This window comes from Orbicella franksi, chromosome 8 (assembly GCF_964199315.1).
Source record: "Orbicella franksi chromosome 8, jaOrbFran1.1, whole genome shotgun sequence".
Classification (NCBI taxonomy): Eukaryota; Metazoa; Cnidaria; class Anthozoa; order Scleractinia; family Merulinidae; genus Orbicella; species Orbicella franksi.
Window position 1 is genome coordinate 1771991 of NC_138152.1, and position 72089 is coordinate 1844079.

Consider the following 72089-nt stretch of genomic DNA (forward strand, 5'->3'; position numbering starts at 1 on the left):
GTGAGTAAAGAATTTTCAACTCCAATATGGTGATAAGTGAAGCGGAGACGCCTACAGTTTTATTAAAGGAAAGTGATATTCCTGAAGCTACAGTCTTGAGAGAAAGCAACCAGCAGCGTTAGACGAGCTGATCTGTTGTTTTGGCAGCGATTTAAGCATGATCACGAAAGCACAGGTAATAGTTAAGACAACGGTATCATATCGAATGATGTGGATCCTCTGGCAACTATAAGTAAGCTTAATGTAAGCGTTTTTCGCCACGTTTTTCAGACAAACAGGTGCAATATTTAACTATATAGAACTAAATAGTTTCTATTTATTTGTCTTGTTGTATCTTTACCATTGAGTCGCTCCTGTTGTCTGTGCGTGTTTCTATTTTTACACAACTTTTGGTTCTCATTGATGCAGCCGACTGTGAAATCCACCACGCAGTTCTCGGGAAAAAAAAAAAAAAACTATCGCGTTCACTGTTTCAGCAGCTGGTCATTTCGGAGTTTGAGCCCCCTCTCTGGGTTATCAGTGTATTGAAAAAACATGTTCATCTAAAATTCAAACGAATTTTTCTCCGCGTTGTACCATCAAAGCCTCAGCGTGTAAAATAACTCAGGCAAAAACAAAAGACGGCGGAATAGGAACCTTCCCTACTCAGAGACCATTTGAAGGGTTTCTTTTACACAGCCATGAGCATACTCAAACCCTTCACTACACACTCTGGCGATATATGTTTACGACTGACACTCTTAAGCAGCTTTTCTTTTCATGTATTTTCTAAACCAACCAACTACCCCATAGAAAGTGTTGCATATAATTCAATTCTTCTTCAACCAGCAAGCACGCGAAAGTACTAACGGTTTGAGCTTGATAATTTATTGATAAGCGATACCATAGTCGCGTGAGGATCAGAACGAACAAGTTGAGATTTCATAGTTTGTACCGGACATTTGGTTGGCTGGATTTGAAATAGGACATTTGATATGTTGGATTTGAAAATGTTGGAATCTATTGTTTCAGTTATGCCATCTGATTGGTTTTCATTGTCTGGGTAGCCCCGGTTTCAGTAAGCGCACTGTAAGTGTCTTGTCCAAGAACACAACACAATGTCCCCGGCCAGGGCTCAAACCCGCACCGCTTGTCCCGGCGACTAGTGGGAGGGGGGCGGGGAACAGGGGAGCGGGAGCCCGGGAGAATAGGGGGCGGGAGGGGTACGAGAGGCTGGAGAGGAAAGGGCGGGAAGCGGGAGTTCTAAGAGGGCGGGAAGCGGGAGAGAAATGCGAAACGCTATTTTTTTTTAAATTCAACAATGCGTTAGAATACTTTCAAAAACAAGAACCCAAAATATATTTGACTTGCATTTAGCGTCTTCTCAGTCACTTCTGAGACTTCTGAGCAAACGAGCAAACGAAAATTTGCGCTTGGGCTGAAAAACAGTCTTACTTCTGGTGAAATAGTAAACCCGTTTACAGTGGTTACGTCATAAGTCACGAAATGTCAAGCGGCATGACTGCACGTGTCGCGTAAGCTGTCAAATTGCAAAAAAGTGAGACGACCTACTTCCATGATTTAATTGTCTGATCCCAATAAACGCTGGACTGGTTACTGGAAATGCGTATACTTTATCAGAACACGAGACAACTTATAATTAACTTTTGAGACCGTCGTCACTGAAAACGGATTTCAGAAACAAATCTGAAGAGCCGATGAAAATGGACTGAAATGGTGAAACTCAAGGAAGATAAACAAGTAGGTCAAAACTTCATTGAATTGAAACTTATGGCAGTGGTAATCTTGTTAAATTATTTAAAAACAAAGGAAATGCTTAAGAATTGCGAAGCTAAATGACTAGGATGTGTTTTGACTGCCAATTTACAGGGAACGGGAGCAGCACGCAAAAGGGCGGGAGGCGGGAGATAAAGGTACGGGAAGCGGGAGAGCAGGGTGCGGAAGGCGGGAGGTTCTGATCCCCCTGTCCCCCCCCCCCCCTCCCCCACACACAGACTATGAAGCCACGGAGCCTCCACAAAACTCAAATCAAAATTCTCGGTAATTCAGGATTAGCTTGATCGGTCTTTGAGCAACCCGGCCCTGCGGGGTAATATTCAGGTTAATCAGAGTGCAGATTCTAACTCATATTAGCCTGAATAATTAGCGCCCGGGCTAATCTGTTTACTGTTATCTTTTGATGATGGGAATAAATGACTACTGACATTAATTGCTTTTACCCTCAGTGTACATATTATTCCCGGTCTGCAGTCTGTGGTCCGAAGTCTTCATTTTGCATTGTCTGGCTATAAACAGATCACAAGAGGTCCTATTCAGAATATTAAATGTTTACGTCAAAGACAGAGTAGATTTGTAATTTTAGATACAACTGTGCCCTGACCCTGCCATTAGATTAAGATTCGCAATAGCTAAAATCGCAATGAATTTATCTCTTTATCATATGACTTCTATCTATATACAAGTCCTTGAGTACAAGATGTAACATTTGAAAGTTCTTTACCCACCCATATACCAGCCCAAATTCCGAAATAAATATCACGTTTCACTAACTCTTCCAGGACCTGCTCTCCGATGCCGAAACAGAGGAGCAGAAAGCCAACACTGAGCTGTGTGATGGCAAGACTCCTTGCGTTGGTCACCTTCGCTGCATTGTCCGCCATGTTTATATATTTTACTGACATCATTGAACTGGATACTTTTGAAGGAGTCTTTAAGTCTCTTACGGCTGCTACGTCCAGGAAGTCCTTTGTTATTGGTTCGTCCATTTGCAATCCGGCTAGAAATCGAGGAAACAAGCTCACACCAGTATTAATTTTAAAGTGTGGTTTGTCGCAATAGAGAAACTTGTTGGATTGAAAGGGCTGAGGGGTAGAAATTATGTTATATTGCACTTGGGTAGTTTTCGGTTTTAATTGTTCATTAATCACAGGTATGTGTCGATTCAAGAAATGCAAATCTACCACAATCTGAGTGAGTTCCTGTTTAATTTTGTAAAATAAGCCAAAAAAAAAACCAAAAAACTTTAACTTTGCAAGACGGTTTCACAAAGTTCTTGTGAATAACCAACAGTTCCTCTTTATCATACTAAGTATACTAAGGTGTTATGCAAATTTTGTGTCGCTGACGTAATTAAATATTCGTCGTATTATTTCCTGTTTAAAGACTAGCAAAATGGCGGACAATTTAGCGAAGTACACCGAGAAAGCTAGGATTCTTGCCTTTGTCCATATCATGGTCGGGTTTCTACTCGTCTGTTTCGGCATTGCAGACCGTATCGTGGGAACATGGACCGGTGTTATAGGTATGGGGATTTGGACCGGTATATGGGTGAGTAGAATTTGCAGTTCGTCGAATGTTGATTTTTGTTTTTGCACTCAAGGACGCGAAAATATGTAGACGTCATCATAAAGAAATAAAATATCAATTGCAGATCTGTCTTTTTCGTAAACATTCTAACCAAAGGGTTCTGTAAGGCCCTTTCCACACGTCACTAGGCCGGAGGAATTTGACAACGAACGTTTTCCGTCCACACTACACGGGAGGAATTAAAAACGCAACAGTCACCGGCCATTTTGTATTTATGACTGAGCAAAACATCAAATGATTATCGTCGCCACATCGTTTTCGAAACGCTTCGTTTTCATAATGTTTTCTGTCCACATGAAACTGAAACGAAAAGCCTGCATTTTCAAATTCAAGCGGTTTGAAGAGTGTCTTCCAAAAGCTCCGTTTTCGTGACTGATTAGTGTGGACGGTAAGTTCAATTGTAGAAAAATTTTCCGGCGTAGTGTAGACGCTGCCTAAAAGATGTTTACTGCACGTAATCGAGCGACGGTCTCCTAACGTAGATTGTTTGGAAAACGTTGGCCGAGAAGCACAGGCCGTGACATAGCTCTCAGCTAAATTGCAGAGTGCTCTTCCGCCCGATCAATATCTTGTGTACCTAAATAGCTTTCTGTGCAGATAGACAAAATCACCGATATAGCGGCGGTGTTCACTGTCTGTAACGCGCACTACCAAGACCCCCTGGGAAAGATGGGGTGGGGTGGTTTCAAACTTTTCTCACTTTAATTGAGTTCAAGCTATAGTATTCAAACTCTATTACTTTTTTTGAAGATTTACCGCGGAATATAAGCAACGCATCGAGATCAAACTACAAGGTTTCAACGAGCTGTTTCATTTGAATGCTTTTATTCATACAGATATATCCGTTAACAGAACTAATATTAGCCTTAATGCTTAAAGCGAAAGTTAGCTCATTAAACGAGCGAAGAAAATTATACTCTTTACCGTTTATCTGGTTAATATGATGGCCGTGTTATATTTCAGATGCTGATCACAGGTGGTCTGGGAATCGCTGGCACACGCAGAGAACCAAGTACTTCACGAAATGCTTTTGTAAGTGAAACTTTGGAAGACGAAAGTCGTTTTTATTACTTTTGTATTTATTTGTATTTTTTCAAATTAGTTCTTATTTCGCACATTAATTTTTTGTTCCCAAATTAGTATGGGAATTTCCCAAGTTACAAGGCTACAAGGCATTGACACTTAAATAAAGTTTCCATCTATGCATCTATCTACTCGAAAAGTGACTATTTTAAATGAAAAGAAATTGGGTCTACTACGCCATGAAGATGACCACAACTTCTTCGCCAGTGATTTAGCATTTGTGTGATACCAATATTGTTACATAAGTTGATAAAGACTTGTTTTACTGATGCGTCCAAGTATAACTGTTAGAAACGGCTGGAAATAGTTGTCAACCACGTTAACAACTGTAATTAAATGTGAAAATGTTTAATTTCTGAAACATCATGATTGAAAAAATAACGACCGAAGTAAGATTTTTTACTTTTCCTAAAACTAGCTTAATTGGGGAAATTTTGACGTTAGAGTGTTTTGGTCATAAACTGTTAGGTTTTGAGAGCTTCCGTTTAGGACGCAATACTGTCTTTTTTTTTCCGCCTACTGAATGCTGATTGGTCAATTTATATTTGAGAGGCACCGGCCGTATGCAAGGAAGGAAAACTGTTCCAAGAAGACATTTAACAGCTGTTGCTGCTCGATAGTAAAACTTTTATACAATTACTAACCTTGGCATCCGCTTACCGATCGATAATTATTCACTAAATAAGATGATCATTTTCAACTGAGGTTTGTATTTAGTGATCTTGTTTAAATCCCAGGCTGGTGTGTTTATGGGCTTCTCTATTACATCTACTGTGCTTGGTGGCATAATTATCATCTGCTACGGCATATCCAGTACTTTCTATGGCCCCAGACACGCAAGGGCTATCATTGTAATCATTTTGATTCTCGGCATCATTGAGTTTGTCATTGGCCTCTGGGCTGCCGTGAGCCTCTGTCTGATGAAACCTTGTACATGTTGCTACGATACTGCACCACAACCGGTGAGTCATCCGAGAGAGAGGGTGGTGGATTTTACGGCTATAACACTTAATACTGGGCCTTTTTTTGGCTAACGGTTACATACTTCCCATACGGTTAAGTGAAATCTTAGAAACCATTATTTTAAACGTTAAAATTGATTATCATCGTTTCTAAAATTGAAAAGTATATTTTGATTTCTGAAAACATGTTTAAGGTGATCAGAACACTTTCTAACACTTAAATTTTGATGGGTCATTATAACCACTCTTTATCACTTGATACTACAACGATGGTATGAAAAAAAAGCCCAATCATTGGTGAACACGTTGTTATCATTTTCGTGACACAATAGGTTATCATAGAGACACTATGACCTCCTAAAAACACCCTTAATTACAGCTTTAGGGGCTTCTAATTCAAAAACGGCATGGTGAAACTTTTTTATATTATCAACTTTTGGTCAGCAAATTTTGGCAAAAATTCTGTAGGTAGGGTTCAGACCCACCTTAAATTTTCCAAAATTTAAGGTGGCTCTGAACCCCTGGAAACTGTTTCGAGCCACCTTAGGTCTAACTTAGTTCATTGCACGATGGAAAAAAGGCATTGTTATAAGAATTGTAGAGTAACAGGGCTCCAATACTACTATAGTATGACAAGACTCACAAAATTTCTCGACGAGAGATCTTAAGACTGTCACTTTCGTGGCTAAAACCTCTTTTAGGTTAACATTTTTTAAGGCTACTGGTTAAAATTTTCCAATTTAACGCCAAACGCCTGCGGTTTTGGGCCCGTTTTACGCTAATGGTTAACCCCATTGAGTCCCTCAGTGATAGACCTTACTTATATAAATCATTTACAAAGACACTGGGTAAGAATTTAATTCAGAATAAATGCCACCCACCCAAGAGAATGTTTATTTAAATCTATTTTTACATTGGCGTCATAAATATCCTGCCTAATTTTATTTTATTTGCTGTTTTTCTTTTCTATGGGGCAAGTAATGTACACTACCAGTTCTCGTCACATTATGACTCAGGTACCTGGTGGTGTTCCTGTAGCCGTTCCGATGCAATCGGGCGATTGCATGGTTGCACTCCAAAATGTCACGCCAGGGGCACAGAAAGGTCAACCTCCAATGGTCCTGGTACCTGTTTCTGGAGCTGATGGGAATCAACTGCAGTTGGTCCAAGTAGTTCCGTACGAAGCCATGGCCTCGGGTCACCAACCTCAGCATATTGATTTGCCCCCGCCGTCATATGAGGAGGGACAGTACACAACGCAACAAACCTGACAGGTATGATTGGTTTTGGTATACAAGCCTGTTGCTACATGATATAGCGCTTTTCAGTTGAGCTGCCAAAAAACCCAAACCAAAGTAATCACCCGCATAAAACCTTAACAATCCAGCTTACCAATCAAGACTCAAACTAAATAAATGTAGCTGAGACAACGCTCGGGAAAAAGTCTATTAGCGAATCGCAATGGCCCTTTTTTTTGGAAAGTGGCGCAAGAGTTTTAAACCAGTAGCAAAGCTTAGTAATTCAGAGCTAAAGCTGCTGCAAACTGCTTTCGTATTCGTGATGCAAGATAGAAAGCACCTGAAATACATACGTGAATCGTGAATTTATGAAAAGATCGTTGTTTAAAGCAATAAAAAAAAAAAAAAAAAAAATCGGGGGTGAAATGGCATCACAACCCCACCAGTCAAGTGAAAAGCGCTTTTATTCAAAGCACGGTATTAGTAATTGTGAATAATTCTTAATATGAATGTCGAAATATGTTTCACGTGGAGAAGCAGGGAGAGTGAGAGAAGCGTCTCCTTAAATATAATTATTTTGCAATGCGACTTTTCTTTGAGAGATTGTTTTGTCCAAGGTGCCAACGGATACTGTTTTGTACTGCAGCTTTCCACTAATGAACTCTAACGTGTTGTTGTTGTTGTTGCCTTTTTCAGAAATAATTACAGCTATTAAGACTAAATTTGGAAATACCTGTTTACAATAAAAATAAGCGAAACAACGGAACGACGTTTGGGTGTCATCTTGGCCCCATTGAATTCTTTATAATGGAGCCAAGATGGCACTAAAACGTAGTTCCGTTTTTTACTCGCTAATTTTTTATAGTCAATAATAGCTATAACAAATTCAATTTAAATTTAAGGTACATTGTACATTGTGCCAAGAGAGCATGAAGGGTAAGACACTTAATCCTCCATGTGGGTCTTATTCCAGGCAAGATTATCCCTGTCAACGTATTTATAGAACTTTTCCGGCTTCAGAATTCCCAAGGGTTTCTAGAAGTAGTAAACAGCCAAAGCGGCTTTACACGAATTTTTGTCCACCAAACAACGCTGACATTATGTTATTCGCGGGACGAATGGATGCCATATCTAATAATAACTCAAGAGGTATTACCTTGAGAATAAGACCTATATGTGAGATAAACTATCATATCCTTCATTCTCTCTTGATAGCACTTAACAGTGGGATGATTTGAACCTTTGCACTTGTAAGGGAAAACAAAGGATGCCAAGTTTTGCCTATACGAAATAAAGATAATGAAACATCTAGGCATTATTTGAAAACAGTGGTCTAAAAGTAGCTCGGTTTGACCGTCGTCATTCTAAGTAATATGTGTTCAAAAGAAAGCCAATTATTGTGTCAATTTGTTACATGCCAAAGCTACGTCAAGATCGATTTGTGTTGTATTGACATTGCAGGGGAATCACTTGTTTTCAAATATTGTTTAATTGTCAGGGTTCTTCAACATCATAACCGTGTTAAGAAAAAAGGTCACCTTCCACTGCTCTCAGCTAGCACGTGCGATGTCAATGTTCTTATTATTCGAGTAGGCTGGGTTAAACAGTAGCACTGGAATGCCCTAAGATGCTAAATCAAGATGGGCCAAGGACCAAAATTTATACTGCTTACTCAGGAGGACAATCAACTATTTGCATGATGGTTTGATTTGAATACCACTACTGGAACCCTTCACTTTTTCTCTTTTTTTTCTTACCAAGTATAAGACAATTGTTCTCCATATTGTACCCTTGCTTCATGTCTCTGGGGGCCCTTTCTCTCGCACTTTGGCTTCTTAAGGACGCTTGTAGATGAATGATTGAATGGGTTACTCTTCTGTAATCAAAGTAAACCTACTTTTATTTTCCCTTTTTTAGATTCCAGTGTTAGATTCCGCCTACAAGTTCGGTGGGAGTCTGGTAAACACCTAGAACACCAGATGACGTCATAGAAAACTTAGGTCATAAAATTTATGCAAACCTGTTAGTGTAGGTTTAAACTTACTAGTTTGATTATTTACATTCTAAAACGAACATAGATCGTAATTGAAACGTTTCCAAAATCTTAAACCTCACAATGTAGGTTGAATTTATCCCTTTCATATTAGCGTGCATATATTTACTGTTATGTTTGGTTTCATTTATTTGTATTCTTTCTACACTTTTTTTTTGGTATTGTTTAACTGCCACACTAATTTTTGCTTCAAATTTAGCTTATGGTAAGCAAATGAAACATGTTTTGCCAGTTAAAGCCTGCATGTAGTGTGGTTTCTTAGAACATCATCTTTACTGGCAAATAACTAAGTTCCAAGGTCGTTTACATGAAGAGAAGGTGTCCCGGCTAAACGAGATACCCGACCAACCAAGACATCCCGAGAAGTTCAACTTTTAAGAAAACGATTGAGGCGTTTGCATTTAGACAGAATAGTCCGCATTCTCGGGGCGTCCTGTCTAGATGCCAGAAGGAACCTTGCAGGAAGGCTATCTTTTTGCGATGTAAACGGTTCCACCCGGGCTACCCAGCTAGCCGAGGTGAGAAGAACGTGAAAGCTGCCATATAGCTTCAAAGGCGGCTTGTAGCATTAACTGCCTCTAGTAATAGTCCTAGAAACTGAAAAGCAGTCGCTAGCGGAACGATTGATGAGAAAATAGACAATATTTGTGTTCCCGGTATTGGACTGGAACAAGCTTGCAACTGAGGCTAATGCGGGGAGTCTTTTCCAATGCAAATGACATTGATGTCTTTTTAATGATATGATTTCTCATGAACCACCACTGCTAGGCAGTTCCAGTCCAATACCAAGAAGACGAATATGAACTATTAAACTTGTGCTGAAAACATTTCTTTCGTTCACCGAATTTAAGGTTGTCTGATACCTTCAGATATAAATTTCTCTCCAAAAACCATTAATCGGAAACATGAAGATTAAACATCTCTGACCATTTGTGAAACGTCTTTTGGAACGAGTTTTGTCCCACGACACGTGACACGTTCTCGTCCAATTAGAAAATGCATCTGAGTTGGAAGTAAACAAAGTCGTTTAAACTCAAAGTTTCCGGGCGTTTGGTAAATAAGTACAAAATCAACTAAATGAGACTTCGAGTTTGAGACGCAACGTTAACCGCCCGTTCACTAAATACTATCAATAAGTTAGAAATCAAGAGAAAAGAAATATTTGAAATAATTATATTACTATTCGAAATAATTATGACACGACAACAACAACAAAAAAAGAATAATAAAATGCGTCCTAATTGCTGTTGATTTCGCCAAGCGAGGGTATAAGCATCGTACTGAAGGCTAGCGAAAACTATCTTTTTGACGTAATTCCTTTAGAACGATTTTGACGTTTTCTCTTTAATGACGAAGAACTGAAACACAAAAAATAATTAAATTTTACTAGACATCATTTGATGATTGGCAAATCTCCTGTAAACTAAATTAATATTATTACGGCAAATTCAAAGGAACAAGCAAGCTGACCGGCGCTTCGCTCTTGATTTGCCGACACTGTCGTTCTGTTATTTAGTTCAGGCTCTGTAATTCGGAGTTGCACTCGCACGGTCTAAAAATGATGAGGACGGGAGTCTCACCGACATCACTTAGCTGTTATCAACAAAATATAAATTGAATTATTTTATAATTTTCCCTTTTTGTTTCATACACGATTTTCAAATGAAAGAGCCTGAAAGTGTCTTGGGGATTAATCCAGCCGTTTGCTTTGCGGTGAATATTGCAAGAAAGATATCTCAAACAAAGAAAAAGTGAAACAAGATAGGTAAAGTTTAAAAACTGTCCAGCATAAAGGAAGTCAGGGTAAAATGAGTTGGTGTTCTACTACAGGTGCATTTAGTGTAGCAGAAGTTGATATGTTGGGGAACTGATTTTTCAATTCACAGTCTGTAATAAGCCCAAAAAACTGAAAAACAACACCCAATGTCCAAAGAACATTTCAGCTACAAATTTCCAATTAATGTCTGTCTGAGGAGTCTCCGAGTTAAGGAATTTCAAATCCCAGGATTTGAGACAGTGGTCTATAAGAAACGCTTGTCAAGGCATCTGGGTCCCACACTCGATGGCAAATCTGAGGCAGTTAAAAACCTGGATGAATCGGAAGGGATATGAGACATGCCTAGATTTCACACTCATCTCAAAATACTGATCATGTTAGATATCCCAGAAGCACTCAGGCATACAGTAATGCCAGCTAGGACCTCAACCTGGATGAACTAGAAAGGATATATAACACATGCCCAGGTTAGACGCACATCTAAAAAAATCATACTGATCAGGTTCTATATCCTAGAAACACTCAGGTATACAGTGATACCAGGACCTCACCCTGGATGAACCAGGGAGGATATATCACACATGCCCAGATTAGATGTACATCTAAAAAATCATACTGATCATATTGTATATCCCAGAAGCGCTCCAGCATACAGTGATGCCAGGACCTCGACCTGAATGAACGAGAGAGGATATATAACACATGCTTAGAATCGACGCGCATACCAAAATTCATACTGATCATGTTATATATCCCAGAAGCAGTCAGGTATACAGTGATGCCAGCACCTTCACAAGTGGATGATCCAGGGAGGATATATCACACATGCCTAGATTCGACCCATATCTCAAATTACTGACCATGTTAGATATTCCGGAAACACTCAGGCGGGTCTGTGTAAAATCAGGACCGGATGGCGGCCGGATCTTGGAAGGCGGATGACGGATGGCGGGTGGAAAAATGCGGATGATAAAATACGGAAGGAGAAATGCAGATGACAAAATGCAGATGGAAAAATGCGGATGATAAAATCCTTATGAGGGGAAATTTTCTGTCCTAGTTATAGATAAACCAGGCCATCTTAAAGAATTAAGGCCGGGAAAAGTCCAGATATTTTAGTCAATCACAAAACAGATCAAAACATAGTACGCCCCCCCCCCCCCACAGAAAAAACCGAAAAGCATTGGTCGAATAATAATAGACTAGACTTTCCTTCTATCATCAGATACTGTTCTTCGAAGAACTTTCGCTGATTACTCCTAGCAAATATTTCGACTGCAGAAAATAGGCGTTGCAAACTAAATAATATGTAGATTTAGGTCAGCCTGAAAGCGTAGCTCCTGGGCCGGGTTGTTCAGTGGCCGATTAAGCTAACCCAAGAAAAGGTAGAATTTTCATTTCAGCTTTGTAACTTTGCGATGAGGCTTTCCGTATGTTGTTTGGCCTTCTGTTTTGAGTTTTAATAATCACCATTTATCTTTTTCTCAGCTCGTGAGCGGGCGCAATTCAACAAATCCTGCAAACTGATTGACTCCGGGAGCGGGCGGAATTTTCTCATCCGGACCGCCACAGCGGGCGGAATCCGTCGAGTTGATCTATTTTCGTGAACGAATTAGCGGTAATCGTCAATTTTTCGCCCTTTTTACACTTTCATCGACTATTAATCAACGCAAGTTTATCTCTATTCACCTTTAAATGGCAAGGAAAGTCACTGTAAGTAAATTCAATTGAGTTTTTTGAAGTTGTGAGAGTTTGTTTGGCTCGGCGCTGTAATGGCGCGTAATCCTCCGTGTCTCTCTCTACAATTCTAATTAAAAAATGACTCAATTTCAGTCGAGTTTACCTCTCTGATCGTTGCTGTATTTGAGAGAATTCCTGTGGAATACACTTCACGAATTTCCGCGCTATCTGCCACTCAATTTACGGTAGAAAAGTGTGATTCCGAGTGATTCGCAAAGACTGACAGAAATTGTTTTTGTAGTAGAACTTCAAACTTAGCACGAAATTTCACACCCGAGAAACACTTTTAGAGAACTTAAATGGTGAACTAAATGCAACTAACATAAAGTAGTTCGGTATAAATCTGTTCTTTAATACATCTTTCTTTGTTTAGTATCTGAGTTACTCACTCGTTCAATGACAAAGCTGCGTAAACAAACCCACTTGTAAGCCAATTTACCGCAAGAAAAAATGATAAACATGTTATTGTCCGGCTTAGGATCGGTCCGTATAGTGAAAAACTGTGACCTCGGTCACAGTTTTTCCCTGCACGGACCTCTCAGCCGGCCAATAACATATATATACACAAAACAAAGCAGCAAAAAACATTTGTATAAAAGAAAAAGTTATAATTCGGTTAACTTTAAATCCTGGGCTTCCGAACAATCCTGCCCTGTTTTCAACAAGTTAACCTGACATGAGCCCGTGATCCAATCGAAAACCAGCACTTGGTCAGCGTTCAACTTCAAAAAACACATGACCTCGATGAACTGTAAACTTGAACCCGCGACATGGTCACGTGATACTGGTCAGCGGATTCCTTGTCTTGACAGGCGTCAATTGATCATAACATGAACGTCCAATATCAAAGAGGTACATGGTAAACCAAGGCTGCATGTCTCTGTCAACCTATCATTTGGAGTATGGCCGCCATGTTGCGCGACTCCGTCGTCGCCGCCGTCTCCGTCGTGCGTTCGCGCCCACGAGCAACACCGCTAACCATGATAATCATGAGGAAATCCATTCATGGGTTTCCTTTTCTTTCCTAAATGAGAATGGGGCTCCGCTTGGCGGCCCTTTAGGCCGCCTGAGCTACGCTAAAACACCACTACATGGTCAGTAACCCATCGCGACCCACTCCCACTGTACCCTGTTTGAGAAGTTTGCAAGACACATGGAGCGTTCGCATATGCGCAAGACTGTACATGCGCAGCACGTCTTCAAAGGCCGCGGTGGCTCTAGCGCTAGTGGAAGGCCTCGGACAATCGAGTTTAGATAGAGACGATTCCTTGAACTTTTTTTTGGGGGGGGGGGGGCGATCTAACCTCGACCTTACCTTTATCTCTGGCAATCACTGTTAACCTTTCCTCTGTGGGCTTATGTAAGTGAAAAAGCTGGTTCATCGGCAGATATCGAAAGGGTACTTAACAATTATTCCATGAGCGCGCGTTGGATATGAGATGGTAAATAGCCAACGAGGCCCGTAGGGCCGAGTTGGCTACAACCAATCTCATATCCAACAAGCGCGAATGGAATAATTGTTTTATTAAATTCTCAACCTTCGGTTTTGCTAAATTTTTATTTAAGTTTAAGAAACGACCGGAAAGTGAGGTGACTTCCGGGCGCCAAAACTACATGATCTCATGATCACATGATAAGTGCACCGCCGTGCGAACAGTTGAATGAAAAATTAAAAGCGAAGCAAATTACCGTTGAACTGAATTTACAGTAATCCAAACTTCACGGTCTGTTTTGTACTGGTAAAAACCTTACTGCAGTGTCCTCAGGTGTTCAAAGTTCAAACTCATCGGGAAGAGTAATAATTGTGGACATTTACACTACAGTTGTAAAAATACTGGGGAAAGCTTCTCTGATCGCCATGCCGTGAAACGGAGGTTGAACTGGTGGAAAAATTATTTTCGACAAGAACTGCTCTCCCGGACTCTCGATGGGGAAATTCGTCTGGGATTGGTCTGCTCTGCTGCTGGATTTCGTTTTCCTTCCCCTGCACTGAAGTGGCACTACCAGAAGACGCATTTCCAATGAAATCACTGAGAGCGAGTGACATCTTCTGTTGTTGTTCCATCGAAGGCCGCTCGCTGTAGGACTCAACTGCCTGGTCAGACTTGTGTCCCGTTATGGACTTGATGTGCCTCGTCTCGCAATTATGGTCGGAAAGCACTGTGACAGATGTAGCTCTCAGGCAGTGGTTTGTGAGATGTGGTTCTAAACCTGCTCGCTTTGACATCTCTTTCATCATGTTGTCGAGCGTAGTTGTACCAAGAGGTGCGCTGCAAAACCAGATTTTGTCGGCTGCGGGATTGAACTTCTTGCTTTGACCATCTCCTGGTCTCTGAAACAGAGCATCTGACGTTGGATTGAGATGACCCAAGTAGTTCTTGAGCGTTTTCACTGGACATCTTTCAGATGCCGGGACGGAAAATATCTTCGCATCCGATTCATCCTCAGCATCTGCGAGGCCTCCCTGGTGATTTTTTGTAGCCGGCAAGGAACCAGGCTGACTTCTGTTCAGCTCGTAGTATTCAACCCCTTGTGGAGTTTTTCGTAGAGAAAGCATTGCGGGTGTCAACTGTCGCTGGTTTTCACGTCCCCGTCTTCCAAAAAAGAGGCCGAGGTAGAACCAAGCCGTCCTCTGTAACTGGGCAGGATTCAAACTGTCGGCTGGGCCGAGTTCGCCGCTCTCAAACAGTTTCTTCACCTGCTCTTTCGAGATTGCTTTTTTGTGAACGACGCCAGCTATTTTACCCGTTTTCCTTAGGTCTTTCACGAAAGCGTCCAAAACTTTATTTGCCTCAGTGAAAGCGGGGTCAGAGATTATGGAAAACGGTTTGTTGTGTGGCGGCGAGCGAAGAAAACGATCAATGGCGGCTCTTATGGATTTCGTGGATGAACTCTTATAATATGTGCCATCTTTCTTCCTCGCTGACGTGTAAAAGCACTTCAAACAAACGTTCAGCTCTTCTTTTGACATTTCTTGTATTGGTTTTAAAAATGTGGTGTCACCAGGACTAGCAAGCCATTCTGTAACATTAAGGTAAATATTGTTGTTGTTGTCACGTAACCTTCATGAATGCGTAAAATCTCGACGGTCGTATTTGAAATTTTGCAACTTTTAATTGAAAATTAACGGGTACGTACCGTTAAATAATCTCATCCCGAACTTTGTGGCTTTTTTTGTTGTTTCTGGGACAGCCTTGTCCATGATTTCTTGTATTTCTTCCGTGGATAGCTCACCAAATCTGCTTTTTTCATTCCATTTTTTTTTCTGTCGACGAAACTTGGCTTCCCGGGAAAAATTTTATGCTGAACGACATTTGCCGCATTCATTTCCATATAAGGTCAAACGCAGGTATAATGGCTGGTAACCGAGATCTAGTTAACCAATCAGAAAGCTATAATTGCATTATCCGAGGTTGAGAATTTAATAAAAGCAGTTATTTTTACAGCTTTTGCGCTGTTACAGATTTAATACAGTGAAAATAGCCGAAAACGAGCAACAAACGGTTTTAGACCTCTGCAGGGCGTTCTTTTTGCATGTGGTCTAATTATGTCACACCACCAACACCACCACCACCACCCATCCGCATTTTTGTCATACGCATTTTTGTCATCCGCATTTCGTCATCCACATTTGATCATCCGCAGTTTTATATCCGCAATTCTTCATCCGCCATCTGCCATCCGCCATTCGCCATCAGTCATCCGGCCAGCTTCACAGGAGGTCAGTGCACAATTAGACACGGCACGTACTCAGCGGTGGTGACCGCAATGACAGCTACTAAGCCGACTTGTGACGTCACTTCATAGCAACAAGAGTGTACGAACTTATCTCTGACTCAGCTCGCTCGTGATCATAAATATAATAGCTTTCCAACATAGTTTCGCCAAATCGCCAAGTTCTTGTTCATCATGCAAATTGTATCGTAGTAACTCAATGGTTCATCGCACATATCTACTGTTGAAACACTAACAACATGGCGGATAATTTAACGAAGACTATCACCAAGGCAAGAGCCCTTGCCGTCTGCCATGTTATTGTCGGGTTTCTACTCGTCTGTTTCGGTATAGCAGACCGTGTCTTGGGAAGTATTACTGGTATTTTATATCTGGGGATTTCGACCGGTATATGGGTGAGTAGAATTGGCGGTTCTTCGAATGTGGATTTTTGTTTTGTACTTAGGGCGCATATATATATTTATAGACGTCATGTTAAAGAGAGATTTTACTTCCAATGTGGCTTTCGTTATTTAGAATATGGATCTATAACCATGGTTCGCGCCCCCCAAAAATACAGCGTTGAGGAGACTCGATGTAGTTAACTGCTATGGAGCGTAGGGTCGCTAATGCTTATTCTAATATTTTGAATTAAAAGAGTCTTTTGGTCTGTTTAAATATTGGTCAAGATGAGTCGGCCGTGACATAGCTGTCGGATAAACAGCACACTACTCTGCCACCTGAGCGATATCCTGTGAACCTAAATAGCTTGCTGGGAAGCCGGGCAAAATCCTCAATATAGCGGCGATGAGATTGTCTATAACGCATTCTACCCGGGCAGTCATTTCGAACTTTGCATTCAGGGTGTAGTGCTCAAAATATGTCACTTAATTATTTTTCGCGATCGTGACTTGAAGGTTTTGCGTGACCTGTGAAGATCTTAAATTATTAACCGAACCATATTCGTGATTTCACCACTCTGTTCTACGTACGTGATTTTGAGAAGGGAGTTCTCCGGAAGACTTATTAAGACTGAAAACAAATTGCGAGGTTGTAACAAGATGTTTTGATATGAATGCTTTGCTGCACTGTTCTAGATATACATTTATTGTTTGAACGAGTATAAGCCAAAGTTAGTTTGTCATAATGAACGTTGCTTAGAAGTTGGAGGCAAGAAACGAGCGAAAAAAGATCTTTCTGCCGTTTGGCTTGACGATAATGTAGCACGGGGCCTGTGCCCTAGTGAATCACCGCGCTTTCCGACTGTGAGCGTGTACGAGGCGTGTGTGCCTCGGTGTTTTGTTGTGTCCTGTATGCGAATAGCTTCCTTTCTTACACGTTATCATAACATGGTAGTGTTTAATTGCAGATGTTGATCACAGGTGGTCTGGGAATCCCTGGCACTCGCAAAGAGCCAAGTACCTTGCGCCATGCCTTTGTAAGTGGAACATTGCTAGACGAAAATAAGTGGTACTTAGCTAGCTTCGTTATTGGTTACGTTTTGTATCTAGATTGGAAATAAGACTACTTTAAAGAGAAGAGATTTGGATCGAATGACGGGAGTGTAAAGGTTTGTGCCTCCTTTCTTCATAGTACAGCTAAAGACACCGAACACCGAACCGAGTTTTTAGACACGACTACATTAGCATTGCTATTATATTGTTATCTTTGTATAAATAAATGCTTCAGATTACCTTAGCTTACCTAAGCTTTATCTTTATTCAGTACCTAAAAAGAGGGTGGGGAGCCCTTGAGCCCCCTACCAACCTTGATTGCGGATAAAGAACACCTAAAAATGACAGGCTCTGCGGAGGTAAATGAAAGTATCATTGTAAGGCAGGAAAATACCCTTGAAAGAAAGATAAGGGAGGGGGGATGGGGGGGGGGGGGGAGGGAATCCAGTGCCAGTCTCCAGCTCTCCATCGACACCGTGTTTCTGCACCGAGACCTTTTGTCCCGTGACTTCAGCCATCTAGATCACGTGACAACTAGCAGTTGTCGTCACTTGAGAAAGGCGACTTGAGTTGAACTTCTGAGCCATTCAAACGACAACGTCCGGACCCAGTTTTGACGAATTTTTTTCACTAACAAGTAGATTCCATGCTGCCGTGCTTTTGTTCAGTAAATGATCAGATGGCGACAAAATGTGGTAAGAAGAAAAAAGTGGCTCACGAGCTGTTAAGCGGGTGTGTCACTAATGTTTATACCTTATTTTGACGTCATCTGATACTAATTACTGACCAGACATACGACAATATGGAATATACTTGTCCTTTATAGTAAAGAAACAAAAACTGTTAATGACGTCATCCATGCGTCTGTTCTCAAATTGATCATGAGTAAGAACCAGAGCAATAACGAACCTCAGGACGAACCTTTATCACTGTAGTTCTGTTGAAGGTGGCCAGAAGCCACCGAAAATTTAGAGCAGAAAAAACAGATTGGATGACGAAAACCGTCTAAAAATATCTCACCGATCGATACTATCCTAGGATTGACAACTATGCTCTTTTTATTAGTTTCTTTTCTTTTTTTTGATAAAAGTAATGTATTTTGGCTTAAATCAGTATTATTCGTAGAAATCGATGGAAATTCTAAGAAAATTCGACCTCTCTTTGAATACAGTATTTCGCCATAAACATTCGGCGGAAACCAGGGCGGAAAAAGGCCGCCCTACATACAAGCGCCCTGACGGAAACCATTCTTGGGGAGACTATGGTTATCTATTTTGAAACTCAGACAATGGAAATTTAATTACCTATTTTTTTTTTTTTTTTGCTCAGAATATAAACAGGACTTCACGAGTGTGGTTGCTGAGTTGAGTTGCTCGCTAACCTTAAGAAACCTAGTTCTAAAAAAAAAAGACCTTTAACAGTTGTTGCTGCTCTTTAACAACAATTAGTAACAATTCCTATAAATGTTTGCAATTTTTAAGAACCCGGTCAAAGTTCGCTCAAACTTGCTAATCTTGTCGTTCGCTTAAGATCGATTGTGTTATTATTTTAAATAAGATTTTAAGGGAAAGGACAAAACGTTTGAGTTTACAAAACGTGTTTCGACAGAAACTTCTGTCATCCTCAGTTAATAGCTGGTTTTCACATGACGTCACTAAAATTCAAACTACAAAACTATTGATGTTCCTAAGATTTTACTTTAATGATGTATAAGAGCAGCTGAAAACTAATATTCAAACAAATTTTCGCTCCGAATGGGTTCTTGGTTTTGTGATACACTGCGCTTGAATTTCTAAGCTTTTGCGTGACGCGGCATTTACATGACGGCCTAGAGAGCTGTCATGATGGTTAAAAAAGTGACTTATTTCTGGGATTCTGGCTATCTGAACAGCTCATGTCTTAGAAAAAGTATTATTTTAATATTTTAGAGTTTCTCGAGGGATAAATTCACGCTTTTGTAGCAAAACTCAGTGACAGATGTTTCTGTTGGTTTCCGGCCGCCAAGTTGGTGCCCATAGGGATGGGCACCAGCATGGCGTCTCCATACAAATCTCTATAAATTTGGGTAAAAAATTTCTCCGCATATCTTGTATAAGAAAAATTGCTGTGACCAGAATCTTGGCGAAAGTCTTTGTATATTTACGTTCTTTCATTTCCCAGATTCTGGACTTAATCTATTGAACGGTTTTGATTTTGATTTTTATCTATTTTGAATGGCGTGACACTGAAAACCAGCAATACAAGTACAAAGCGATGAAAGCTGAATTTAGAATAAGTAGAAAATGCTAATTGTGATAAATAGTAACAACAGAATGAAGCAAAACGTGAAAGTGTGAGAATTAAAGAGATAGTTTTAGATAAACATCATGTAAGTTTTAATGTGTTCTTGGTTAATTCCTAGGCTGGTGTGTTCATGGGCTTCTCTATCACATCCTCTGTGGTTGGTTTTTTATTTGTCATCTGTTACATTATTGTTCCTTCCATACACCCTATGATCAAAGTAATCGGATCTATTCTCGGCGTCATCGAGTTTGTCATTGGTTTCTGTGCGGCTTCGTGCGTCTGTGTGATGAAACCTTGTACCTGTTGCTACACTCCAGCACAGCAGGTAAGGCACCCCAGAGTGATAAATCATACATATAAATCTTCAAATGTAAAATTTAATCAATCCGACCAAGAGACTGTTTATTTGAATCTGTTTATATACTGGCATAATAAGAAATGAGGCAGGCGGACAGTTAACTCGCGGCGAATTCTCTCGCCCTAGTCTTTTCCACTTAAACCAACCAGGAAAATAAATTGCAGTCTTCAGGGATTATATTCCTCTGTCCCAGTTTTGTTTTCAGTGTACTTTCCTCACTGAAATATGCTTGTGATGCTGGACCTTCCGCAAGACACGTTAATTTCTACGTAATAGTTATTCTTAAAGGATTGGTTTTAAAAACCTTTAAAATTTCTTCATTTTCTCAGGGGCGAAGCAGTAGCCCAAGGGCAGTAACGGTTGCCGTTAGATCAGGCAATTTAGCCCTGTTGGAAAGGGTCAATAAGTGGATAGGTTACTGGCGCTGCATATGTTATCCCCTCCAGAGTAAAGAGGGAAGAGGGAAGAGGGAAGAGGGAAGAGGGAAGAGGGAAGAGTAACGAGTAACGAGTAACGAGTAACGAGTAACGAGTAACGAGTAACGAGTAACGAGTAACGAGTAACGAGGAACGAAGAACGAGGAACGAGGAACGAGGAACGAGGAACGAGGAACGAGTAAAGAAGTGAAGTAAACAAATGAAGGCTTTACCTCAATAATAAATCGTGCTTTTGAATAATAAAAGTGCTTTTGTGTCTACGCAGGAAAGAATCGAAACTAACTCATATTAATGAAAATATTTCTTCTGGGGCAGTTTAAATCTCGCCTATCGTATCTTCATCATCGCTTCCTTGAGTGGGTAGGGTTGCCGTCGCCTTGCAATTAGATTATTGACTGCGGATAGATAGATAATCTTTATTTAAACACGGTTAAAAATTCGTCAGCTAAAATTACCAATAACTAGTAATAAAAAAGTAATTAAATGAAACAAAAGCTGCTTTCCACCAATGCCGTGCCTTATACATCTCTTTTGAGTAGGCGTTTAAACTGCCTCAGGGACTCTGCTTCCCTTAAGTCACAAGGAAGACTGTTCCAAAGAATGGCGCCACTATAGCTAAAGCTATTTTGATATGTAATAGTTTGTGCGCGGCAATGGAATATTCGGAAAGCTAGAAACGTCTGTTTCCCGGGGCGTTTTCTCCTAAGGATGATGTTCCAGGTTCGCAGCTGTCAAAATTTGTCAGTCGCTCGCTAACGAATCCCGCCTGCTAGGCAGGGTAAAAGGATATCTTGCAAATTCTTGACCCATTAAAGGTCTCGCGATAATACTCCAGGTGAAGATATAATAAAATTCTAACATGACTTCCAGGCTTCGTCCGGTAGATCCCATAAGAGACGTGATGCAAAGTAAACAAGATTAAAGAAAGAAATTTTTAAACAGAGAACCTCGGTGCCATTGAAACTATGATAAATCAAAAGAGGGTTATGGTCTGTCCATTGGTCTTTTATGCAAACAACAAAACATTGAGGCTTTAATGAACCACCGTTAAGTGAATAAGTCGATATCAGTGGTATATTCCATCGGTTTTACGAAAAGCGGGGGTAAAAACAACTTGAGTGAACGTAATATGCTAATTTTGTAAGTGTCAAATTACAGATGTCTAATCACGAAAATGTTTCAAGTAATTGAACAGGTATCATTACAGGCCTAAATATAGTTGATCGCGTGTCAATTATATATGTGACAAAAAGGTGCACGGAGAACCAATTAGAATCGAGAACTTTCTCTGAGATCCGGTTATTTTAAGTCTCCTAATGCTGGTTACGTCATTATACAGGCCTCTAGTGGTGTTCCTGTTGCCATTCGAAGACAAGCTGGCGATGGCATCGATGCACTCCAAACTCTCACTCTAGGTGCACTGGAGAGCCAACCACAAATAGTTCTGCTTCCACCTCCTCCTTATGAAGTTGTTGCCTCAGCTTACCAGACTTTGCAGGTTGATATGCCTCCGTCCTATGAAGAGGCAGCACGCGGTGATTAGAAGTGTTTAGAGCGTCTATTTTCCCAGAGAGTCATAGCCCTGTTGCCACGAGAGCTGTTATAAGCTGCTGAAACTGAAGTTCCTAACGCCAACGAAGATCGAACTAAAATTTCCTTTACACAGTATAGGAAAGCCTCTTTGTATTACTTGACATTTACCTCGTAAACAACGATCTTGTTGCTCGGCAATACGTCAAAATAGAGACAACAAAAATATATAATAATAGTTAAAACAAATCACGTAGAAGCAAATAAATTGCGTTTCTTTTGTCTGTATTAAAAATTGTAAAGAAGACGTATTTTTCATGTTTCTCTTTCGTATTCGTGATACAAGATGAAAAGCAACTGAAATACATACATGATTCGTGAATTTATGAAAACACCATTGCTTATAAAGTAGCTAAAAGTATCCGTAATGTGTGAATTTGGTTAAAATTCGTGCGTGAAATGGCATCACAACCCCACCAGTCAAGTAAAAAGCGCTTTATTCAAGGCACTTTATATATTAGTACTTGTTAGCGATTGTTCATATGAATGTCGAAATATGATTCATATGAGAAAGCAGGAAGAGTGAGAGAAGCGCCTCCTTACATATAATTCTTTGGCAATGAGACTTTTCTTTGAGAGATTGTTTTGTCCAAGGTACCAACGGATACTGTGTTTTACTGCGGCTCTCTACTAATTTACCGTACGTGTTGTTGGTGTTGCTGTTTTCAGAAATAATCAGAGCTATGAAGGCTAAATTTGGAAATACCGGTTGACTATGAAAATAAGCGAAAAAAACGGAATGACCTTTCGGTGTCATCTTGGCACCATTATTAAGTAAAGACTGCATTCTTCACTTGATAATGGTGCCGAGATGACACCCAAAAGTAGTTCCCTTTTTTCCCGTTTGTTCTCATAGTCAATCAGAGCTACAACAAATTTAGTTTAAAATTTAAGGTACATTATTTATAGTGCCAAGAGAGCATGAAGGGCAAGAGGTTTAATCCTCCACGTGGGTCTTATTCCCAGCAAGGTGAACCCTGTCCAATTATTTTTTAGATCACTCCCGGCTTCAGAAGTCCCAGGGGTGTCTAGAGGTGGCAAATATCCCAGAGAGCTTCACACGCATTTTCGTCCTCCACACAACGCTGATATTATATTGTTCGCGGCATGACTGGATGCCATATCTAAAAATAACTTAAGAGGTATTAGGGACGGACTATCAGAAAAGTGATGGGGTGCGACTTTTTCAGCTTGCAGGAATCTGTTTTTAGTGGGGGAGGGGGGGGGGGGTGAGGAATTGGAGCGGGGAAATATTCTAATGCCGCAATCTTAATCTTGACACTCGCCACAATCTGAATGCCTGGATTAGGCTTGAAATGCAAAGGAATATATATATATATATATATATATATATATATATATATATATATATATATATTTTAACTTTATTTTCACACAGTCGTTTTGCTTTCCTGTCAAAATTATACTCGGGGGAAACATAACCAGGTATCAGACACATCCAAGTGCTGTTGCCTAAAATGGGGTTGCATTGCTTTTGTTGTAATGTTTAGGTAAATATAAATTTATTGATTCATTACCGTTGCAAAAAAAATTCATTCTTGGCATGCAGTGAATCAAGGTTTAAACTAGGGTTCTGTGAGTGACCGTCCAGCAGCAAATATGGGGCAGAAGGGTCTATTCAACTAGGGTGGTCTGAGGGCATGCCATCCCCAGACAATTCTGCAAAATTGAAGCAATTTTGGTGCGTTTTCCACGATTTTCAACCGAAAAATGTAATGTCGATTGGACTTCCCATACTAAACGCATCAGTGGTGTTACCACCTCCATGATTGTCTTTGATTAACACTTTTGTCCAACGTTGATCTTGGCGGCCATCTCAGGGGAACTGTTATAGTTCGCCATGGGTGAGCACATCTGTGTCCGCAATCGTCATTTACACATGTCAGTTGTGAAATCACCCCTATATTTCAAGGCTTTCAAAACATGGTATGTGCTTACTTAAATGCAAACGGTTCAAGCAGGGTGGCTGTCCATATCACTTTGTTTTTATCATTTTTGAGCCACGGTTATCCATAAGGGTTTTTCTGCAAGGGTATTTGGCTACCAGTGTCCATGATGAGGGTTTCCCAGGGGTTTTGGGGAACAAGGGAACATTGGCAAAATATCGAAGGGAACAAAGGAACATTAGCCAGTTTTTGGGAACAGGGGAACAAAATTCGAAAAATTACAAAGGGGAACAAATAACGAAAATGTGTGGGAACATGGGAACATAGGGCAATTTTGGAAGGGAACAAGGGAACGAAGACCCCCCCCCCCCCGGGGCTACGCACAAACTGTATCAGCCTTGAAAGGGAAAAATGTCCATTTTCCTGTTGAGAAAACCAGGTAAATGGGGATTCAACCAGGACCAAGAAACTAAAACTTAAGTATAAAGTGACTGCCACGGTGCCATTTAGGCGGGTACAGTTTGTATGCCCGACAATGCAATTTACTCTGCAGGAATGTTCAAACTATTTTCAACGACTGGCTCTGGAAAGCTGGTACACTAACCTAGAACAAACGCCACTTAACAGATGTCAACAACTACCGGCGCCTTACAAACGACTCTTCCATGACGGAAACGAAACCGACAAACGGACTTCCGGCCCAACAGACCGACTTAATTTGACTAATAATAGACGGACCAAAAACCGACCAATTTGACTAACAATAGACGGATCGAAATGCACCAATGACTGTTGACAAACTTTACACGAGTCTTTCAGCCAATACCATCATGGCTAAACTGACCAATCATGTTCAACGGACCAGACTTATAACATCATCGACTGACAAAAACTATTCACTTGACTCTGAAGATGACTTCCGCTCAGGTTGTCGAAACGTCAGTCACCAACAACAGTTCTTTTCAGAACTACCCTCACCCGGACGATCACACTATGCGAACTACTGATACTCCTGGGTTCAAACCACTTACTATATTAATTATCATATCCTTCTTCCTCTCTAGAGAGCACTCAACATTGAGACGATTTGAGCTGCTACTTTCAGAATTGGCAAACAACACGAATTAGCAGTTTTATCATCTCTTTGCTGGGGTCATTGCTTTCACTGCTTTACAGGCATTTTGTTATTATTTTCGTCCATTTTTTCGTCCAGAAAACAAGCTTACCCGAGTTGGAACAAAAGGGTTAAGGGTACAAATCATCTTATATTGTACTTCGTGTTAGGCTTGAGTGGTTCCCAGCTTAATTCATCGTTAATCATCGCATGTGTCGATTCAAGAAATGCAAATCCACCCCAGTGTGAGTGACCTCTTTTGCAGCTTTGTAAAATAATAATAATAATAATAATAATAATAATAATAATAATATGATGGTGATGATGATGATGACGATAATAACAAAATTATAATAGCTTTCCAACATAGCTTCACCAAGTTCTTGTCAATAATTCCTGTTCATCATGCAAATTGTGTGTTAATAACTCAATGGTTCGTCGCACATATTGCCGGTTGAAACACTAACAACATGGCGGATAATTCAACAAAGACTCTTATCAAGGCAAGGGTTCTTGCCGTCTGTCATATTATTGTCGGGATTCTACTCGTCTGTCTCGGTATAGCAGATCGTATCGGGGGAAGTTTTACTGGTGTTATATATATGGGGATTTGGACCGGTATATGGGTGAGTAGAATTGGCAGTTCGTCGAATGTTGATTTTTATTTTTGTATTCAAGGACGCGAAAATGTACAGACGTCATGATAGAGAGACGACATATCAATTTCACTTCCACTGTGGCTTCAGCAATTTACTATCTCAACCTATAAACAAGGTCTTCGCGAAAAATATACGGCGTTGAGGAGATTAAACTTTGAATTGCAGATCTTTATTTTTACGTGGACATACTAAAGGATTCTTTAAAGGAGTCTTTTGGTCTGCTTTAAATATTTAAGATGCAGCGGCCGTGACACATCTGTCGGCTAAACAGCTCACTACTCCGCCACGCGACCGATATCCTGTGTACCGAAATAGCTTGCTGGGTAGCAAGTGTCTATAACGCATTCTACCCAGGCAGGCATTTCAAACTTTGCATAAAGGCTATAGCGCCCAAAATCTGGGACTTCTTTTACGATTTACGAGGGAATAGATGCAACGCAGCGAAATCAAATTGTGACGTTGTAACAAGCTGTTTCGATGTCAATGCTTTGCTGCACTGTTCTAGATATACATTTACTGATTGAACGAATATAAGCCTTTAGATTTAAAGCAAAAGCTAGTTTTGAATAGCTTTTAATTTTGAATTGTTGACGAAATAGTTGATGAATAGTGGATGGCTTGTTAATAATGTAGCATAGGGCCTGTGCCCTAATGAATCACCGCGCTTTCTCAGTTTGAGCGTGTACGAAGCGTTGTGCTTCGGTGTTTTGCTGTGTCCTGTATGCGAATAGTTTCCTGGTCCACATTACAATAACATGGCAGTGTTTAATTGCAGATGTTGATCACAGGTGGTCTGGGAATCCCTGGTACTAGCAAAGAACCAAGTACCTCACGCAATGCTTTTGTAAGTGAAACATCGTAAGACGAAAATAGGTGGTACTTAGTTAGCTTCGTTATTGGTTGCGTTTTCATCTAGATTTGAAATAAGACTATTTTAAATAAAAGGGGCTTGGTTCGAATGACGGATTGAAAAGTTTTGTATTTATTTTCATAGTACAGCTAATAACAGTGACACCGCACCGATCTTAAGCCACATCCGAACTCTGTCCTGAAAAAGAGGGTGTGGGGCTTTTGAGCTCCCTGCCAACCTTGACTGCGGATAAAGAACAACCCAAAAAGACAGGCTACCCGTTAAGGGAGGAAAAACGCGAATATCATTGCCAGGGAGGGAAATAGAAAAAGACCTAAAAGAAAGATTGGTGTAGCTGTTAAAATCCAAAGCCAGGACCCCAGCTCTCGAGACCGTGGTTTTGTAGGAGACGTCTTGTCTCGTGACCTCAGTAATCTAGATCACGTGACAACTAACATTTGCTGTCACTTGAGAAGGGCTTCTTAGTGTAAAATGGGATTGACTAGCCTACACGACTCCTACGGTTCGTGACATTTGTACATTTGCCGTTCTCTGTTCGGTCACTCGACCTTTCTTGTCGCTTCACTCGTGTTCATGAAGGGCACTTCATGTTGTGTAACAAGGAGGAATTTTAAGTGAATTTGAGCCGTTAGATCATGCTATGGCAAATTTTTTTTAGGTCATAGGTCTGCATGTTATCTGCGTGTCGACTCGTTGAGTTTGACACCTCTGTAATTTGCCATGTGTTTTTGCATTTTTTAGGCTCATTTCTATTGCAAGATATGCTTTTATGAGTCTCCATGAATTTGCTTTTGAGGGACGAAATATGAACAACAAGGCATTCGCACCGTCTTTAAGTCCGACACGACACTTCGGTCACACTTAGTGCGACCAAAGGACACCGTCAACCCGGCTAAACAAGATGGTGTTGTCTACAGGATTCCCTGTGAGTGCGGCAAAGTCTACATCGGGGAAACAGGGAGATCTATGCAGGAGAGGATCAAAGAACACGACAGGGATATACGACTCGCCCGAACCCAGACCTCCGCCGTTTCTGAAGACACCCACGAGACCGGCCACTATCCTATCTGGAATGAGGTCAAGTTTATTGATCGAGATCCTCACTGGTACACACGTAGGGTCAAGGAAGCTATTCAAATAAGACTTCACCCTAACAACATCAACAGGGATAGTGGAATTGAAATTCCTGAAGCATGGATACCCACGATCAAGAAACACAACAACAGGAGAACGGTACAACAGCGGACCACTGAGGGAACAGCTACTCGCCGGAATAATGGAGCAATAGGAGGATCGAAATGCACCAATCACAGCCGACCTTTGTGATATTAATGATACCGTGCAATCAGTCGACCTTATCGCCTGAAGAAGACTAGCAGTAAGCAGTCGAAACGTCGCGATCTACATCTCAAGTGACTACATCATGAGACAAACGATAATACACTTTATTAATGTTAGACTTATTAATACTGGGCAAAATAAAACTGGTAAAGTGCTTTTTGAATAGTTTTCTAGTTGGCTTATAACGTATAGATAAAGGAATGTTATTCCAATAATAGCAAACTTTCTTACATTTATTCTAAAGGATATTGGATGCAGATGTTGTAAGGGCGCACCTCGAGTAGCGTAATTATGTTGCTCAGATACACGTTGAGATTCGAAAATTGTTTTATCAATTAGGTGATCATAAAATAGTTCGAATGGTCCGTTGCTTGTTAAAGCATTTAACGAGAAATATCAGGAGTAACGTGATTCGACGTTTCGATGTATCCAGCATCATTATCAAGAATAAAAATGCCACCTAATGATATTCATAACTCAACTCTTTTAACAACTTTGACATTCAACGATTTTTAGGCGATGACGTATTGTGTGACGTCATCGCTTTAAGCTGGCGTGCAGCATTCTTTTGGATAGTGATTTCTCACTTATTTCGTCGCGCTTATGTCCGTCGCGCTTTTGTCGCGCACGATTTATCCCTCTGTGGGAGCGAAATGCACTCTGGGAGCTACTGTTCGTAGGTTCAGCGGAGTGCTTTTAATTCTAGCTTTTAAAAGAAGATTTAGGGGTGGATTTTGGTTTATACAGTATCGGATAAATTTGCGTTTACGTGCAAACTCCTAATAAGAACATATCCATCATATATACAAGTTTAGATAGACAAGTAAGTCGCACAGGCGAAAGGTGAAGGCTTTGCGGCTTTCCTTTGCTGTTTGTAGGATCAGCTTTTAAACGAAGATTTGGAGGTTGATTTTGGATTATACAGTGTCGGATAAATTTGCGCTTACGGGCAAACTTATTATAACATATTTTCGATACATACAATTTTAGATAGACAAGCGGGTCGCACACGCAATATGACAAGTATATGGTTTAAACGACAAATTAATTTCCGGTGAGATAACATGCTTTGTCAGATACCTTTAAAGATAATAAGGTGTTATCCTCGCTGAAACAAAAACAAAAGTTAATGTAAGAAATTTGAAAAATATACTATAACAGAAATTCCTTTATCATGCATTGGACAATTTAATTGTTAATCTTTCTTTTGGGTTGGTACATTTCGCTGACCCTTAGCACATGGACTAACACGATGGACCTGGTACATGAACTACTTGAATGAACTACCAATGGACTACCCTCAATGTAAACCCCTAAAATTTCTAACACTAAAGTTCTACAGTTTAGTTTAACAATCAGTTTGTCTGCTTATGTTCCAATCTTCTAGGAACAATGTTTAAACGTCATCGCTTCTGCATGTATTGCGTGCCGTTTATTATACTTGATAATGATGTTGGATACATCGAAACGTCGAATTACGTTACTCCTGATATTTCCTTATAAAATAGTTGGCAGGTGTATAATTTAACAAATGTCAGGAAGTTTAATGAGGCCAAGGTTTACATAATGGGGAGTAATATTATCACGAAGTGAAACATTACTGATAATCCTAGCAACTTTTTTTGTAGTCTCACTAATTGTGATAATGGAGCTTCGTAATAATTACTCCATAGTAGGAACCATAAGTTAGATAGGGGTATACAAGTGCATAATAAATACCTATCAGAGATTGGGATGTTTCACATTTGGTTTTATTGTAGTGATAATAGTACCACTTTTGGTAATTATACTACTGATATATACTGATTATACTACTGATATATACTGATATGATCAATATGCTCATGGCATGACAGGAAGCAATCAATAATGAGCCCTAAATATTTTACACTGAAAGACTGTTCTAGTTACTGATCGGCTAATTTGAGAGGAGTATATAGATTATTATTATTATTATTATTTTTTGCCGTGGTTGAAAATCCAAGTATTTTGTCTCGCTTAAAGGACCATAGTCAGCCCTCCACCATTTTCGATGCCTTCGAAATTATTGATATTGCGTGATGAAATATAGCGTGATTTACAAATTGACGTCATTTTTTTATGCGTTTGTCCTCTTATTGATGATAAATTACGTCATAACATTGTCAAAGCGGCTGTGGAACTACGAGCCCCAGACGAGTGGTTCCGCAGTAGACTTTGACAATGTTATGACGAAGTTTATCCTCAATAAGACGACAGACGCATAAAAAACTGACGTCAATTTGTTTTTTCAATAACAAGACCCCCAAATGGTCAAATGCCGGGAATAAATGAGAGGAAAAGACGCCGTAAACTTGCCGTAAACAAAGATAAGTGAATTTTGTTCAAAATGACGCGAACATTGTCAATAGCTTTTCTCGCTTTTTGATTGGCTACTTAAAAAAGTCCATAAAATCTCATTGGTTAAAAAGTTGACACTTTGACAGCTGAAAGTTCAACTTGAAGGCTTGCATAAATTAAAATTTTATCAGTCTGTACTCTTATTGATGATAAAAATGAGCCAATCAGCGCGCGAGAAATTAGACAGTTATTGTAAAAACTCTTATTGCTTTCCTTTAAGTTGTAGAGAAACCCAGTCTCGCATGTAAACAAAAGCAAAGGTCTGGCTGACAAGGGCCGTGTAAATTCAGGGTTGATCTGTTTGAACATAACCACTCTCAAAAAGCTGGCAATTCAGAGTTTACCTACTGAAGCAATGCGTCTAGCTCTTTACCAGTTGCACTTAACGAAGAAGGAAAAGTAGTTGGTTGCTTTTCCAAAATCATTTATATAACTGTTAAATTAAAAAAGAGAAAAGGACCTAAGATCGACCCTGTGGTACTATCTGTTGAATGTGGCCCGAGGCTACCGAAATTTTAGAACAGAAAAAAAAAAAAAAATTAACAAATGGTAAACGCCATAGCGCGCACAATTGAGTTATGGATGCACGCGGGAGGTTGCCAAGCACGAAAGAAGCGTAAGAGTCGCACGAGGCGATAGCCGAGTGCGAGTCTAGCTTCTTGAGTGACAAGAGAAAACAAGCTCGAAAATTCATTCATGACAACCGACTGCACACCAGTAATTCGATAAAGTTTCATCTTCAGACAACTGTGAAGACAATTTCGCATTTCTGGCAGAAGGACGTCGGGCATTACTTTGGAAACAATGTCTGTCAAAAGATTTGCTTTGTAAACATTAGCACACACGTCAGCAGCGTACACCCATGGGCAAATAGTAGACACTAAATTAACCAATCAGAGCGCGCGCTTTGCTTTAGTTATGTTATAAAACAGATTGGTTGACGAAAACCTTTTAAAAATGTCGATCATGAATCTCAACACTGGAAGTAGCATTGACAACTATTTTCTTTTCTGCTATTATTTTTTGTGTGTGTGATAAAAATAGTTTATTTTGGCTTTAATCAATATTCTGGGTAGAATTCAGATGGAAATTGTGAGAAAATTCGTTGACTTTGTTTAATTCATTATTTCGCCATACTCCTTTGGCAGTGACCATCCTTGGGGCGACTATGAATATATATATTGAAACTCAGACCTAAGAATGTTAATGGGGCTTCACGGGTGTGGTTGCTGGGTTAAGCTGGTCGCTAGCCTGAAGAAAAGTAGTTCTAACAGATGACCTTTAGCATTTGTTGCTGCTCTCTAGCAGAACTTCCATACAATTCTTATAAATGTTAGCAACGTTAAAAACATGGTCAAAACTCGCTTAAACTTCATCTTGCTAACCTTGTATTGCGCTTACGATCGATTATTTTCTTAGAGGTGATCATTTTCAACCTAAGTTTTAATGTGTTCTTGGTTAATTCCTAGGCTGGTGTGTTTATGGGCTTCTCTATCACATCTGGTGTGCTTGGTGGAGTAATTATCATCTACTACGGCCAATCCATTGTTTATCCTCTCGAGCACCGAGGATACTTGATAGTTATCACAGTATTCATTTTGATTTTCGGCATCATCGAGTGTGCCATTGGTATCTGGGCGGCCGTGTGCCTCTGTTGGCTGAAACCTTGTACCTGTTGTAGCACTCCAGCACAACAGGTGAGACACCTCAGAGTGATGAATTGTACTTATAAATCTTTCTCCAAAACACCACGGAACAATTTAATATAAAATTAATGCCATCCAGCGAAGAGATTGTTTATTTGAATCTCTTTGTTTATTTGCATCTTAAGTTTCGGGTCCAATCATTCCTTTTTTTATTGTCTTTCTTTTCTAAGGGGCAAGTGATGTACTCTGCTAGCTCTGGTTACGTCATGACCCAGGTACCATGTGATGTTCCTGTGGCCATTCCCATGCAATCGGAAGATGGCAGGGTTGCACTCCAAACAGTCACGCCAGGGGTACAGGAAAGCGAACCTCAAATCGTCCTAGTACCTGTTTCTGTAGCGGATGGGATTCAACCGCAGTTGGTCCAAATCGCTCCGTGCGGAATCACGGCCTCGGGCTACCAACCTCAGCATATTGACATACCTCCGTCATATGAAGAAGGACAGTACGCAACGCAACAACGCCAACAGGTATGACTGGTATACTAGTACATTGGTATGATAGAGTGCTTTTAAGTTGAGCTGCTGAAAAACCAAAACCGAAGTACTTATTTGATTGCAGTCTATAATTCGTTACCGTTGAGTCCTGGATTCCCCGCTATTGCCTACAGGGTCTTCTCCATTCTTGACTACTTTAATCAGAAACTCAAACACACCACCAAAGTGCGTCAAAGTGCCACCATTCGACTCAATCATTCAAGAAATCGGCAATGCTTTCTAAGAACGCCGTTACTTGTTATTTCTGTGACGAACGGTTCAGCATAATCGACACCGTGCGCACTTGGCAAACGCTCACATCGGCATTCCCAGTCTTGACTTCGGGGATGGTGCCATTATTACACTGCTGGTTGTCCGCGATTTCTCGATGATGACGATGGTGCAATTCTGCCACAATCAGTCCGGTGATGTGATGTTTCTTGGGTAGAATCATTAAATGGACGGCATCATAAGGAAGTTCTGCTCTGTTTAGTCTCCCTCCGACTCACAGTACGCCTACCTCATCCATAATCTGAGTCAACGGTTTTAAATGGCTATGCTCACCACTTCTTTTGCTCCATTTAACTACTGTATCTCTTGCAGTGGGTTGTTTCTCCGATCACATCCTTCAAGAGGACTTGCCCCTTTTAGTAAACAACATCCGATCATCCTCGGGAACCCAGGGGCAATTAGGGTGTCTGTTCAATGGTCCTAATGCAAACATCGGTTTTACGAAAAGCAGCAAAAAGCGAGCAAAAATCAACTGAAGTGTACGTAATTAATGTGCAAATTGACGTGCTCCATTACAGATATCTAACCGCGAAAATTCGCGACTGAACAGGTGGTGGTGCGCCAATTATATACGTGACTGTAAAAAGGTGTACGGAGAACCAATCGGAATCGAGAATTTTCTTATAGCTATGTTTATTACTATCTAATGTTGGTTACGTCATGATACAGGCTTCCATTGGTATTCCGGTGGCCGTTCCAATACAAGCGGTTGGTAGCATCGATGCACTCCAAACTGTCACTCCAAGGGCACAGGACAACCATCCTCTGACAGTCCTGCTTCCAGATTCTAGAGAAATAGATAATCAACCTCCTCCGTATGCAGCCGTAGCCTCAGGTTACGAAACGTTGCAGGTTGACATGCATTCGTCCCATGAAGAGGCAGCACACGGTGAATGGAAAACTTATGTTTAAGCGCTTTAGAAGAGTTTAAACATCTGGTCTACTGGAAGAGATATAGCTCTGTTTTCACGAGCGCTAAACTAAACTGGGTAAACTATAGTTCCTAACGCGAACAAAGATCGAACTAAAATTTCTTTTAAACAATATCAGAACGCCTATTTTATTTGTACTAATTGAAATTTTACTTCGTAAAACTCCCGCAAGATCGGTCTTGTTGCTCATGCATCTATATAAAGACAGAACAATAACTAATTATAGTCCAAAGAAACATGGAAGCAAATAAATTGTACTTCTTTCCACTGTTTTAAATTGTAAAGAAGTCGCATTTATTTTTCTCATTTGTCTCGTTGTAACTAACGTTAAGCCGAGAAGACGCTTGGGTAAATTCCCAAGGTTCTTAGCGCGCGCTCGACAAAAACACGTGTGCTTGCTAACGCCAGATGTAAGGCAATCGAAGTTATCTTGCTCGTTTGTGACAAAATAGATCATTTTTTTCTTGGATCCTTTAAGATTTAAGACCAGTTCATTGCCCTTCGTCGCTGGACAAAGGTATTTGTAACTCATTTTCGCTCTGATTTATTGTATTGTTGTAAGATTTTCTTGTATTTTGGCTTGCACATGTACTCGCGAACGGTTCAGTTTCTCATGGAATTTCGTCATGTATTTGCTTTCTAGTTTTACGGTTCTATCCTACTGAGGAGATTAAAGAATCTGTAATTTTGCCAGCTATGTAATTGTTGATTGTCCTTTGGATCATTTTGGATGAATTTGGGTCTATTTATCGAGCGAAAGGTCGCCGGTAAAACTCGTAATTTATCACTAAGCTATGACTTTAAATAAAAAGGAATTGGAACAAAAAAAAAATTCTGTACTGATTTGCTAGATGCAAATAATTACGAGTTTGTTTCTTTCCTCTGTTTTAGATTTTCAAAGTATTCGTAAGGATTTTTCCCACTTGTCCTGTTATTTAATAACAAGCTAAGCCTTCCAATGATTATAAACCAGAATTATAAAAAAAAAACTTTACAATCTGTGTTGATTTGCTGTTTTTTGTTTGTTTGTCGTTGCACTTTTTTATCAGTAGCCATCATTTACTTGCAATGACGGAATGACTAATTTCGTAAATCGCTTGCATATTACATGTTTAATTAGATAATAATTAAGGTTTATAAAAGTAACGAATGTAACAGCCCAATTTAGGTATAGTAAAAATTCTAACTCGACTTCGAGGTTAAGAGGAATCTGAACAAAAGAAATTATTTATTTATTTATTAATGTATTATCTTTTTTATTTTCCACACAAATTAATTATTAATCCCTCATCCTCGATGCGATTTCTTTTGTTTTATTCCCCTAAACCTCGGAGCTAAGTTAGAATTTTAATATATTGAGGTTGGTCTATTAAGGTGCCTGCCTGTAAAAATCAGACAAATTCTTAATTTCGCGGCAAGGGTCGAAAATTCGATTTCGCTCATATTGTTATGGTAGATAGGCTAGGGCATGACAAAAACTGCTGGATATTTTTTTTGGCAAAATATCCTTTCATTTCAAAGAAATATGCAAATTACCAAATTCTGTTAAAATCGTCATTTGACGCACCATTTTATTAAACAAGTTTGAGAGCCTCGCATGCAAAACCACATCATTCTTCCGTCTTTAAAACACTCAAATGTTTTTGTGCAATGTTTAAATGTGTACTGGGTTGATTTTAGGGAATGTGGCGTTGTCTTTTTGCGTGCAAAATAATTAAATTTCGAAGACATGTATTTCATTGACTTAAAAGTACTTCGTGAATATAATTAATTTTCACTATGTGCGAAACCTTCAAATGGATTAAGCTTCTGGTGGTTGAATCGCAGAAGGATGGTCTACAGATTCCTGTAAAAATTTCTTTGGGCAAATGATTGTGAACGACGCGAGAGCTTTTCAAAGTAGGTCAAAAATGCAAATATTTGACCATCCGTCGTCAAATTTCAATTTACGGGCTAGACGTATATTTTAGCATGCGCCACATGACTTAACCTATAATAAGTTGAAATAGACACAGAGCTGATAATTTCGAAATGTTCTAACCTTATTTGTTGTAAAAGGCAGGTCCAAAGCCGATTTGACATGTTTCTAGGCGATCTCTGACCATTCGTCGTACATAATGCAGAAGTTTGCTTTTGTTTACATAAGGTCAACGTCCGATGTACATCGCCTACTGTCAACCTATTATTGGTCGAATACCATGGATCTGTGACCATCTTTCTGCTCATATGAACATCACTGCATCTAAGTCAAAAACGGCTGAGTCATGTGTAGATAGTTGCTTGCTTTGCACTGCGCCAAAATATTACGTCTGATCGATTGCTGATCATTGCTGATAAGCGTGTCGGCGCAGCATAATCTTACAGCCGTTATTTGTTCGTCACGCAATGCTGTCACGGCATATGCTGCACATTTTGATCTATTTTGTATAGAGTACTCTCAGGATAAGTGAAACAGTTTAATCATTGTTCACCTGTTTGTTCATATATATAATAATATGCGTATATTTATATAATCGTATTCTATAGCGTACGTGGTCTCGGTCCAAATCACGTTTGTTGTACGCTCTGATGTTTCAGACAACAGCTGATAAAGCTAGTGCCTGTACTCACTAGAATTTAAAAAAAAATCGCCATAAACAAATTTTAGATCAATGAAGCAAGAACTAGCTGAAATAAAAATAGGAAATCACAACTATCTAATTCGTGAGAAAAACAGACCAAATTTAATTAGTAATTATCTGAGTAAATAGCCCTGGCTATGCCATTTTATTTGGCGTATTTTGTTTGCTTAGTGGCGAGGCATTGCTATGTTTGTAACAGAAAATAGAGGACTGTTGTCAATACAGTCCAAAATTATTGTCAGTAAAATATTGTAAATAAAACACCTATTGACCGGTTACCTCCGCGGCCATCATTTGGTCGTTCCGATAAGGGTTTCATTATTGTCTTTACCCCTATTAAGCGGCCACCCAAAATTTAAAAACTTTGTTTTGGAAATGGCGATGGCAGATAAGAGTTTGAAATTGAAGGTGCATGACGAGTGATAATTCAAACACAAGTCTATCATGATTGTCTTGAATTGACTCCATGTTCACCAAAAAATTTATAACCCGATAGTGAAAAATTAAATATTCAAGGTATACTAACGTCTATTTAAGCGGCTAGTCCCATTAAGCGGTCATCCCCGAGGGTAGCCCACTGTATAACATGTAAACCAAAAATAATTGTACAGTGCGAAAAGACCTAGGTATGAGTTTAGCGTCACAGTATTACGCAGGGCATGTAGGTAGCGGTGGTCGAGTAAAAGATAACAACAGGGGCAATGATAAACTATTCATTCTTTTCATTTCTCAATTTAATCTCTTCCTACTCAACACGATTGTGTGCTCCCAGTGATTCCAAGCCTTACGGAGCCTTACGTATCAGGATAGAAAATGTACTACCCCTACCCTCTAAAATGGGATGACAGCATTGCGTGACGAACGAGGAACCGCTGCAAGCAAGGATTCAAGCCATCAAACCATGATGATCAAACGTAATATTTTGGTGTAGTGCAAAGCAAGCAACTATCTACAAATGACTTAGCCGTTTTTGACTTAGATGCAGTGGTGTTCATATGTGTCGAAAGAGGGTCACAGATTCATGGTATTCGACCAATAATAGGTTGACAGTAGGCGATGTACATCGGACGTTGACCTTATGTAAACAAAAGCAAACTTCTGCTTGATGTGCGACGAATGGTGAGAGAAACACGTCAAATCGGCTTTGAACCTGCCCTTTACAGCAAATGAGGTTAGACCATTTCGAAATTATCAGCTCTGTGTCTATTTCAGCTTAACATAGGTCAAGTCATGTAGCGCATGCTAAAATATACGTCTAGCCCGTAAATTGAAATTTGACGAGGGAATGGTCAAATATTTGCATTTTTAACGTACTTTGAAAAGCTCTCGCGTCGTTCACAATCATTTGCCCAAAGAAATTTTCACGGGAATTTGTAGACCATCCTTCTGCGATTCAACCACCAGAAGCTTAATCCATTTGAAGGTTTCGCACATAGTGAAAATTAATTATATTCACGAAGTACTTTTAAGTCAATGAAATACATGTCTTTGAAATTTAATTATTTTGCACCCAAAAAGACAACGCCACATTCCCTAAAATCAACCCGGTACACATTTAAACATTGCACAAAAACATTTGAGTGTTTTAAAGACGGAAGAATGATGTGGTTTTGCATGCGAGGCTCTCAAACTTGTTTAATAAAATGGTGCGTCAAATGACGATTTTAACAGAATTTGGTAATTTGCATATTTCTTTGAAATGAAAGTATATTTTGCCAAAAAAAACTATCCAGTAGTTTTTGTCATGCCCTAGCCTATCTACCATGAAAATATGAGCGAAATCGAATTTTCGACCCTTGCCGAGTTATTTTCCATTTTTATGGACAGGGACTCTTAAGAGATTGTTATCTAATTTACTGTATGACATAGTGAAACAGAATGAGGAGGATAAGGATTATGGATATAGTCTATTTTACATATTTTCAGCATTACTTAACAAATACCTGTCCCTGTGGTAAAAGCAACTCGTTATTCTGTCACGCTTATTAGGTTAAAGTACCTTGAAATGATTTAGGTGGTGTTTAAGTTATCACCGTGTGCGACTTCAAGAACTTTTAGCACTTAAAAAATGTTAAAATGATACCAATGTAGATGTTTTATTCAGCGAACTTTTCAAATTAAATCAAATTACAACTTGCTTTAGTAGATTGGTCTTGTAACTTGTTTCAGCGTCCTCAAAATGTGTTTTTCTGCGTAGACTCCTATGACATAAAGTTTTGATAATCTCCCCCAGTCTCCCTAATTGGCGCAATTTTTAGATCACTCAAGCAGTATTTCACAGCCGGATTTAAGACAGGTACTTTGTCTGCAACACGTGGCCGCACAGATACATAGCCGAACTGTTGACCAAAGCGTTCTTGATAAATTAGCATACAGGTTGAACTCTTGAGACTTTGCTTAACTACATCGAAAATGTCTGGGCTCCTGACGCCCATCTTCCCCGGGGGAATTGAGCTCTGACAAAAACTGGCTACCGCCCTGAAAAAATGGAATAATGTAATCGCGAACAAAGATACATTGAATCCGCCATAAATCAGCCTAGAAACCTCGCGAGGAATAAGGAAACACACACCCGAAGTGCGCGAGGTAGGTTTATTTTTAGTCCTACATCTTGGTATATTTTGGCTTAGGAATAGAACCGTTCCTTGTATCTCGACTGGTGCGTAACCTCAGTCTACTACTTCATGTATGCGGATTCCTATTTTTTGGTGGAAAAGACTTATGTGGGACTCCTCATTCTAGTTTTCTTGGTCAATCGTCTTCTTGCGATCCGTAACGCTACGCTCTCGAGAGAAAGACACCCTCTCTCCCAAGAGCGCACCGTTGCGTGACAGAGGGAGACCAAAACTGGACTACTGATTCCTTTGTTGAACATATTCTGCTTTTAAAATCGAGATAAATCATTAAATATAAGTTGTATATTTCGTTTATATATCGCATTGGCCTTCTGAGGTATATTATCTGACTTTCGTAATATTGATTGACAGATGTCTTTGTAATGGTAATTCCAGCCTTACCCTCCCCTCCCTCTTTTATTTTCTTGACCTGATAAACAGTGACCTAGGCATCTTCTCTCCGAATAAACATGTCGGATCGCACGTCGAGGGTTCTTGCCATCTTACAGACCATTTTAGGGCTTGCTCTCTTTGTCTTTGGCATCGTAGACTTAGCTGTACAATTTTCTGCTTCTTTTTACGTCATTAATTTCGGAATTGCATTGGGCATATGGGTGAGTAAGAAGTTAGCTGGTTGTTCGAGTAAAACTGAGTAAAACCTAATCACTAACACTGCCTGGGAATGCAGGGCTCTCAAATACCGGCTTAGTGTGATGTTTGAAGAACTACAGTGCATTTCAATCTCAAAGAAGACGATTTAAGATCGTAAGTCGGGCTGTAGCTAGACGTGCTGCTACGAGTGTTGATCATTTGCGGTGCGCAGCGGTTTTAAAAATAGCGTGTGTGATATGTACATGCTAATAGATGCGAGTCTCAAAGAAAGATCTTGAAACTGTAAGCGAAGAGACAAACTCTTGACTGTTCTGGATGAGTTTAATAAACGACGTTTCGGCCGTTCGGCCTTCTTCAGGTTAAAAATTAAAAACTAAAAAGGTATTTACAATGGTTGCGATTTACAGAAACACCGACTTATATACAAAGCAGAAATAATAAGATTGAGGTTACGTAATACAACAAAGGTCTAAATTACAAAGTGAAAAGGATTAAACAATCAAAGGCAAATATGTATTCACATGTCACCCATAGTCCTTTATTTGACCTTGATTGTAAATAGCTTTTTAGTTTTTAATTTTTAACCTGACGAAGGCCGAACGGCCGAAACGTCGTTCACTAAACTCATCCAGAACAGTCAAGAGTTTGTCTCTTCACCACATCGTACACTAAACTATACATATACATATATATATATATATATATATATATATATATATATATATATGTATGTATGTAATAATATAATGAATTGAAGATTTCATCAGCTACTTAAGTGCTCAATAGGTAAACTAGAGCATATATATATAAGCGAATTCGCAAAAACATGCCCGCTAGGTTTTCGCCTGGATTCGGGCTTCGCCCGAATCCAGGCTAAGCCAGCGACCTTAAACCCAGGGGGGGGGGGGGGGGGGGGGCTCCGTCAAGGCTAGGCTGGGCACATGGCCCAATGCCTGGCCTATCTGCTGGTGGCTTGCTGGGGACCAGCTGTCAAAAGCAGGGCGGAGGGGAGGGTGTCTTTTACCGACACCTCCAACTAGCTAGAATTTGAGTTTTCAGTGTTAAATAAGCTTGATGTTGACTGTGTTTCTGGGTATTTTACTCAGTTGTTTGACCTTGTTTGAGGCTTCTGTGTTGACATGACACTCTGCTGGAGTGGTCCATGCCAAGTGCATGCGTGATTGGCCAATCTCCTAGCCGGGGGGGTGGTCAGAGGACTTCTGGCCGCTAGGACTGTCTTTGAGTCACTGCGGGCATGTTTTTGCGAATTCGGTTATATATATAACTAACTGCAGACAGTACTGTTTCGGCCTTCTGGGTCTCATTAGTGCATTGCTGAAGACTAGGATGGAGGCCAAGTTTAAAAAGCCGCCCCAAATACTACACATGTGGTAGTATCCAAGCCATTACCAGAGTGCTCAAACTAGCGAGCTAGTGAGCATGCGCAATTGCAGCAGTAACGACTTATCCCAGTAGAGTGCTCAAACTGGACATGAAAGCAGAGCTTTGTATGCCAGCGAGCTATATCTAACTGAACAGAACTGCTTCGGCCTTCTGGGCCTCATTACTTATTGGAACTGAGCGATAGAGGCCACGGTAATCATACTGAAGTTGATTTGAGTTGTGACGTCGCTTATGTGTTAGGGGAGATTGGGGTCACTGTGACGTTTGGTATTTAATAGTACTAAGTACACATAAGACTTTGCGACTGAGTAACACACTGCATAAAGCCCTACAGCACAGCACTGCTTACAAGAACAGTTGTCTTCTTCTCTTACACTGTTCACTGCTGTTATTTCATATGTACTAATCTGCACTCCTCTGAGTTCCTAATTGTCACCGAGTAAGTATATAGTCTGGAAATACCATACTAATGGATGGTACTTCTAATAGTACACATGTACCTGAGGGATGGCTTCTAATATTCATCTCTTGCATGAGAATCAAACGTCTTATAACTCCTGTTATTAGTATGATAGATACAGACACCAATGCATTCTATTGTCAAAATAAATGACGATTAATTTTGTGACATGAGTGATTAAAAAAAACAGACATAGATTACTGCACTGGTACCCCTCAATTATTGACTTACAATTACAATTAGTAGATTACCAGTGTAGCTTTCATTATACTTAAGCTGGTACTTTTTCTCAAACACAGCAGTCATTGACGGTAATTCTGTTTGCATTTTAGAAATATATCTGCCCAGTACATCGTGACAGTGTTGAATACAATTGATTACCATCTCCATAATTTGTACCAGGTCATTACAGCTATGTATTCCTAAGTCAAAGCACTCAAACTCATAGCAACACATTGTTTTCCAGCATTTTCACCAAAATACATAATATCATCTTGACTATATGGTGCCTTGATTGTTAGAGTAGGATCAATACTATGTATACGAGACCCTGGATTTGTTTCAATGCCATTACACAGATTCAGTGAAGCACAATGACCTGTGTGGCACTCATTCTTGTACACACTTAATGATGTATTACAGCTACACAAAGACAGATATTTGCCCAAAGACTCTCTACAACTCAACGATTTTGGATGCAGTGTTAACCGTGTAGAATGTTACTTCTTTCTCATCTTTTGTATTAGCTTGATACTGTCATAATCGCTCCTTGTTCTAAGCTAAGTCTGCAAATCATGGGTCATGTTGTCGCTCTCGTAAGGCCTCACACGAATGGCTTGAAACCCTTTGAGAGGACAATAGGACAAACAACAGAAACAATGCGCCTAGCCCCAAAACGATAACAGCTGTTGCAGTGACGACAAATAGAATTACAAGCTTAAGAGAGCTGTTGCAATACCGAATTTATGTAGCGATACGACACAGGAATGTTTTTAAGAATTCACCTGCACACTTTTTTTTGCTGTTTTTAGGTGAAAGCTTGTCTAGTTTTTTTCTTTTTCTGTTTTTTTTTTTTTTCTTATTGTGTTTTTTTTGTTTGTTTGTTTGTTTGTTTGTTTTTTAACAAGCATTCTGCTGGGCTAACGATCGAATCGTCTTCGCACGTGGTACTCACGATTGTTAATGATACAATTAACAAACATCGCATAAAGAGACCTGAATTATTCCGCATATTTTATTTCCTTTCCAACATGATGTTGTTGTACACATAACGCTGATTCGTCACGCTTCTGTTGTATATATAGCGCTGCTTTGCCCAATACAGCACATTCACCTGACACCACGTTGCTTGATACCACACAAACATTCTGCACAACATGCGAATATAATATACACACAAAAGCGACAAAACCAATGACACAAATACAGAAGTAACAGCTGATAATGTACTTTGTTTTTGAGCGAAAAAACAACAAATGTAATAATCATAACAGAGGTCACATCAATATGAAAATTACGTTTATCTTCACTCTGATGAAAGCCACTTTTGCAGTCCAACATGGCATCTTTATTGTCGTTCCCTTGAGTTTGATCACGAGGCACCTTGTCTTTATCAGCACCTAAAACGTTCGTAAATGTTCTTCTGTCGTCTGTATTAACGCTCTGTTCACATTTCCTGTTCATTGATAGCTCATTTTCTAACATATTCGACATCATTCTTTCGTGGAAAGATGGAGCCTTTATTACGTGTCTGCGGTATTGCCCATTGCACGTGACTGAGCTTTGACAGGGAATAAGAGGGTAAACCTATAGTCGGCTTTCGCCCGGCTTTCCTAGTTTTAAATTAATAAATAAGTAAGTGGGTAGGTAGGTAGGTAGGTATCGTTTATATTCGCTGATAGACAGCGATCGCGCGTACGCTGTTCTTAAAAATACACAACATCGCTGGTTTTGTGCTGTAATCCTTTAGAGTGTTTACTAAAACAATTTTTGTTACCCTTGTTTTCCAGGAACGATTGTCAACTCGGCTACGCCTCGTTGGCTATTCGCTCCTAGAAAACTCAGGGTCGTAGACTAGTTGATTAGGTTGCACTTGCTATAGTTCGTCAACAGAATTGCGACGTTTTCTTGTTTCTCTAAGCTTCTCTAAAGGAATACCTGTAATCACTACTTGATAATTAAATCAAATGAAATTCCTGAGGAAACTTAAAGAAGGGCATGTACCATTACAGCTCGGCTTTTGAAGCTTCAGACTGATCGGGATGGGCGCACCCACACAGCTGCAGCGAAGACGAAGCTCATAATCCAGAATTAAAGAGATATGCAGACAACCATGTAACCAAGGACGTTCTGCGAGACTGTATTCAGGCTAACCATCACTATTAGCCCCTTTATTCGCTACTACCCATTGCGTTTTTGAAGGCATCTTATAAGTAGTCTCCCACTCAGATGCTCTTCAAGCTCGTCACGCAAAGAGCGTCTGGGTAGGAGCCTCCCCTATAAGTTGCCTTGCGTGTAACAGCTTGTAACAGCATCGTTCCATTTCAGACTTGCTGCACAGGAGGAGTGGGTATCAAAGCGGCTCGCCAAGAATCATCATTCGATAAAGGCGTTTGTGTAAATGTAAGTGATAATCCAGGAAGATAGTGGGTTGCAACTGCTTTTAATGGTTCTGATGAGCTTGGTTTTTAATCCAAGGTGGGGCGGGGGGTGGGGGGTGAAGGGGGTACTCCCTTATATTGACTGAACAGGTATGTGCAGTGACTATACAGGGCATGGGATTTTAGCCGTTTTGGGCCCAACTACTGTATCGATTTTGTCCATTCTGGTCTCAAATAGGGTATAGTTTTTGCACTATGGTCTTGAAGTTGGTATGCTGTTTAGAAGAAACTACATTTTCACAAGAGATTCATCATTATCGATAACACCATCAAAACAAGCCTTTACAACGCCTTTAACATCGGTCTGAATTAGGAAACTAGTTCTAAGACAGGTCTGAACCAGGACATTGATTTAAGTATCAGGTCTTTAATAGGGTATCAATTTTTTGGTCAGGTAATAAAAAGGGTAGGGAAAATCACAGATTTTGGTCTTAAATAAGGCAAGTTTTCGAAAGTGGACCGCTCACCCCCACCCGATTGTTCTGGGAGTACCCACTGACTATTTAAAACTGATAAAGTGCCTCACATATGATCTGAACATGCCATTTTTGAAACTTGCTATATCTCTTTGCTGCTTCGTTGATAATACCCCCAAGAGTTGAAGTACGATACTGCAATATGGAAGACCTGTGAAAATCTGAGAGGGATTAAGTAATGTTCGTTAATGATATTTATCAGCTGTAGTAGGACACATCCACCTTTTGCAATCACTATGGTAACGCTGATTGCATCGTCTATCGAAAGGATGCCTTATTTTTACTGTGGTAATTTAGTGTTGAGTATCCTAACTCCAAAACCAAAGTAATCAATCTATACAATTACAAAAAACGCAGGGAACCCAATGAAAGTCGAAGTAAATACACCCCATTTTTTGTCAGAAAGGTCAACCAACCTGATCCGTACCGCGAGTTGTTGGTCTCTGTTTCTGTTAAGTTTTTGTCTTATTGATACATGCTGATTTATATATGCTAAAATAAGCATTTTCTGAAACACCTCCGAAAACAAAACAAAAGAGAACACCAAAAAAAGACAGGTGTCATGTTACACCCCCTATCTCCCCATAACGACAACCTCTCCACAACGGCCACTTGCTTCTGTTCCCAAGGTTTCCGCTATGAAGAGGTTCGACTGTTTTCGCTTTCATGTTTAACTGGAAAAGTAGTCTACATGAATTGAAGTTCTCTTTAGTACTGTGGCTGTGGTCTTTACAAAAGGCTCATTTTCAGCTCACAATATGTGTCTCTTGTTTACCTCCCAGATTTTCTCGTGTGGCTCCTTCATATCTGCTTTGTTTGCTGGAATTAGCTTAATCTGGAGCATCGGGTACTGTGTATATGGAGAGAGTGAAAACGAGACACATATTGGAATAGGAGGGGTCTTCTGTGGAATTGGCATACTTACATGCGTTGTTGTGTTTCTCATTGGGATCTGGGTAACCTGTTACCTCTGGTGTAAGCTTTGTACATGTTGCGATAGCATTCCACCATTCCAGGTGAGGCTTTCAGTGCTATGTTAACCCTTAGCATTAATTAGCTCTTATTAGCTGAGCAGGAGGTCTGTATGGGAGAATCTTGACCGAGGTCGTGAGTACAGACCGAACGCAGTGAGGTCTGTACACACGACCGAGGTCAAGATTCTCCCATACAGACCGACTTAGCTCGGTTAATGAGATGTTTATTATATGGCAAAGAAGAAAACTTTAATTCGTTTAATGTACTGGTTTGCTGGCATTTTGTTTGCGCACGGCGATGAGCTTAACTTAAACCTGCCAAAATTTGCGCGTCCTCTTTACTTCTTTTTTTTTGTCATCAGGCTTTTTGGCACTTCCATAAATGATTGAGAAGAAAATAAAAGAAAATGGTGAACATTTTTGTATTTTAGTTTGCTACTTTTTCAATGCAAAATGAAACCGGTCTACAGATGCCGGTCTAGATGGGAAAATCTAGACCGCGGTCAATATCGATTTCAGCCAATCAAATTCGCGAATTCGGTAGTTCCCAGTCCTTGTGAGACACAGCCATATAATAATAACTACTTATTAACCTAGAGTGAGGTCTCTACGGGAAAATCTCAAACCGAGACCTTGCCGTATTGACCGAACGATAGCAAGGCCAATACAGCAAGGTCGAGGTTTGAGATTTTCACGCAAAGACCGAACGTTCGAGGTTAATTAGTAGTTTATTTTATGGCTTTTTGCTTGTTTGTTTTTGTTTTGTTGTTGTTTTTTTGCAGGTCCGTAATCGGCCCGTGAGCATTAGGGAATGTTATTATATAGCTGTGTCTCACTAAGACTGGGAACTACCGAATTCACGAATTTGATTGGCTGAAATCGATATTGAGCGCTGTCAAGATTGTCCATCTAGACCGGCATCGAGACCGGTCTCATTTTACGGTGAAAAATTGCACACTAAAATACAAATATATAGCCTTTTTTCTTCTATTTTCTTCTCTATAAATTATGGAAGTGCCAAAAAAACTTGGTGAGAAAAAAAGTAAAGAGGATGAGCAAACTTTGGCATATTTCAGTTCAGTTCATCGCCGTTCGCAAGCAAAATATCAGCTATTACATACTAGTTACTTTAAACGAATTAAATCTTTCTTGTTTGCCATATAATAGACATCTTACTAACCGAGCTTAGTCGGTCTGTATGCGATCGAGAATCTTGACATCGGTCGTGTGTACAAAAACTCACTGCGTTCGGTCTGTACTCACGAAAGCGGCCAAGATTTTCCAATACAAACCTCCTGCTCGGTTAATAAGAGCTAAATAATGCCCTAGTCTTAGCCAATCAGAGCATATTGTTCTTGGCGCAAGCAGCCTGGGTTTTAGTCCATGGTGAGGTCATTCCACTGTTATCTGAGGCAAATCATAGATCTTGGCTGTTATGTCGGGGACAGGTGGTTTTCCTTATAAGACTTGCTTGATATCCAAGGGAAGTGAGTAGAAATATTCCTATGGATACTGGGATCAGCTACACCTTCTTGGGACGTTTATACTTGGTGCAGATTTTTTTTCCGTTTGTTTCAAAATTACGACAGGGTATTAGCAGGTTTCTCTGCCCCCTATACTTGTTAACATGCGTTACGTATGGGCTTTAAACCCCTATATACGACCATTTAGATCGCGTATAGACGCAGTTTTAATGGGCCACATATTTGCGTAAACTCGAGCGCTGGGATACGCAAATAAATGTCCAAATATACGCGTCCTGCAAAGACCCATATATACGCGTGTGTATAAAATGCGTGTATAAAATGCGTGTATATGCGGGTCATGCGAATTACGTTGTATAAATATTATGCCAACACAAAAAGTGCCTTTTGACAGAATGGCTGTTCGTGTATGATAGCAATGAAAACTACTACTGTTTCTAGAAGTTTAGTCACTGGAGAGCTGCAGTAACAAACATTAGATAGCAGATAGACCAAGACAAGGCATTTTATCACTGCCGCCATGTTGACGATTTCTAGTTAAAGTAATTTTCATCGCTAACATACACGAACAGCCATTCTGTCAAAAGGCATATACGCGCATTCTAGCAGACGTATATACATGGGTTTTTGTAGGACGCGTATATTTGGGCATTTATTTCGCATATGGTTGGTCATTTATTCGTGACCAACCATAAATTGCAGGCTTACTTGATCGCTCGCCAATTACGTGACAAAAAAGTGCTCGAAGAACCAATCAGAAACGAGAATTTTGTCAAAGATGTTGTTATAGTAAGTTTCCTAATTCTGATTACGTCATGATACAGGCGTCTGATGCAGGCGTTGGCATTGGTGCACTCCAAACTGTCTCCCGAAGGGCACGGGATAACCAACCTCACATAGTTCAGCATTCTGATTCTACGGCGTTGGATAATTCAGCTCCTGCGTATGAAGCCGTTGCCTCAGGTTCCCAAACTGTGCAGGTTGACATGCCTCCGTCCTATGAAGAGGCAGTACGCAATGAACGGAGAACGTATGTTTAAGCAGTTTTAAAGTGTCATGGTCTTGTCTACCAGAAGCTATTATAAGCTGCACAAATTGTGAGTTCTAACGCGAACTCATGCACGGATCGAACTATACGTTCCTCTAAACAAGATCAGAACGCCTACTTGCATCTAGACTACGAGTAGTCCCTCTTTCGCTTAGTCAGTCGTGCGTGACGCGAAAGAAAACCGCGAGAAAAAAATGGCCGCGCGAAATCCTGGGGGCAAGGAGCTCGCGAAAGGAGGGACTATTGCCTAAGTCCAAGAGTTTGAAATTAGAAGCAAATAAAACATGCTTCTTTACTGTGTTTTTCTCATTTTAATTGTGATTTATTAGCAAGCTATGTCCTCAAACAAACGGGTGTTGGAAAAGAGCTTCTGTTCTAATTTGCTGTTTTTTGTTATCAGTAGCCATCATTCAGGCCTCGTCCACACTACAGCGGAGGAATTTCACACTTAAAACGCATGAAATGTTTTCCGTCCACACTATGCAGAGAAATTTGAAAATGCAACAACAACCGATCATTTTGGATTTGTGGTTGAGAAAAACTGGAGCAGGGGAATATCATAATTATCGTAACGTCATCGTTTTCGAAAAGCTTCGTTTTTAAGATGTTTTCCGTCCACACTAAAACTCAAAGCCGGGGTTTTCAAATTTCTCCGATTTGAAGACCGTTTTCGAAATGCTTCGTTTTCGTGAACGATTAGTGTGGACGGAATAAACCCCACAAACTCTGTAGTTATTCCCTAGAGTCTCGTGCTGAGGTCTATTGTTTTAGGCTGAATTTCAATATATCGAAATTGGTCTATTATCAAGGAGAAATTATCGGTTTAAATTTTATACATTTTCTTTGCTAGTTCCTGCGATACAACCAATACAGTGTTTTGAAATCTGTCATATCTATTTATGGCGAGGCTACTTGAACAGGTTAAAACCTAATGATTGGTATTTACAAAATCACAAATGTTTTTTAGCAATTAAAAGTCTTAAAAGGATGACAAAATGTTTCTATTTTATTCCGCGAACGTTTGTTGGTAGGTTGTTTAGTAGGTTGTTTAGTTTAAAAATTCCAACCTTCTCATCAGCCTGTCATCTTGCCTATCTACCTGTCAGTCAGCCTATCAACCTACCAACATTGTATTAGTGTTCCTACTTACAGACCTACCTACCTGCTTGTACCTACCCACCTACTCCCGCACCTACCTACTTACCTACATACCTACGCCGTAGCAGCCGACTTATCTAACTGCCTGACTTCCTACTCCACCTGTAATCATACCTGGGGAATATTAATGCGAGAATTGATATCTGTTAACTGTTCTAGTCATACAACAACAACAATCTTCGTTCTTTATTGTGGCGATATTTTCCAAATTTGGAATCTTTGTGTTCTTCCGCTATTATCTTACGCATTAATTCAATGGTAAGTTTCTTTCGCCATATTATGGTCGGCGAAAATGGGTCACCTCTAACAAATCTACGCGATAGCCGTAACGTGATAATTCGCAGTTGAGGACGTTCGGACTGTGGAAATCCGTAATGCCCCGCAATTCATATCGCAACTTCTCGGCATGTCTTAGGTCAAGCGCGTGCGCTTTTGAGGGCCACTGGTTTTTCAGTTATTACTGTTGTGTGCTATCCTCAATATAAGTAAGAAAGGGCTTGGTACCTGTTGTGCTAATTTCACCTGCAGTTCACCCTCCTCGGCAAATTGGGGACACCATTAACTTACCAAAAAAATTGTCTGTCTCAAAACTTGACCACGTTTGTCTTGTACTTTTACAGCAAGACTAACCAGCCGGCAGTTGAAAAAGAAATGTTGCATGATTTTCTCTTCAGGAGGCACGATTATTCAGTTGACATTAAATTGCTCGCATTTTGCACGTGTCAGTATATTAAGTAATAAATAAGGGGTAGAAAATGACTTATTTTTATGACCAATTTTCTTCGACCTTGAAAATGGAGACATTTTAGATTTATCCGTTATTTCAGTGCAAATCGAGGCCTATTCCGGCGTAATAAAATTGATTTAAAATCGCTAACCGATGTAGATATAGGTTCATGTTGACGAATAAGCGGAAAAACATAATAATAATAATAATGATAATAATAATAATGATAATAATAATAACAGTAATAGTAATAGTAGTAGTAGTAGTAATAGTAATAGTAATAATAATAATAATAATAATAATAATAATAATAATAAAATAGGACATTAACACAGATTACTACTTTCAACATCGGGTAGTTGTGACGCGTGTTCCAAACAAGATGGCCGTCAATTACCTTTGCCGGAACTCAAGCACAAGAATTAGTATGGACAGAAAAAGACAATTTTGTGCTACTAAACGGCCGATTACGAATGGCAGTTGCCACTCAATGAGTCTAGAATTTTCAAATCATTATACAGCTCGGTGAATCCGCAAGGCATTGAGGTAAGATTAGGTTAAATTATGGGGCCAGATGGGGTCCAAAAAAGGGTCCAGATGGGGTCCAGCAGGGGGTCAGAAGGAGGGGTCCATTTTTTGTACTACCATTACCACCACTACTACTACTACTACTACTGGTTAATACAACTATTTAGCTTATATACCTAATATTTACATTCATGTTTTGCGCAGGACATTCTTAAAGTCTCTTACAGATAATTTTTTTGTTGTTGGCGACAGGTCATTTCAGTCAGCTACAACACTGTTAAAGGATCTAAGAAGTCCCCAGTTGGTAACAGATTTTGTAGTTCGAATGATTTCCTTAGAGCGGGTGTTATAAGTAGGATAGTCTTGTCCTCGTACAATGATGTCATTTCTACTGTTGTCATTGACTAAATTATACATATGGATGCAACGTTGCATTTGCCTTCTGGCAGACAGGTTCATCCAGTTTAGACCTGAAAGTGCTTCGGATGAAGACGAATACGGCGACCTATCTAGGACCAATTTAGCAGCGCTACTTCAGAGAACTTGGATTGAATCCACCAGGACTTTGTTATTCTTATCGACCCAAACAATACTGGCATATTCAAGTATTGGGATGACCATTGTCGTGACTTAAATTTTTCTGGCATAGGCAGGAAGCAGATGTTTTATTCTCCGTAAAACCCCCAGCCTTTTCAAGACTTTGAATTTGATCAATATGATCATGCCAGGTTAGGTGCTGGTTTATAATTACACCAAGGTACTTGAATTTTGTTACTTTCTCCAGTTGACTGTTGGCCATAAGATCTATATCGTTAAAGTGACTTAGTTTGGAGTTGCTACCAATGATCATGAACGTCGACTTTGCAACATTTAATGTCAACTTGTTGTCATTGAGCCAGGATGCAATCGCTGCCAAGTCCGCATTCAGTTTAGATTGCAAGTCATTTGGGCAGCTGTCATGGCAATAAAACGACATATCATCAGCGAACATAGTCATCTTTGAGTGTTGTAAGACAGATTGAATACCGTTTATGTACACTAAGAAAAGCAGTGGCCCAAGAATACTGCCCTGAGGTACCCCCATAGTGATTTTAGCTGGGGGTGAGAATGCATCATTACAGATCGTTTGTTGGAATCGACCAGAGTGATATGAGCGGAACCACGCCAAGCTTTTTCCAGCCACTCCTAGACTCTTGAGCTTATTAACAAGGATCAAGTGATCAACAATATTAAAAGCCTTACGTAAATCCAAAAACACTGCTCCCGTTACACACCCCTTGTCCATGCTCGCTGGGATTTGATCTGTAAATTAAATTAGGGCGGTAGATGTTGAGCGCTTCTGGCGGAAACCAAACTGTGATTGTGATAACAGTTCGTTCTGTTCTAAGTAGGTACAAAGCTGAACGTGCGCTGATCTCTCTATAATCTTGCTCATAGAAGGTAAGATTGATATCGGTCGGTAGATATCCTTCTGTGATTTATCTCCACCTTTGAATAAAGCAGAGACTTTAGCTGACTTCCATACTTTAGGAAATTCTCCATCCGCAAAAGATTTATTTATTAGTTTAGTTAGAACTGGTGTGATGACATCGGAGGCATCCTTTAGTAGGCGAGCACTTAGTTTGTCGAGGCCAACAGTTTTATTCGTTTTTAGAGATCTAAGGGCATTTTGTACAAAGTTCACAGTGACACTGCTTAGATGGAATTCACAAGGTGGAGTGCTGGTAATAGGAATAGTAGGGATATTTCGAAATGGTTTCGCCAGCACTTTACCAACAGATACCAAGCCAATACCCGGGTAGGGGTTTGCGGACAAATTTCCCGTAGTGGGAGCCGGCAAACCATAACATACCTGGCCCAGGCCGGTTGGGATGGTGTAAGGGGGCAGAGAGGCGACCTCGCTTTTATTTGACGGAGTTATAATTTATGCAACCAGCCTTGAAACAATTATCCAATTTTCAATTTCGTTACGGTACATACGCTTGTCAAACAACTACTTTTTCACTGAGCTCGACACTGGACGCCGGCACGGACGTATTTGGTAAAAAGTAAAGCTTGTGAACGCAGACATATTTCTGGCTGCTTGTGTCAATCAAATCTTATAAATAGGTGATGTCCAAGTTGATTAATTAAGAATGGCGGACACCTCAGCAGGAGATAAATAATAATAAAACTGTATAAGTGTCAAACCATGTGGCCTGGGAGAAAGGGGACACAGTCTAAAGCAAAATACCAAACTTAGACGACTTAAAGATCTATACTGCCAACATGGCGAGGATTCTTGCCATCGTGCACATCATTGTCGGGTTTCATCTGTTCTGTTTTGGCATCGCAGACCATGTCGTGGGATATTTTCAGACAGGTTATTGGGGTTTCAATGGGATTGGGATCGGAGTGTGGGTGAGTTTGTCTGTGGTCGACAGTAAAATGTTTTGAAATGTTCTATATCGCTGTCTAATATAATATTTAAAGTAATTCGACATTGTTTAGAGGTGTGAAGGTGATAAATTTTCAATTTCACCTTTGTTATGCTCTTTAGCTCATTGATGCATCGGCGAGATTCCTGCTATATGAACATTGAGATATCAGATATAGGTTTTCTTTACAGCGAAATTTATCACATATTACTAAGAAACGATCTGTGTTCATAAAATCGAACGACAGAGCTGTTTTTTGTTCGGTTAATTGCGGCAAAGTGAAAGATTGACTCATTTCTGATTTACCTTCAATATGAACTTTCTCCAAGCGCATTGGTTTTGAATATGAATTCAGTCTCTGTTTGACATTGTCCTCGGTGACTGCAGTGTCGGTAGAATATGGCGGAAAATTAACCTGCGGACTGCAAACAACTGTTTCTTTTTTTTCACTGCGCTCAGCACTGGCTAGATTAAACCTTGTTCCCAGAGCCAGACTTCATCATCGACGAACGAATTTAAGTTATTTTTACCTACAGAAATTTAGTAAAACTGCGCAAAAACACTTTATCAGTATATTTTTATTTTATAATCCATCAAATATTTTCGCTCGCGCGCGATCGGTCTAAACGCGTGACCTGACCGAATATTTCCACCTAAAACTGGGAAATACTAAAATAGAGTACAAAGAGAATGTTGGATGAATTGTTAATTATCTTGGTTGGATAAAGGGCATGGTTTTGGATTACGATAACCTGAACGGGTATCTTGTTCAATTTACAGATGATGTGGACTGAATAAAAACTCTAAACGGCAAAGACGCTAGAATAATCAGACATTCGTGCAAAAAAAAATCGTGCAGATAAAACCAAACTCAATGGACTTAAGATCGCGAGGTTTTAAAACAAGCTTTAAGTCGGACCAATGACATTTTGTCATTGATAAAAGCGACACCTCTGGGCCGAGTTGTCCAGTTATACACCACTGGGGTGTCATAACATATCCTTTCTTGTAATCACACGGAAAATAACCACTTCCGCTCTTTACATATATATATCAACCATGTAAACTCGCGTTCTTTAAATAAACCTGAAGAAGGCTGTTGTTGGCCACCCGAAATATTGTACTTCACGACTCTCACGTTGTTTGGCTGACCTTTGCAGTATTCCTTATACTAATCCAAGGTTAACTGCGAACAAAACCAATACGTTCTAAGCGGTAGTTAATCTGTATGTTAGAGCTCATCGCTCTGAAAACTTGGCCCTGGAGCATACATTTTGCAGACGAGTACCCTGAAACGACTTTTTTGGTTTTTTGGTATTAACGTTTATCTTAACATCTCTGAAAAAAAGCAAAAAAAAAAACAAAAAAAAACGTATACCTTGTAGTGAAGTACCAGAAAAGTATTAAATTTGTTAGTCTGCATGCATAGACCAGTTTCACTGAAAGACTGGTTATGGTCCGGTTCAGGTTGTTTGATAAAGCTGCTCATAGTTGTTTTGTATGTTTCTGTAGTAGATTTGAAGCATTCAACATCTCCGTTTGAGGAAACACAATAACCAGCGGATTTTCTTGGCTCTCTTTCTTCGGGGCGAATTCGCTGTAGATACAACTTCAATAACTGCGACCTATACTCCACATGGGAGCACTATAGCTAGCTACTTCACCATTCATAATAAAAAATTAATAACTGTAAATTATCCCCCAATTACTATAGAAAGGGAACACTTCGTGGCGTTATTATGTTTCAACCTTCCCACGAAGAATATTTTCTCTATTTTATTATTATGTGTGTGATTACTTCGCCGTTAATGAAACTTCACTATCTGCGAAATATTTCCTCTATTTTATTGCTCATGGCTGACGTCATCCATGAGCTTAGAAGGCAGTCGAATGGCACTCGCTCCGCCTACTCACTCAGTAGATTCTGATTAATTCATTAATTACACCTGGATTAAACAATTTTATGCTACCTTCCCTACTAAGCATTTTTCTTTAGTCGTCTTCAGGAAGGTTTTTTGACAAGGGGAAGGGGGAGGGGGGGGGGGGGAGGGGACTAGAAAGGCGTAAATTTTTGCCCGATAAATGGAGAACCCAGGTACGAGTATGTCGAGCACCTCGAAGATTCAAGTCGGCCATTTTGGTTTCCTGTGTTTTTCTTTCGTAAATGTGTTGTTTTTTGCCTATCGGCTTTTGCTCACACGTAGATGAAAGCTGGTAGAGGTATTTATGACTGTGATGATGTATCGGTCACCACAGTACCGTCGGCGAGGTAAAAAAAAAATGATGCAGAAAACCCGGGAAGACAAAGCCAGAGAGTGGGGTCGTGTTAATTTAGCATATGGAAAAATTAAGCGCGTAGCATTTTTTTTTTCTTGGCAAGTGAATTTGATGGTTTCCACTATCTTCCTCTCCTTGAGGCCGGTCCTAAGTAAGCTTAAGATCTTGTTCAATTTCGGTTTCATTGTTTCTTTATTGTATTATTTTGTATACATATATTAAAATTCTGCCTGTGTCAGACCCGGTGGAGGGGCGGGGGTACCTCCAGAAATGTTGGGTGGGGGTGTGGGGACCACTTCCCAAAACCCTTACCCTCTTTATGACCAAAATCTGGGTTTTTTGCCACCCTTTTATGACCAGACCAAAAATTTGATAGCCTATTATGATGACCGTTGCGGCTGACACAGTTGGCCTAAGCATAAGTTGTGAAAGGCTTTTGTCGACGGTCTTATATTAATAATGATGAAAAAGTAGCTTTTTCTAAGAAACATACCCAATTCAAGACTTAGAGTGCAAAAACCATACCCAATTTATAACCAAAATGGCCAAAATCTATATTCTATTTATGACCAAAACGGCTGAAAAACCCTACCATACCTAGAAAGGAAAAAACAGAGACAGGCCTGCACAGACTCCCAATGTGGTTTTTGTGGTTGCGTCGCATTATCAAAAGCTTTCAAAATATAGTTTTGCTCTTACAAGCATGTCTTTTAGAGATTTACCTCTTTTGTAAGATATCATCAGAGGCTTTTTGAAAAATGTTTTCAGCGGAGGCTGATTTTCTATGAAACTGACTTTCTATGAAGCTGACTTTCTATGAAACGTTTTTTCTGAAAATACCCCTAGTTTTTAGTTTTTAGTTACTCAGCGATTAGCTAATTACAAACGACCCCACAAGCTCATGTAGCTTTAATACTCATCGTTTTAAAATAAAGGTTATCTATCTATCTATCTATCTACTCCAGTTTTCCATCACGATTTTGTTAAGTTTCTTTACTGCAGGGTGGAATGTAGTGACAAAATGCAATAGTCTCTCTGCCGTTTTTGTTTTTGCGGTTTAAGAGCCGATTGTCTTGAATCAAAGATGACCTCTGACAGAGACCTTTCTATATATTTCTTCGGATACCCACGTGCTTCGAGGCGTCGTTTGAAGTTTGCAAGGCACTCTTCAAATGTTTGAAGAGTTTGTTCTGAGCAGTCTTATTGCTTCGCCTTTGCTAAAGCCTCTTTTCCCCCCGGAGGGTGGCACGAGGTAAAATGGGTATTTTGAAAGGTTTCGGTCGGCTTGTAGTGCGTTTTGATGTCCAGGATTGATTTTTCTGTGAATCTCTCCCCTTTGAACACCACTGTATCAAGAAAAGTTATTTCGTTCTCTGATATTTCGGCCATGAATTTTATTGTTGGGTGGAATGTGTTAGCTTGTTCAATGAAACGATCCACTTCATTTCTTTTACAGTCCCAAAGCGTCATCAAAGTAACGTTTCCATTCTCTTGGCTTGGTATTGTTTTGTTGAATTAAATTTGTTTCGATCTCCGCCATGAATATGTTTACAAAAGACACTGTTGTCTTTGTGCCCATTCCGACACCATGGGTTTGGAGATAATTTTTCCATTGAATTCAAATGAGTTCTCTGTTAGGATTACACCAAGCAGTTCCTTTAGATAGCGTGTGGGGATCGCACATACCTATATAGCCCATATAAAGGAGTATCCCACCGGAGGAAACAGGCGGGCGAAGATAACCGAGAGTGGTCTGGAGAGGGAAAAATCCCACCCCGCCTAGCTCGCTCCGCTCGTGTGGTTGAATCGGCAGATATGATCACTAGCGCCGTTTTATTAACTGCGAGATATCGTTCTATAGAGGATGTTACACGGTAGCGAGAAGATATGAATTTTACGTTCGAGCGACAAGAACAATATTTCACAACTGAGCGCAGTTCACTCGTGAGATATTGTTCTTGCCACTCGAACATAAAATTCATATCTTCGAGCTAACGTGTAATGTTCTTTTTATAATGATATACATGAAAAAAATTACTCGATTCTGATTAGCTGAGAGCAGTGAAGTTCAAGTGTAACACCAGTGCAAAAAGTATAACACCAGTGCAAAAAGTGTAACACCAGTGCAAATTACACATCGTAATTCTGGATTATGATTGGCTGAAAGACAATAGGAAATTTTCTGAGCCAATGATATCACGTAAAATGATGACGATGAGAAAAAATGGCTTCAAGAGAGATGTTCCGGCATTTCCTCCGCGCGAATTTTTTTCATGTTTATATTATTAACAAGTTAAGTAATCATACGGTTTTTCTCGTTCAATTTGGAACTAATTAGCACTTGTGAGTTTTTAAGCGAAGCGGCTCGTGCAATTTCAGCTTTTTGAAAAACTCACTCGTGCAAATTAATTCCAAATTGAACTCGAAACCGTATGATTACCTATACTTATATAGACATATTTTCTTAAGATTTCCGACCATTTTCCGAAAATTTCCGAAGATTCTCGAAAACTTGTCCTGAGGTTACAAGAATGTTGCCGAACATTTTCCGAAAAGTTCCGAACATTACCGAAGATTGCCGAGGACTTTCGAGGAAGACCCGAAGATGTTTTGATGATACATCAACGAATTTAGGAACACTGTAAGAGACAAACCTGACGTCAGGGAATCATCGATATCTTCACTAGTGAGGATATGGAAAATACGCCACTCGAGTCCCAGATGTGGTTTCGTATGAATTTTGCGATTGGTGTATTTTCCAGTAAAACACTCGAGTCTATATGATAAATATAATATGTCGAGTGCCTTTGCTGCGAAATTTTATTGCTATCTACAGCCGAGTAGAATAATTGCAAAATTTGCATTTGTCAAAGTACTGACGCAAACACTTTTAGGGTCGAGAAGGTAAAATGGGCGACTTACTTTTTTTACGTGACGCGTGATTGGTGGAAAAATTTCTCCGCGGTGCTTGATTTATCGAAAAATGCTGCGTGATGCGTGATTGTTTCCTCCTGCCCCCTTGACAACACTAACTGCGAAATATTTCCTCTCATCTATTATTGTGTGTAAGTACTTCGACGTTAATGAAACTTCACTAACTGCGAAATATGTCCTTTGTTTTATTATTATGAGTGATTACTTCGCAGTTATAAAATTTCACTAACTGCGAAACATTTCCTCTGTTCTATTACTGTGAGTGACTACTACTACGAATATTCTATTACTGTGAATGATTACTACGCCGTTAATGAAATTTTATTAACTGCGAAATATCGTTCTATTAAACAATTAGATTATGAGCTCGAGATTTCCATCGCGTGAACTATCACGCATAGAAATCGAGAGCGAAATAATAGTCTAATTGTTTTAGTATAAATCTACTAGTCGTTCTAAACTATATCTAAATCGTCTTCACAGACACTTCGAAAAAGCCAAGAAGCGGCCGTCGTTTTGTTAACAAGGGCTCAATAGTTCGTATAGTGTGATCGTCCGGGTGGTCACTAGGCTCACTGCTATGCTACACACTATGTATCACAGATTATATAATAACCCAAGTTATTCTCGCATTTTGATTGGCTCTCGCCTATGATCTATTAGAGGACAGACGCACGATTGACGTCATCATTACAAAGTTTTTCCCTCTGTGTTTTAAAATGGCAGAAAGTTTTGAGAATTTAGATAATGTTTTACATGACTGGGCAAAAGATAAGGTACAAGAAAGTCTTGTCCAGGCATTGAACAGGTACCAGAAGCATAGTATAGCAGGAAGAAGAAAGATAAAGCCGTTTCTGTTGTAGAAAATGACTCAGAAAAAATACTCGAGCAGTCTCAGTCGGCAGTCGAGCGAGACTAAACCAAACACAGAATTAGTCTTGGTAAGCCGAGAACCATTGCTTTATCTCGAATTTAACAAACCCAATAAACAAAATGTTAATGAGATTAATTTATTTAAAACATTGAAGTTTTCTCAGTCTCAAAATAATTGTTGACACAGAGATTGTCTGGAATGAAACATCAAAACTACTTCTTAAAATCAGTTAAAAAAACACATAACCTTGCTTTCCGATGCGAATGTTCCAGTCCGTATCAGGGCACAGCAGCGAGCAAAGTATAGCTCACTACAGCTCACGGCCAACTGCATTGCAGCTAAAAGGTATCTCCGACACTATTTCAAACTGATTTGAGAATCACCAACCACAGAGGACACAAATTTCCACCATCACTAACGTTCCTTTCGTTCAAAACTCGAATCGAATGGCCTCTAGGTTGACCGCAGCTGCAAGTTTTCCGAGCGTAGTTTTTCAAGTTCTGCAATATTCGAGGCAACATCCAAGCTTTTCGGCTCACAGGGCTGCTCTGATGACAAAAACTGACTTGACTTAGCCAGCATTTTCTTTAAGATTTGTAGATTTCGCAGTTCAATTCTGCTTTCGCTGTAAGTTTTCATTCCATGAGAAGTGTCGCTCGAGTCAACTTTGACAGTGGCGTGATTTTCCTGGACCAATCACAATTCTTTGCTACGCACAGCAACCAATGAGATTGGTTCAATTTGTATAGATAATAGATTACGTCAAATGGCTTTTTTCGTGTTCGCCAAAGCGGGCAAAGGCCGGCTTTCGAGTTATGTTGAAAGATTTTGAAATAAAAAAGGCTTTATCTGTAGTAGTTTGTTTCGTTATTATATAAAACAAATAGTGAGTAGCGTAGCCAATCAGAGAACGGCATTCGTGATAGGACGCTAATAGATTTATACTGAATACAGTATATAACATGTTGAGTGCCTTTGCTGCGAAATTTTATTGCTACCTACAGACGAGTAGAATAATTGAAAAATTTGCATTTATTAAAGTACTGACACAAAGTACTGTACGTGCTTAGCACAATGAACGCAGACGTATTTCCGCCTGGCACTTAATTGTTACTTCCGGGGAAGACAATTAAAACGACAGCCGGAAATACGTCTGTGTTTGTACAAGCACCAATGATTCAGCTGTTTGTGTCAATCAAATTCTAGAAATAGACGATGACCAAGTTTAAGTGGTCCTAGGCGAACACTGTTAAAGATGGCGGACACTTCAGCAAGAGCTGCCCAAATGGCGAGGATTCTTGCCATCGTGCACATCATTGTTGGGTTTCTATTGTTCTGTTTCGGCATCGCAGACCTTCTCGTTGGATATTTCTGGACAGGCTATGGCTGTTTCGGGATTTGGATCGGAGTTTGGGTGAGTTTGTCTGCACGTAGTCGACTTTAAAATGTTTTGAAATGTTCTACATCGCTGTCCAATGTATAAAAGTCTAATGCAATTCGATAGGGTGATCAAATCACTGTTAAGAGGTGTGAAAGTGATAGATTTTCAGTTTTCACCTTTGCTAAGCTGTTTGGCTTAATGCATCGGCGAGATTCGTGCTAAAACATATGTACAATGAAATATAAGTTGTCTTTACAACGAAATTTATCACCTATTACTTACAAACGATCTGCGCTCATAAAATTGAAAGGCTAGGGCCGCTTTCTGTTCTAGCTGTTTATGGCGACAAAGTGAAACTGACTCATTTCGGATTCAACCTTCAAAATGAACTTTCTCTAAGCGCATTGTTTCCGAATGTGTTTGGCGTTATATGCGTGTGGTATGAATTTGCATTTCCATCTGTCAACAAAACGAAAATCAAATGTCTGACCATTTCTTACATGTACCTGTTGTTTAGATAAAATAATGGCCAAGCATAAGACTCGATTGGCGCTTTTTGCTCCTGAAATAGCAAAATTACGACAGTCGTCGTCTGAGAACAGATATCGTAACGTAAGATATCTATATCGCAATAATAAAGTTTGCTTTAGCACAAGAGATTTTAATATATGAATCTTTTACACTGCAAATTATGCATCTTTCGTACGGAAAAGATTTGAGGAGCAATATGGGCGACATGCTGTGTTTTTAGCCGGGGGGAGTTAAAAATACGAAATGTGTATATTTGTCTGCAACGGGCAATCAAGCACACAACTGAGAGCCCCCAGGATTCATCATTGTGAGCGGAGCGGCGAAAGCCAGTTCATTGTCGGTTGCTAGGGATGAGGAATAATAAAATCCGAGACTGACAGAAGTCTACTACCTAGCTAGGTTCCTGATATTGTTTATGTTGGGTGTTTTTCACCCTCTTCTCCAGTTGATTATTGAATTTTTCTTAGTTATATTCAGATGAAATTACTTCATAATGTTTGCAATTCTGCACAGTGCAGACTATTCTATTTAATTTTTTTTTTTTTTTTTTTTTTGCAATATTTTCATTTGACATAAACAGTGGCCAGTATAACATCTTGTGAGTGGTATTCCAGGTTCATTTCTCGCTCGCTCTCTTCCTGTATGTTCGCATTTTGTTTCGAAATATGTCGGCTGTTATTACTGCAGTTTGTTATCTCAGGCACAGCTATTCCGAGATTAGTATATGTTTGTTACTCTAGGAGAAATTTTACCGTTACCAGGTTACGATCGCTAATTGAACTGTGTATGAAAATATGCAAAGATATTGTTGATGACTAAACGTGCGTGCTGTCTCGACGTATATTTTATATTGTGCCTGTATATATCCCTTATTAGAATAAATCTACTAGCTTTCTATTACGAATGTCGTTCTCTGATTGGCTACGTTACTCACTATCTATTCTTTGACAGTGAGTAGCGTAGCAGTGTGCCCCTGTTAACAAAATGATGGCCGCTTCTTGGCGTTTTCGAAGTGTCTGTCAAGATTTGAGGAGGATTTAGATAAAGTTTTGAACGACTAGTAGACTTATGCTAAAACAATTAGATTAGATCTAAATGTTTACTAGAGAAAGTACATGAAAACTAGACTCCTTTGTTATCCAAAATCCTTTTTAGTTTCTTTTCTTTGGTTCAATTGTCAATCGTAAAGTACATTGCACAAATGCCACATGTGATTCATCATGTCACGTTATATGTGGTTCATGTTGTCACGCTATATGTGGTTCATATTGTCACGCTATTTACGGTCATCACTATTTTTTCTTCGACTTGCACAATAATAATTAATCTGGATAATCCGTAGTCTCTTGGTTCGTCGCCACTCGAGATTCTGAGCTTTGCTTTGTTACGAATGATTTTTGCCCAGTTGTAGAATGAAATGTGGACTTCCATAAAATAATATTTTGAAATCTGCCGGAAATCTGTCGTCATTAATTAAGCTTCAGTCTAGAGAGGTCATAGTAAAGCCTCTAAGGCCCTACTGCCCCATAGCTCTGAGCATTTAACTCATATTTCTGTAGCACAAAGCGGCAAGGAATTTTGCCTCTCCCCCTACCGCTGGAGATGCTGGTCCATTTATTCCAGAAACCCCTACACAAAATGCTCTCTAGGAGGGTTTACTTTCAAGATCAAAGAAGATAGGGAATGTGACGCTTTGTGCAACCCATTTTATCATCAGTGTGTGTGTGTGTTTGGAATTTCAGCAAAATTGTTCAAAACAGGTAAATCCTTGTTGGAAGGGTGTGGGCGCTGTACGTGTTTTGACGTGTCGCGTTTTATACTAACAAGGGTCTAACAAAATTGACAATATTGGTGTTCTATTGCAGATGTGCATTGCAGGAAGTTTGGGTATTCCTGGCACTCGCAAAGAACGGAGTACTTCCCGCGATGTGTTTGTAAGTTCATGAAAGCGCTGATATTGTTCGACGGAAATAGCACTGTGTGTGTTTCGATTGTGTTCTATATTTGGTTTCGAAATAAATGTTCGTTGTTTTTGTACCAAAGCTCGATTTCATAGAGCTTCATAAAGCTTCCCTTATCAATAATGTATTTGCTAGATAGTAATTTGGTGGTTATAGTAATGTACCTTTTAGATAGAGAGACAATCTTTATTTAAACACGGTAAAAAATTCGTCAGCTAAAACTGCTAATAACTAATAATAAAAAAGTAATTAAAGGAAACAAAAGCTGCTTTCCACGAATGCCGTGCCTTATACATCTCTTTTGAGTAGGCGTTTAAACTGTGTCAGGGACTCTGCTTCCCTTAAGTCACAAGGAAGACTGTTCCACAGAATGGCGCCACTATAGCTAAAGCTATTCTTATAATAGTTTATTCGCGGCAATGAAACATTTAGTTTATTCTCAGAGTCCCTTAGATTAGGCATGCATCATGTTTTGTCGTCGCATGTTTAGAGACTTTACCCGAGAACGAGATATGATCATGATCATCATGATCATGTAAGAGAATTCCCCGGGGGAGGGGGAGGAGGAGGGGGAAGAGTTCCCATAGGAAAAGGTCGGAGATGCTCGTCAGAAAATTTGAATTAAACCCTTAAAAGAGACCAATCTGAGCTAAGTTCGTGCTTTTTGTGACGCTAGTTACTGGTTACTCTTAAAAGATACTATTTAACAAATAAAGAAGCCTAAGTTGTGTATTACACTGTGATAAAACACGATGGGAATTTGAAAACACGAGGGAATGTCCTCGAGCATTTTTTAATATGGGAGACACCCCTCCTACCTCCAGAAGAGATAACACAGAAAATCAACCATTCCAGCTCTTTCTTGTAGTGCTTGTTGTCGCTCTATATTTTATCTCTCTTTTTCTGACGTTTAACTGTCAGGCTAGTGTATTCATGGGGTTCTCCATCACCTCAGCTGTGTTTGGTGGAATAATCATCATCTGCTACAGCATATCAATTGCCATATATCGCAACTATTACTACGGCTATTACTATACCGGAAGATACTATGACGCAGAAATGGCTCTCACCGTGATCATTTTGATTCTCGGCATTGTCGAGTTTGCCATTGGGATCTGGGCGTCTGTGTGTATCTGTTTGACAAATCCTTGTCGGACTTGTTGCTACAATACTCAACAACAACAGGTGAGTCCCTCGAAAGTGTTAGATTCTCCGAACTATGTGAATTCTGAGAGGTAAAAGTGAAGGTGGAAACCACTCTTCTCTCCCTATAATGAATTTTTACAAAGGGATCTCGCTCGAGGAGGCTGAACTTTTAGTTGAGGTTTAGTTTATCCCTGTTGACTGTTTCTTAATTCTCCAATGAAAGTGCAACCGTGCCAAGAGAGCGTTTCGTTAGCTCATTCAATCGTATATTCGATTCGTACAATAAATATCTTACCTTATTTTTGTTTGCCGTGTTTCGTCTCTAAGGGGCAAGTGATGTACACTGCCAATACTGGTTACGTCATGACTCAGGGACCTAGTGGTGTTCCTATGGTTATGCCTATGCAAGCAGGTGGTGACATGGTTGCCGTCCAAGCTACCACAACAGGGACTCAGGGAGGCCAACCTCAAATGGTGCTGGTACCCGTTTCTGGCGCGATGGGTAATCAGCATCAGTATACACCACAAGCTGCTCAGCATGGTGCCAGAGGTTATCAACCTCAGCAAGTTCAGTTGCCTCCAGCACATGGACGAGGACAGTGCGTGACGCTGGAAAACGAACAGGTATAATTAGAATTACTGGAGGGTTCTGAAGGGGTAAAGAGGAAATTAAGATTGGCCTGTTTTTGCCCTGGGAAAATGGAATTTATGTCACTAACATTTTTACTTGTAATTTTTAATCGCGAGTTTTTACATGTTTTCCAATGTACGTAGTTTTGCCTTTTTAACTTTTTACCTTTTTTAAATTTTTAAATCTTACAGGACCCCTTTGATAACAGTACTTTATAGTACTGATGGGTTAATCCTGTCTAAAGATTCGTTATTATTATTATTATTATTATTATTATTAGGATCTGGTCCCTGGGAATGGGGCAAAAAATGTCAAAAATGGGAATGGGATAAACATTTTGTAACCATGACCAGTCGAAACGTCAGAAAATGTTTCAGGCACCTTATTTGAGCATGTTTATCCAGATGCAATATGTGCAGGACTTGTCACTATTTCCCGGTTACAAAATGAGATCAAATGTGGGGGCACTCGATCTTAACCTTTCTTAGTGAAAATCAGCATGCCATAGCACATTTTTAGAGATACACTTTTACCTTGTGTGAATATGCGATGATGATTGGCACATAAGTTGAACAAGCCGTGAGAAGGGTTTCTAAGTGGGCAGCAGAGTACTAAACGCATCCAAGTTCATATTACAAACTGTCAACATCACATACAGTTTCCTTGCCACGGTTCAAAATTTCAAACACCTAGCAACGAGCAAGCTGAAATGAGGGCGTGGGCTAAGATGCGGTAAATCCCTCAGCCAACGAAATGTAGAACACGATGATACAATGGACAGGGCGAGCACTTTGCCTCTGAACTTATATAAAACTGAAACGTTCATGAAACCAGTCAATTTGAACTCGCAGTAAGGCGGCAGTAAGCGAAAGTAATGAGCCGTAAAAAGGAAAGTTAAAATTAAAGTGAAAAAGTAAAGTTAAAAGTAATGAACACAGCTTTAGATATAGTGTTAGTGACATTGACTCTGGAGAAGGGGTGGAGAGCACTCTTGAAACAGCACTGAGCATGATCCATTCGACCAAGCTCGGAAGAATAGGGACACTTACAGGTCAAAAAAACAGATCTCCTGCAGGCAGGAATGACAGAATGTGAAGGGGAAAGAAATTAACTAATCGCAATAGCTTCCCTACTTGCACTTTTTCGTACAGTCTAAAAGAATCAGAGCGTCTTCACAACATCATCGCAAATTCTCGTACATTTTTTAGCCCTTTTTGAGTCTTATTTAGAAGCCGTAATTTTGCGGATGTATAATGTTAGCTGGTATGTATAACACTGGGATTTTTTCCGAATTCAGCTTGTGGGAATGGGTTTTTGAGCAATGGAAGGCGGTTTGGAACAAATATAGCCGGGAAATGGAATTGGTGTCCTACCCATCCCCCACCCCCACCCCCTTCAGGACCCTCTTACTGGTAAACAAGGAGAAAATCAGTCCCGCACACCAACAATACTAAAATCAATCACGCGGGGAAACGTCTGATGTTTCGGATGACACGCAAGTTGCCTCATGACTTGTGAGGAACACTATGCAGAGTCACTCTTGCGCAATTTTATTTTGCATCTTCATCAGTGCGACAGAAATAGATTTCAGAAGTGATCATGCGTACTCACGACTTTTGGTGCTCTCTTAGAGTTAAAGGTTTAACTAACCCTTAACTGTGTTCTGTAGATGTGTACATAAACGCAACTGAAGCTACGTTTAATTTTGCTTTCCTATCAGATTCCCATGAAGATTTGAAATACGCATACCAGCTAGTCCGCTGGTGGAAATCTAGGAGAACACAGAAAACAACAACAACAACAACTTTAGTTGACCTTTTTACAGTACGACGCACCTTACTGTAGCCTCTCAACGGACTTTTCGAAGTCTTATTAGCCAATTACCGCTAGTGGGAGATTGCGCTGATGATGACGCCTCCTTGAACATTTTTGAACTTAGTTTTGGGCGTAGTCTGCGGATCCATTTAGCTCTCTCGTCATGGATCCCCAGCTACTTTGACAATGACGAAATTCATGATTAATAACACGACAGACGCGTGAAAAACTAACTAAACCGTTACATTTTACAACGTTCCTCTATCCTATAGCTAAGCCGATAAATACCGAGAATGAACATCAACGAAACATCGGAAAAACGTGCAAAGCGAAACCCAATTCATTTGTAGCTTTTGCGTGACAACAGGTGGACATGTCAATCAAATGTGCCCTGCGGAACTCCCTGATTCAGATTGGCTAACTTGTAAAGAGTTTGTTCGGTGGCTACGATAAGGCTCGTCGCACTATTAGCTGCTTTTTTTCCGTTGTATTCTTTCTAGGGTTAACAAAGATAAATATTGTAAGTTATTTTAAAAGTGCTTAGCTTTATATAAGCCTGCAAACAAAGTTTGTTGAACGCTATTTATTGAGATCAGTAATGGTGCTAGAATAGAAAACATGTCAACATAAAAAGGACAAAACGTAGAAAGAAATAAAATGCTACCCTTATGATCATTAGCGAACTTTGTATTTCTGTAAACCATTGAAGTACTGAAATGGAATGCATTCCTTTTGAACTCAAATCTGATCTTATCTGATTGGATAAGATCTAAAAAGAAAGGTGGCATTCTTTCAACAGATAATGAGCCATAAGGCAATAAAAAGGAAAATTTTGGATTGCGTCGCTATAACAAGCGCTCGTCTGTTTATATTGTGAATCCCAGAATTTTGAAAACAACGAAAATTGATCCAATCGAAAATTCGAAATCATAGGTGTTGCGAGAAACCTCACTTCACATCCCTACTCTGAAAGTTCCCAATAGACCTTGCTCGCGGGCTAGACATTTCTTTTCTAACTGTTCTGCAACTGCTCCGCTTCTTGGAGATTTTTAGAAATACCAATGCAATTCCCGCAAGCAAGCAAGAGGAAGACAAAGTCATGTGATATGATGGAACACTCTTACAATCAAAACACACATTAGCCCCAGTTTACCCGCGGCGTGTGAACGATAAAAAAAAAAAAAATTGGTTTGCACCCTTGATTTCTTGGGGTAATTTTTGGCTGCAGCTCGTCATGATGGTAAAGGGAAACGGGTAAAATTACTGCCAGTGATTTTTTCTTTGGTATTTTGGGTTAAACCTTCCGGGTTATAAATAAATCAGGTTGAGGTTAGTAAAAGTTCTGATGTGAATTACTCTGTTTTCGGCTAAATGCTAAATAAGTGTCAAACACTTTTTTTTTCTGTGGGGGAGAGGAGGGAGCTAAACGCGCTTGGAATTGACAGCTTTATAATCTGACCATCGATTCTCTTCGCTTATTTAAGAAAACTAGAAACAATTGATAAACATTTGTCTCATTTTTTCGCTGAGCTCCATAAGCGATTTCTTAACTCAGTTTGCATCATGTAGGTTTTCGTTGACATTTTATATAACTAGATTATGACGTAACGGTTTATTCACGTGCCGTTGGAAGAGCTAACGTCACTTGGTTGAATTTGAAAGTGGATCAACATGGCTGACAATTCAGCGCGGGCCGCCATCATGGCAAGGAGTTTTGCCTTCGTCCACATCATTGTCGGGTCTATACTCGTCTGTTTGATACTGCAGGCAATCTGGTGACGGCAAAAAGGGCCAGTACTGCAGGTTTGGGGATTTGGTCTGGTGCTTGGGTGAGTAGAGTACTTTTGTTTGTGTGCAACGGTTTATTCCATGCCGAACATCTACAGATTCTGATCTGCGATGAGTCGATTTCGTTGTTTAGAAGCTACAAAGATATGTTAAATTTTCCGATTTCACTCGGCTTTCGCTTGATCAGTTCTGAATCTATAATACCTGTCTGTGCTGAAATGGAGGTTGTATTTGTAAATTAGTTTCTTTGGGTTCTGTGACAAGCGTTATCGTTCTGTTTAGTTTGTTTAGACTAGCTACGTAAAACGCGGCTTTATAATATCTAACACAAAATTAGAAGAAAAATTAACTAAGTAAGGTTATTTTTTTGGTGTTGAAGATGGCTTTCAGTGTCGACGCTGCAACTGAACTGAAGTGCTTAAGGTTAAACAGAGCTCGCGCGAATGTAGCGTTTAGTTTGATTCAGAAGAAACTTTATTTTCCAGTCTGTAAACACTTTAGCGAGACCTGTGCAATACTATTAAATTCATATACTACACCTTGCTGGTTTATCAGGGGACGCTTTTCTTCCGTGACTCTCAGATGATCAGCGATCTTTTTGCTTGTGAACACTGGCTGCAGTTGCTGATTAATTCTCGTTCCGAGGTCGCCAAGTTGTCTGCGAACCACGTCAGCCGATTTCTGATCTTTTTGGCAACGTAATCCGAACAGGGCCGCGTCAGATGGTGTTTGAACTGGGTCTGTAGGATGCTGGAGGCGATTGATAGCTGAGTCGATGTGCTCCTCGGGATATTTTAATTTTAAAAATATCCCTTTTGTGTTCTTACATTCTTGCGAAAGGAATTCTTACGTAGACGACAAGCGTTTTGTGCGGTCTAACATTGTTCTTAGCAGTGACCGTTTGTACAGGCTGTCAACTTGGCTTTGGTTAATTTGTTGTGCCAGGAGCCATAATCGGGGACGGAGACCGTGTCTTGGGATCCGCGAGCACCTATGATATGGAACAATTTTTCTATTTTTAGAACAAATTGCGCCAACCTGACGTCATATATCCGCGCGGATCCAAGCACATGCCGGGGGGCTCTCGCGTGGATGTTGTCACGTTGCGTGATCAAATGTTGAGAGTTGAGAGACCTTGAGAGATTCTCTTGCGTATTTTTCACAGCGATGGCAGGGAATAAGGCAGGAAATACGAACCAGGGCGCTTATATGTAGTTTTATGCTCTGAGCTAACGTAAAAGGTGGGTTTTTCAGAGTCGAAAACAAGACTTCAATCTCGCGCTAGGAATGAATAATAAGATCTGCTCGCGCTAGTTGTAAGCTTACGCGTATGTTTTTGCGTTTTTCCTGACTTAAGAATATAGCAAGAAAACTCTCTACTCTGGTATCGAGTTAATTTGTGAGTTTCTCTCTCTGGTTTGATGGTTTCTTATTGTTTCTGCTTGTTTGGTGAGTTTGCAAAAGTTTTTGAAAGGAAAGTCTGACGCGTACAATTAGCTCATTTGCACAGTGCAGCTCGAGCACTTTCAAGTCCGAGTCGGTGTTTTCCCATGATTGTCAACAAATCTTGACAAAGATTTCTTTCGTTATCTTTTGTGCTGAGATGCTGCAACAAATTTCATGAACGCAAAAAAGGCTACTAACATCATGTGTGTTTCTTCAACATAAGCATAGTGAAGTTTTACACTGCGAAAATGAAAATAGACAAGGAGTTTTGATAACTCGATCAACAAAATCGAAATCGTTATTCGAAGTTGATTATTATTTCTGCTTTGTTCACATATTTTCAGCTTAGCTTTTAATATGTTCTCAAACATTTATCAATCTTAAACATATTTAAAAACTATGGAGTTATTGTTTGAGTTCGATGTACACTTTCACGCGAAAGTACGGCGGAAGTACAATTTCTCATATTTACTGACTGTACAAAACACGCATCGGCGGGCGCTCTCATTAATCGATAACAGAGAATTTACTGGATTTTTACACGAATAAAACTGAGCAGTATCTACGGACATAAAGTTATCAAGCCTTGGTGAAACAGCAAGCGTTGCTTACAATTCAGACGAAACTCAAACTGACCAAACTAGCAATTATTTTGTTTTACTTTTCAGTCGCGATAGACTGGCAAATTCCTCGCAAGCGTGTGGCAAGAGGAGCTAGGAAACTATGAAGTCCTGAAGCTCTGCTATATCTAAATATATCCAGCTAGTATTTTGCTGTGTAATGGAAAGGCTGTTAATCTTCAACATATGTGAAATTTAAAGTGAAGTAATGCACAGCTCATGTGAAAGAAACATCCGTCGGAACACAACTTGGTCAGCGATACATATAAGCTTAAAGCGGAACATACCTAAATTCGACACTGTCTTACTTCACTCAGACTGGAGCAGCTTACGACGGAAATACTTATGCAAAATTCCAACAGACGTAAACGCGTTGAGTTGTGGGCCAAAAACATGAAACATTTCGGGAATTTCGGACGCCATTTCCCCGCGCTACATCCTCAAAAATCCTCGCAGCATGTACGCGCGTGTGCCGCAGGCGATGGCGCAATTTGCTCTAAAAATAGAATCATTGTCCCATATCATGGGGACAACCCCAATACTTGAAATGGCGCGCGCTTACGGTCTCCGTCCCCGATTATGGCTCCTTGTTGTGCAGAAGGAGCCCTTTATTTGTTTTCTTTCTGTAAACACGGGTTTCAAGACTGTCGTCGATTTTGATGATTTCTATGCCAGTGAATGGCAGTCGATCGTTGGTTGCTTCTTCCATCGGAAATTGAATTAATCAGCAAATCGGTGGCGTCGGAGAGGTCGCGTACCAGAGCCAGCGTGTCAAAAAATAAGACGAGTGTGCCTTTACACTCGTCTTATTTGTGTCGCTCTTCTTAATCGGAGCCAAGTTGAATGAAACCTGGCAGTAGTTGAAAGTGTTCCACACATTTTGCTCTTGAGCTCTCATCATTGTCGGATTGAGCAATGGGGAACTTTGGTTTAGTCCAAACGCTGATGAATTGGGCATCGAAATCGGTTGCAATGGCATTCGCGCTCTCGGCGGTTGAAGGAATTGAGCTGAAGAGGCAAGCGGCTCTTGTTAATTGGCCGCCAGGAAATTCTCTGAATACTGTCGGTTGTGGATTGAAGTTATTCCTTCCTGAAATGGCATACGAAAGCTGTCGCTGTTCGTCTTCATTTGCCTAGGCCTCGTCGTATTCGTCTAATGACTGAATGTTTTTGTGTCCGGTGACCTTTACAATCCCCGACCACTCGACGTTCGCTTTCTTCAATTTGGCCGTTTTTGTTCGTCACTTAGGCGTAGAATTTCTCCAGTAATCTGTTCAGTTCAGCCGGTTCGTGGTCCTCGATATCCAAAGCTATGCTCATTCCTTCGCAGCACGTCTTCTACTCACTTAACCAAAACGACGTACTTTTGCTGGTGTTGATATTTTTTGCACCATTTCGCAGTATCAGCAGTGGCCAGAGTAAACCTTTCTTGATTTAATGCAGCCAATTTTTGGCCGTTTTTGGCCGTTTTTGTTCGTCACTTAGGCGTAGAATTTCTCCAGTAATCTGTTCAGTTCAGCCGGTTCGTGGTCCTCGATATCCAAAGCTATGCTCATTCCTTCGCAGCACGTCTTCTACTCACTTAACCAAAACGACGTACTTTTGCTGGTGTTGATATTTTTTGCACCATTTCGCAGTATCAGCAGTGGCCAGAGTAAACCTTTCTTGATTTAATGCAGCCAATTTTTTCTCACTCGAGAAAATTTTTTTCAAAGTTTTCGCACAAAGTTTTCGTCATCATTTTACGTGATATCATTGGCTTAGAAAATT

The 72089-nt window shown here is 39.9% G+C and overlaps 5 protein-coding genes across 5 annotated transcripts; 4 read left to right on the forward strand and 1 right to left on the reverse strand.

Annotated features, from left to right (window-relative positions):
- Positions 1–3114: 3114 nt before the first annotated feature.
- On the forward strand, positions 3115–5718 carry LOC145496251 (uncharacterized). Its single transcript, XM_081475947.1, has 3 exons — positions 3115–3327; positions 4330–4398; positions 5187–5718. Exons 1-3 carry the CDS (start codon positions 3172–3174, stop codon positions 5481–5483), a joined length of 522 nt encoding a protein of 173 aa, XP_081332073.1. The 5' UTR covers positions 3115–3171; the 3' UTR covers positions 5484–5718.
- An 8204-nt stretch (positions 5719–13922) lies between these two features.
- Positions 13923–15190, reverse strand: LOC145496212 (uncharacterized). Its single transcript, XM_081475888.1, has one exon. It carries the CDS (start codon positions 15188–15190, stop codon positions 14003–14005), a length of 1188 nt encoding a protein of 395 aa, XP_081332014.1. The 3' UTR covers positions 13923–14002.
- Positions 15191–16086: 896 nt separating this feature from the next.
- LOC145496245 (uncharacterized) lies at positions 16087–23277 on the forward strand. Its single transcript, XM_081475941.1, has 4 exons — positions 16087–16349; positions 17303–17371; positions 19789–19995; positions 21805–23277. The coding sequence occupies exons 1-4, from the start codon at positions 16194–16196 to the stop codon at positions 22006–22008; spliced, it is 636 nt and encodes a 211-aa protein (XP_081332067.1). The 5' UTR covers positions 16087–16193; the 3' UTR covers positions 22009–23277.
- Positions 23278–38936: 15659 nt separating this feature from the next.
- LOC145496244 (uncharacterized) lies at positions 38937–50087 on the forward strand. The gene is made up of 4 exons (XM_081475940.1): positions 38937–39581; positions 43991–44065; positions 45362–45595; positions 47862–50087. Exons 1-4 carry the CDS (start codon positions 39438–39440, stop codon positions 48075–48077), a joined length of 669 nt encoding a protein of 222 aa, XP_081332066.1. The 5' UTR covers positions 38937–39437; the 3' UTR covers positions 48078–50087.
- A 10133-nt stretch (positions 50088–60220) lies between these two features.
- LOC145496233 (uncharacterized) lies at positions 60221–67140 on the forward strand. Its single transcript, XM_081475919.1, has 5 exons — positions 60221–60414; positions 62778–62846; positions 63795–64058; positions 64347–64643; positions 66371–67140. The coding sequence occupies exons 1-5, from the start codon at positions 60256–60258 to the stop codon at positions 66386–66388; spliced, it is 807 nt and encodes a 268-aa protein (XP_081332045.1). The 5' UTR covers positions 60221–60255; the 3' UTR covers positions 66389–67140.
- The last annotated feature ends 4949 nt before the right edge of the window (positions 67141–72089 follow it).

Coding starts and splice junctions, on each gene's coding strand:
- LOC145496251 (XM_081475947.1), top strand. CDS start 3,172: ATGGCGGACAATTTAGCGAAGTACACCGAGAAAGCTAGGATTCTTGCC. Junction 3,328..4,329: donor GGATTTGGACCGGTATATGG/GTGAGTAGAATT, acceptor GTTATATTTCAG/ATGCTGATCACAGGTGGTCT. Junction 4,399..5,186: donor GTACTTCACGAAATGCTTTT/GTAAGTGAAACT, acceptor TTTAAATCCCAG/GCTGGTGTGTTTATGGGCTT.
- LOC145496233 (XM_081475919.1), top strand. CDS start 60,256: ATGGCGGACACTTCAGCAAGAGCTGCCCAAATGGCGAGGATTCTTGCC. Junction 60,415..62,777: donor GGATTTGGATCGGAGTTTGG/GTGAGTTTGTCT, acceptor GTTCTATTGCAG/ATGTGCATTGCAGGAAGTTT. Junction 64,059..64,346: donor ACAATACTCAACAACAACAG/GTGAGTCCCTCG, acceptor TTCGTCTCTAAG/GGGCAAGTGATGTACACTGC.
- LOC145496245 (XM_081475941.1), top strand. CDS start 16,194: ATGGCGGATAATTTAACGAAGACTATCACCAAGGCAAGAGCCCTTGCC. Junction 17,372..19,788: donor GTACCTTGCGCCATGCCTTT/GTAAGTGGAACA, acceptor GTTAATTCCTAG/GCTGGTGTGTTCATGGGCTT. Junction 19,996..21,804: donor GCTACACTCCAGCACAGCAG/GTAAGGCACCCC, acceptor GTCATTATACAG/GCCTCTAGTGGTGTTCCTGT.
- LOC145496212 (XM_081475888.1), bottom strand. CDS start 15,190: ATGTCAAAAGAAGAGCTGAACGTTTGTTTGAAGTGCTTTTACACGTCA.
- LOC145496244 (XM_081475940.1), top strand. CDS start 39,438: ATGTCGGATCGCACGTCGAGGGTTCTTGCCATCTTACAGACCATTTTA. Junction 44,066..45,361: donor ATAAAGGCGTTTGTGTAAAT/GTAAGTGATAAT, acceptor TTTACCTCCCAG/ATTTTCTCGTGTGGCTCCTT. Junction 45,596..47,861: donor ATAGCATTCCACCATTCCAG/GTGAGGCTTTCA, acceptor GTCATGATACAG/GCGTCTGATGCAGGCGTTGG.